The sequence below is a fragment of the Barbus barbus genome (genome assembly GCF_936440315.1).
Source record: "Barbus barbus genome assembly, chromosome: 29".
Classification (NCBI taxonomy): Eukaryota; Metazoa; Chordata; class Actinopteri; order Cypriniformes; family Cyprinidae; genus Barbus; species Barbus barbus.
In genome coordinates, this window is record NC_136757.1 from 15,045,132 (window position 1) to 15,117,220 (window position 72,089).

A 72,089-nucleotide genomic window follows, 5' to 3' on the forward strand; every position below is an offset into this window, starting at 1 on the left:
CACAAAAGAAGAAATCCATCGTGTTTACAACTGTGACGACAAGTGCTTATCGGGATCAACTAAACCCTGGATTTTCAAAAGTATGTGAAATATTTAAAGTTTACGGCAAAGAATTTTTAAAATACGTCCGAGAGTTTTACATGCCGGTCTGTTATTGTGGCGACATTTCCACACCCCGAAACGTGACGATGAACGAAAAAAAACTGTGATTGATTGCTGAATTTAGAACTGCAAACTAACATAATGCTCTTTCAATTTATTCCATATTAAAATGTAGTAAAAATAATAAGAGTTGTATGCTAGTATTCGGTTCTGAATTAATTAAATCAGTGTTTTGAATGAATCATTTAATAACTTACTCATAAAGACAACTACTGAAATTGGAATTGCATACTAACATATACTCTTTCAATTTCTGACATATGAAGAAACACTAAAAGAAAATTATAGTAGTGTGCAAATTCAGCAAATCACTTGTTTAATTGAAGAAATAAATCATTGTTTTGAATGAAAAGGATGAAGAGGATGTAATATGTTAATTCCTAATACACTAACACAGACAAGTGAAATGAAACAAATAGACTCAAATAGAAAGACTCAGTGATGCTGGATTGTATATCAGTGTTCTTGGAACTCGACCAATTAGATTAGATGAGAACATAATGATCAACTGATGAATGAGCAGGAAGGACCATTTCCCCGTCTAATCATTCATCTCAAGATCAGACTGATCCCACCTTCCACTGGCCATTTCTAACAGCAAAGCAGAACATAAATTGGCCTAGCAAAATTACTTCTCCCAGCTGAACACATGCTGCCATCAACAGATGCCCTCCAGCCTGTTTAGCTAGGTGTGCTGAAATTCGCTATTACAATGAAACATTGACCTTGATCCTTTTATTCAACTGGATGAAAATCAAAGTCCTCTCCCAACGGCTGAAGAACAGAAGAGAGCCAGACTGGTGTGGGCAAAGGTATCAGATTAGGCGGGAGCTTCAGAAAGGGTGCTAGCTTTCTATTAGCCTTTGCGGTGTGTTTGTATTCATTTAATTTTAAACCCGTACTCTCATTCTAAAGTACTAATGAAAGCAAATGAGTAATGATGACTGTAAATATCTAGGGAAAGTTGTATGACGCGTTACAGGCGGGCCGCTAACACATGCGGCCCCCAAGTTGCACCAGGGTGGGTTTTAATCCAAGACTAATTACGGTCCTAAAAGGTTTCAGATCGATAGTGGGTACATAAGGGAAGCAAGGGCTTGGGAATGTTTCTTGTTGTGGGAAAGAGCTAATTTGTCAAATGAAATTGCACAGCTTTCTCAAACCTGCTAAACCGGCTCTACTGCCAAAATCCTCCTCTGCTGGTTTAGCAGCTCTCTTTTCCAGATCATGTCCAATTTGTGTGATCCATGTAAATTCGACACAAACTACATTTGACACTTGCTTTTCAAGCCAGAAGTCGGAGTAAAAAGGGCAAAGGAGAGCATTACACAAGCAGGTTTTATTTACATACACACAGTATACTCTGATTTTGTGCGTGAAAGCGTCGATATCTCGTGCCACAGCTGTGCACCATCACCTCGGCTAACCTGTGGCAGAGCAATTTACAAATGGCGCTTTCTAGGCCCGCCGGAGGGAAATATTTATTTTTTCTCATTTCCATCTGCAAGATGATCGATCAAAGCTGCTTGTTTGAAGATAAGGCTAGTTATGGTAAATCCGCTTGAGTAATTGTGCAGTTAAAGATTGCCACAGCACAACCTCTCCATCACTCTCCACAATCAAGCTGATAAATCCCCCCCCCCATTCGCTGGCATCTGACTGTGTACCTATCCTTCATTTCGGCTGAAGGGAATGCGGTGGGGAAAACTCCGGAACCAAACGCCGACTGCACAGGGAGGGAGAGGTCTCCTACTGCACAATTTCATATGCTTCTACTCTGTGTTTATCAAAGGACATCATGACTTTGCCACACTTTCTAACAACGAAAATGTCATGCAGAGTGAATGAAACAGGAGAAAGAAAGGAACTATCCAAGGTTTCTTTTCCCCTCCATTTCACAAGTGGCCCTTTCTTGGCCCTGTCATTTGTTCGTCAGTTTTATATGATGTGTGATTCTTTTTTTCCTCTCAATTATTTGTATTTTTTCCTGTCAGGTACTTGCAGTGCTGCAGTGTTAAAGCAGTACATCATGGTGAGACCCGCTTAGTAATGGCCTTCAGAAGGTCTCTAAATACAAAAGCAAAAACTGTAATTACAGCACAAATAACTACTTGGCATAATGAGAGTCTAATTTTGCATCCTGAGTAAATGTGAAAAACACTAACCATACATAAAATCCATCATTAGTCTGTTTCATATTATGAGTCTTTCTCGTCAAGCACAGTATCATTTTACTGCATTAGAGCTATACAATACCATGTTTTTAAATTTGTTTGTTTGGTTTTGAGACTATTACATGCGACTAATTATTGATCTATTTTTGAAACAGAATTAACTTGAAAAGCATGCTTGGGCAATCAGTTCCTGCTACAAAACAAGGTTCAAATAAACAACTGCTGATATGAGAGATGGACATGCTATTAAAAAAGCTAATATATAATCATAAAAGTCAAAATTATGAGATTTGACATTAAAAGTCAAAATTACATACACATCATGCTGAAACCAAGTCAAAATTATGACATACAAAGTGTTAACTAAGCGATAAAAAGTCTTATGTAGGGCTCTGTGATTTCCGTGATGCAGAAAATGTGGACGGAATTGCGGAATCCAGTCTTAAACGGAATTTACTGTATAACGCAGAATGTCATGGAATTTGCCAAATTATGGATGGATACATCAAAAGTAGATCAGTACACTTAAATCAAAACGCAATATGGACTAGTGTCTGTGAATATTAAGCCGCAAAAATAACATTTAAATATGAATCCTGCATGTTCTGCGTGTCTCTGTGTCCATGAATGGTGCAGACGCACAGTTTCGTTTACTACACACATACATGCACATGCTACAAGACTAGGTCTCTCAGCCTTTTTGATTGTAGCCATGATCCTGAAATATGCAAGTTCTTTCTTGACAACCAAACAACATGGAAGAATGGCTTGTGGTCGTTTTTACACTGATACATACAAAAAGAAACAAGAATATTTAAATAAATATTTTTACCTCTTGACCTTAAAGAATAATGTGCTGTACAGCAAAAGATTAATGGAATCTGCCCAACAATTCTCAGATTCTGCATTCTGTGTATCAAAGAGATGTTGATAGGTTTAGAGCATACACAGAGCAAAAAAATAACTTATAATTACGCAGCCGATTTTGCTAATGTGACTTTTTACACCTATAATTAGGTTTGCCCTTGAGTCTTGAAAACAACGTTTAAGAAAATCAGCATTCAAAGCATAAAATATGATATTTGATGGCAGGTGCACAGGAATTTGCTTTATTCTCAGAGGAATGATGGACAGAGCGTGTCAGAGGCTAATGAGATCTGATGATGTACACTCGTTTGCATCGAGTTTATCCTCATTATTGAAAATGAGAGCTTTATATATAGCTGCCTCTAGCCGTTTAGAAAATGCTATAATTAAGGCGTTTGACAGCTGTTCTATCATACTCCGTTACTACACTAGCATTGAATACTGACAGAGGTGTACAACTAGGAGTGCAGAGCAAGAAAACCTTATTCTGCTTCCTCATATACTGTACACAACAGGTCTCAATCACAAAGTGTGCATACAACTTCAAGCACAAAATCTGAGTGGAACCATTTCACACAGAAATCCTAATTTATCAATAAATCTGCAGATTCATTCCTCATGACCTCATGAAATTATTTAAGCCAGATTGCTTAATTATTTGTATTTTTGTCACAAATTGAATAACCAAGAGACCCTACCATAACTATTCACATATATCACAGTTATACAAATTCTGCACTTGAATGGGGATGAGGTTTTTCCCTGCCTCAGCTTTTGATATCAAAAGCACTTCTTCCGGTCACTTCTGGTCAGACAGAATGCATTTCCCATTTCCAACAGTAGATGGTGTTCTCAAATCGTGTTACCAAGTCTTCAGAGTGCAATAGTAAGTATTTAGATTAATATTATGTAAAATTTGAAGTCTAATATTTATATATATAAAAGGTCAACAGCTTTATTCATTATTATCTTTAATATTATTAAAAATACATTTATAATAAACAATAAATAAATCAACTTAATTGTTAAACACAATGCTATCTCGTACGTATTTTACAAGGTGGCTAATTCGTATGAATTCGTATGACCTCACTAACTTTTTCTAAACCCCAGTGAGGGGTAGGTTTAGGGGCAGGGTTAGGTGTAGGTCATTTGTGCAAATTCAAACGCATTGTGCAACTCGTAAAATACCTACGATTTGGCAAAAATCGTATGAATTTGTACGAGTGAGGTCGTATGAATTTGTACGAATTAGCCACCTCGTAAAATACGAATTAATTGCTGTGAGATCGGACTGAAATGTATTTAATTTGTTAAGTCAGTGAAAAAAAAAATCTGAATTTTATGGTTATAAATTACTAAGTACACTATATTTCATCTTTGTCCGAATTTCTACATTAAAATCAAATGATTAAATTATCATTCAAACTGCTCCACACGCACATACATAGAGAGAGAAAATACACCATTAACTTAACAAAGCAAATATTTCTCAGATAATATTTTCAATTGTTTTAATTGCTTTTGCCTAACATGAACACAACTAGAAATAATAATACAACTAGTATATATATATATATATATATATATATATATATATATATATATATATATATATATATATATATATATATATATATATATATATATATATATATATACATACACATATATATATCACTTTAAGGTGATATATATAAAATGAAAATGAAAATTCTGTCATAAATTACTCCCCCTCAAGTAATTCCAAACCCATTAGACCTTCGTTCATCTTTGGAACACAAGTTAAGATATTTTTGAAATCTGAGAGCTTTCTGAATCCTCCCATAGACAACAATGCAACTACCGTGTTTAAGGCCCAGAAATCTAGTAAGGACATTGTTAAAATAGTCCATGTGACATCAGTGGTTCAACCTTAATGTTATGAAGCTACAAGAATACTTTTTGTGCGCGAAGAAAAAAAAAAAAATTTATTCAACAATTTAATCTATTCCATGTCAGTCTTTGACGCATGAAATAAGGGTGAGTAATTACTGTCAAAATTTTCATTTTTGGGTGAACTATCCCTTTAATATTTTAAGGAGGTTATGACCTTGACATCAAAACGTTTAAAAACCCATAGGCCTGGTTAAGTTGATAAAGTGTTAGATGGTTTTGAGAAAGGCATGCTTGACTTGGCCTTGCTCAAATATCTCGGTCAAGAACATGAGGACACATTTGCACAAAGTGACAAATGGCTGTACAGGAGCAGTTGAGCAGAAAGTCCTTGCGTGCATATGGTTTGGGCGTGTAATACTAACTACCTGCGGGCATGTGTGCCCTCGTTTAGAATAATATGGATTTATCAACATTAGAATGAGGGTGGAAATTTTCTGTGAGAGCCTTTTCTGTATACAACTTGTACACAATTATTAATGAATGAGACCAAATCTAAGATGCTTTTAGTATCTCTGCGTATGTGAGTCCTGTCAAGTGGTTTGTGCAGGGTTTTGGAATAGCACTATCCCCCCAATCTCTCATCCCGCTTTGGTGCAGGGAGGTGAATTAGACTTCAAACCCATCCTGGAGAGACTTCCCAGCAGTCAGAGCCTGACACATTCATGTCCCCTCTCTCAAAATACCTTTGTTTGACTTCAATGTCACACTCAGATCAGATCTGCAGACCTTGACTTTAGCTTCTCTCCTCTTCTTTATATAGAGATTTTTTCTAGCCAGAGCAAACTTTGCCTTTATCCTGTCAGACAGAGTGCAATACTTCACTACTGTTTAAAAAAATGAAAAAAATAAAAATGTAATTCACCAGGGTCTTCATCACTGTGTTGTTGGATACGGCCTATAGGAATTTGTCCTTTTTCTGTGAAGGGGACACATGACAAGGCTTTGTACATGCTCGACATGCCTCTGAAATACCACCTTTCACATTTTCTGTTTCCAAGATGTTCTCTTTGCTTAACAGCAAGCTGCACAGTCCTTCAAAAGGGCAATTGTGAGATTTTTAACACAATAATACACCAAATAGCCATGATTCACTGCATAAAACTAGTCATCACAGAAATGAGGACCTTCAGATTGCTTAAGATACTGGGTTAACTAGATAATACAACTTAGTATTTTCTTACCTGATCTTATGTACACTACCGTTTTTTTTTTTTTTTTTTAAAGAAACTAATACTTTTATTCAGCAAAGACACAAACTGATCAAAGGTGACAGTAAATACATTTACATTCTAACCAAAATAAAACACTACAAACAATCTTTTTCAAATAAATGCTGTTTTTTTTTTTTTTTTTTTTTTTACTTTCTATTCATCAAAGAATCCTAAAGAATGGTTTCAACAAAAAATATAAGGCAACTCAACTGTTTTCAACATTGACTATGAGAATTTTATTTCTGAAGGATCATGTGACAATGAAGACTGGGGTAATAACTGCTGAAAACTTAATAAATTAATATTAAAATAACATTTTCATGTTAATAAATAACATTTTAAATTATATTCAAATACAAAACAGTTAGCCCTATTTTTAATTGCAATAATATTTTACAATATCTGTTTTTACTGTATTCATTATTATTATTATTATTATTAGTATCAAATAAATGAGCATAACATGCTTTAAAAACATGCTATTTTTTTTTTCAAAGATTCTTACCGACCCCAAACAGTAGTGAATAATAATGGGAACATTGCTAAATTCAACACTTTACATATGAATATATGCCATATTGTGTCTATTATTGTAACAATCTATCTCAGACTGCTCCTCCTCTAAACAACATGAACAATACAAGCTGTGATTAATCAATTTACATGCCATTCAGATGGCTCTTCTTGGGCAGTTCCTCACTATCTGCAACATGGACTAGTCAAAGATCCAGCTACTTTAATGCTCCACAAGGAGCATTTTTTCCTTCAAGTAGCTTGAGCTTTTATTCTCAATTGATTAAAGCACAGCTGCACATGGTAATACCTGGCTGGCCTTCAACAATCGCAAGCTAAATGTACACACAAAAAGTAAAGAAATGGGTCCTTTCATGCTGGGCCTATTCACTTTAAATGTATTTAACAGTTCCAACAAGACAGGAGTCGATTCTCTACTCGATATAATCTCCATCTATACCCGTTTAAACTGAATTTGAAGCTGTTTTAAGGCAGTTCTTCCTGCACACAAAAATGTCCTCTGTGGCTGAAAATGGCTGGCGGGGGGCGGTACACAGATGGGTCTATTGCCATTAGAAAGATGTCGAAAGTTGGCAGAAACGGCTATGGAATGAGATGCGGCAAAACGGACGGTGGAATAAATCCACTAAACTCTTCATCTCCGTCAGTCTCCATTCCTCAGTGATTTATATTCATCTCTCAGATCATCTGCAACCGCTGCCATGCTCAACGTGCCCACAGAAGGAATAATATGATATTTTTAATGGACTTCCAAGACGAATGCGAGAGTGATGGTACGATACAACAGAAGTGTTGTTGTATTTTTTGCATGAATGTTTTATGGTTATTTAAACAAGTCAATTTCATGCAAATGTGACCACTGCTTGCCATGGCAGAATTTACAAACAGCAGGCGGAGGAAGGGCCAGACGAATACAGTGGAGCGCTTTATTATTACAGTTGCAAATGCCTCTGCGATCCGAGCTGCACTGCACTTGCATGCGACACGTTAACCCGCAATCTGGCGGCAATACAGAGTGTTGCTTTTTCGAAGAGCAACATTACACTTCTCAATCAATTCTGTTCTCTCTCTCAAAAATGCTCCTCTCTTAACAAAATGGCTGTTTTTCTTAGCTGTCCTCAAAGCAATCTGGAGTACGCTTTGTCCCTGCACACAGAAACACAATTTTTCTCTCTCCTTCACTTTCTCGCCGTCTTTCTTTTTGTGTGTATTGAACTGTTGTGATGCAAAGGTGGTCAGATAAGGAGCCAAAGACAGAGTCATTAAACGATTATCATTTTCACATAAACAAGATTAATGACACAATTAACCCTTTAATGGGCCTCTCAACCATTTGGTAGAGCACATTTTGTGTCCTGATATCTTTTTGAGAGATTTTATTTTTTTTGCACTCATTGTAACCTCATTGAAGCATGTCTACCACTTGGGTGCTGTATGTTAAGCACAAATAGCAAACAAACAAATACATACTAATCACTGCATTCATGTGCTTCAGCCACAAGTATATTCTGATGCAATTTAGTTTCAGAGGCTTGCTAAACAGACTGAAACAAAAAAAGTGGTTGATCATTGGGTATTGCATTTTACATATATATATAAAAAGCATATACTACTAATTGCTAGAAAAGTGCTATATTCCCTCAAATTCAGAAGCATGGTTTGCAAATTTATTTATACAACATTTGTGGAAATAGACAAAGCTAAAATGGTATAACAGTAGGATTTATTTAAAGAGAAAGAAGTAGGGAAAACCAATAAATTATGAATAATATACTGCCATTGTGTGCACATAATATGTAATCACGTAATCCATAAAAATGTAACTGTAATATGATTATGAACATTTGAAAATACAATACACTCTAATTACAAGTACTTAATTTGTGTAACACTTTATTTGTCCTTGTTACACGTTACATGTACTTAGTATTATAATAACAATTATGCATAATAACATGCAACTAACTCTACATTAAACACTCGTCCTAACCCTAGCCGTATAGTAAGTACTAGGGGTGCAACGGATCGTAGATGATCCGTGATCCGAACAGATCAGTCCCCACGGTTCGGCACGCATCTGATTCACGGATTAACTGCTGATTCACTTGATACCGCGTTTCAGACAGCGCCTCAACAGATGGATACAGAAATACCCGTTTTGGCAAGTATTCTGTAAAACACAGTCGGTTATGTCTTAAGTTAACGTATACAGCCGAGAAAGAAACTGGATGTGTGTCAGTATTAGGTCCGTGCATTAAGTCTTAAAGAGACAGCAGCCTATAAAACCTGCTTCTGTCTGCTAATCAAACAACACCACAGCTTTAACAAAGATTAATCTGTATTTAATCTATGCAGTAAGCATTATTGTGTTGTTTTACACTTGATTTTTACATTTCTGCACTTCAATACTACTGATACTGTCTTTATTTTTATGTTGTAGGCTGTTCATCTATGCTTGTAAATTAATTGTTCTTGTCTTATTACTGACTTTAAGTACTACAATACCCCAGCAGAAACTACTAGCTTAACTACTAAAGTAAGCTTTTAGTAATTAATGAAAAGCAAACTTTATTTTTGCTGATCCGAAAAATGATCCCATCCGTGACTCTAAATCCGTAGTATGATCCGAACCGTGAGTTTTGTGATCCGTTGCACCACTAGTAAGTACATGCAGTTAATTAATATTACTCAGTACTTAAATGTATAATTGCACTGTAACAAGGGCACCTTAAAATAAAATGTAACCAATTTTTGGAATCTGATTACGTAATCCAGGTTACATGTAATTAGTTACTACGCAGCCCTGCGAATAATAGCTGCTGAAAATTCAGCTTTGCCATCACAGGAATAATTAAAAAAGATAAATAAATAAAAAGAAAACAATTATTTTAAAGCTATAATCATATTGTATTCCACAATATTACTGCATTTTTGAACAATGCAGCCTTGGTGAGCATAAGAGGGATCTTTCAAACTAAATAAATAAATAAATAATAAAATAAAGAAATAATCAAATAAAAAAGGAGAAAAAAAAAACTTATAGGCCCTAAACATTAGTGATACATTTTTCAAATATATATAATATACTACATAAAACACAAACATATTTGATAATGATAGTGGATAATGGTAAATTTTACTACATTAGTGTCTATGGTTACCAGGGTGAATTTCAGTACGAGAACATTTTATTTTAAGTTTTATCCTTAATGGAATCTAATCTAGTCCAAAAGGAACTTCAAAGAAATATTATGTGTTTTGTTTGTTTTGGTTGTGCTCATTCAAGAGTTAAAGGGATAGTTCACCCAAAAATGAAAATTCTGTCATCATTTACTCAAGTAGTTCCAAACCTGTATGAATTTCTTTGTTCTGCTGAACACAAAGGAAGACATTCTGAAGAATGTGGGAAACAGCAATTCTGGGCGCCATTGATTTCCATAGTATTTTTTTTCCTACTATGGAAGTCAATGGTGCCCCAAAACAGCCTGGTTACAAACTTTCTTCAAAATATGTTCCTTTGTGTTAGGCAGAACAAAGAAATTCATACAGGTTTGGAACTACTTGAGGGTGAGTAAATGACAATTTTCATTTTTGGGTGAACTATCCCTTTAAGAGTATATGACTATAAAAGAGAGAACTTTATATAGTGGTCTCAAATGACTTTGAAGTAGCAGTTATTGTGGAAATCAACATTCACCATCATCCCTTTCCCGTTGTCACTAGCCTTCTCAGCGAAGCCTTTAAACCCAACTACATTTATTTTGCCCTTATCATTGTTTTGTATTATTATACAAAAATAAAATGCAGGATTTCAGTGCGTCATAATCAACCATGCACATTCTATGGGCTATTTTATGGGCTGATGAGGAGAGAGACGGTGCAGTAGAAAGATGCTGAGATAGGTGGCATTTTTATGGGGCCAGAGGTGAAAGATTACAGGTCTAAAGCCTTTGCAATCCGATTTCCTGAATCATTAAATAGCAGTCTACCAGTTGGGACCCTGAGACAGAAGAACAGGAAGATGAGAATAAGGAGAGATATAAAGATACTGAGAGATGAAATGAAAAGGATGGAGGTGCTAGAGGTGGTGAAATGAGTTTCGGCCTACACTGACAACAGCACGACTATGTAAATTTGCATGAACAATGCGAAAACTATTGTCCATTCGATCCCTCTGACTCAGGTCATTTGTTCATGGCAGTTTTTTTCCTGACAGATCTTTAAACATCTTATAGTTAAATATTATCATACATGATAAATAAAATAAATAAATAAATCTGTTCATAGATATTGGAGCTACTTCACTGGCAAGAAAATTATATTAATTTGTTACAAGTCAACAGTACTGACATAAGTGGAATTCCCACCCAACAATTAGTACTGGTTCTCCTTCTAGCAACTTCTAATGATTCAATTCAGAGCAAAGACATTCCATTCTCCATTTATCTTGATTGGACGCAGGAACAGAGAGAAAGACATGTAAAATTAAACTGGAATTTTTTTCTATAAAATATTACTCAGGAAATCTCCCTGACATATTTCATGGATATAGTTGTCTCCGCCATAACCCTAGGCTGTGTAAACAGCAAAAAAACAATGTGTGGCGAAATCTGGCAGAAGTTAGCAAAATATTGCTTACAGCACATTTAATATCCCTAATATCACTGCACACTTGCTTAGATGTCAAGGAAATGAAAAATTGTCATATTACTTGATACGTTTTTTCAATCCCTTGAGGGAACCCACATTATATTACTGGTGCTGAAGGTATATTAGCTTTGCTGTTTTTTAACATGGAAACATCACAATCTAAATCTTAAATCCAAAGGTTGAGGGTTCGAGTCTCGGGCCGGCAGGGATTGTAGGTGGGGGGAGTGAATGTCCAGCGCTCTCTCCACCCTCAATACCACGACTGAGGTGCCCTTGAGCAAGGCACTGAACCCCCAACTGCCCCCCGGGCGCCGCAGCATAATGTTGCCCACTGCTCCAGGTGTGTGTGTTCATGGTGTGTGTGTGTTCACTGCTGTGTGTGTGCACTTTAGATGGGTTAAATGCAGAGCATGAATTCAGAGTATGGGTCACCATACTTGGCCGTATGTCACTTCACTTTCACTTTAAAGGCACAGCTCATCTCAAAATGAAAATTTGTTCAATTGTTTACTCATAACTTTAATATATAGTGAAAGTCTAAACAGTGACCGGGCACCATCAAGCTAAAAAAATTAGTAAAAAGTAAATAAACAATAATTCTGTTTTCTGCAAAAGAAGTCACACAGGTTTGAAATGACATGAAGGTAAATAGTAATAAAGGTAAATGAGAAAGTGACCTGTTCCTTTAATTTGCTAGAAGAGTGTTGCTTTATTCCTTTTTTGATTGATGATAGATAGCAATTGTATTCCCGAATTGCATATTCATTACAGACGCTTTCTTGCCTTGTGCGCCTCAGTTCTACGAGCCAGAAAAAAATGCTACTTAATTGCATCAAACGCTTTTATACAGCATCAGTAACAACGAAAGTGAGTTTATAAATGCTCCATAGACCGTAATGAACTATAGCATGTGAATGCAAATGTTCTTTGTTCACATTTTACATCTTGTGTTGATAGTCACAGGCTTTGTATCTTAGTATAAAACTGTGGATTGCTAATGTGGAGTAAAAACATTAATATAGTGGTCAAAGATGACATGTAAACAATTATTTTCTTACTTATTTGTATAATTTGTTTTTCTTGTTTTTCTGTACAAATATCTAATCATTCTTAATTCAAGGTATATTGAAAAGCAAAAAGCAAAATAAAAAAACTAAATGAAGTGAGTGTATGCTTATAACATGAAAAAATCTGAAAAATGCGAAAAGAAAAATAAATTAATTAAAAGGGAAAACAATTTTTGTCTTGTTTTAATCAAAAACTAATTTAATTTTGATCAGTTTTTCAAAAACAATACTTACGTCCTTTTGCTTAAGTAAAGTTTGATTTAGGAATGTTTAGATATTTTTAATGGAAAGCAATACCAAAATATGGAGTGAAAAATGTTATTATTATTATTATTATTATTATTATTATTACTACTACTTAATTACATGTGTAATTTCTGAACCTCTAGTAGCACCAAAGGGAACTGCAAAAATACTGATTATTTTCAAACAGGTTTCGAATTTAAAATAAGTAAATACACACTTCACCTTCAAGGAACACAGGTTGCACAAAGTTTGTCTCTTCAAATCTTAGTATGTTCTTAACATTGTGGCCTCCAGTAAAGCACTTTATTCCAGGTTGCTCAAGAGGAATTTGTCCTTTAAAAAAAATGCACCTTAAAACGCTTCAGCTACAAGATAAACAACAAACCCCTTGGATGCTTGTGAAAACATCTAGTTCAGCCTAAGTGGACTTCTCTGAAGAAAACATGTGTACATTTTAAACTGCTCTCTCTGGATTATCAAGCTGCATTCCCATGTGAAACGTCTAGGGATGTAATTGATAATTCATCTGTTGTTGAATGCCGACTAGTTTCACTGTAAAGTGTTTGTGGGGCTCTCAAAACATTCTTAATGGATTCCAGCCATATAAATCTCTCTGTTTCAGGCAGCATCACTCAGAGACACTGACAGCACAACTCTCGCAGGCCTCACACAGTGGGGTTTGAGACATCGTCTATGAGATTTACTCCATTATTGCGCTCAATCAGTCAAGCCCAATCAAGTAGGTTCTATTTGTACTCAGGCACGTCAGAGCCGCTCATTGTGCTTTATGGAAATTGCAGGTGCTAAAGTTCAGTGCTGATTATTACCTAAAACAATAAGTTTTATGGCTGGTTTGGGAGCTGGCAAGACACATTCACCTTTTTCCTGTCTCCTACACACTGTCAATATAGAAAGAAAAGACTGTTTCATTCGCAAACAAAGACCGTCATTTGGAGACTCGCACCTTCAGCGACCATTGTACTGTACGTGAACAGTGATTTCTTCTTTATTGGATCATCTGTTGGCAAATACTGATCACCTGCCTCTGGGTAATTACATGGTGCCTCTCTCAATTGTCTGTGAACAGTAATTTCCATAAATTAGTCCCGTGACTTCATGAATTTATTTGATTACATATTCTGTCTCTGTGCCTGGAGGTCCATGAATTTGGAAGTCTAATTAAAATGTTTTAGCATAAATATATTCACATATCATATCACAATCGCAAAGTTTAAACTTGGTTTTAATATCAGCCTAAGGTGAGCTGAGCATGTAGTCAGTGCTAAATCCACATGTAGCCTAAATAGTCCTAAACATGAAACTGTATGACCACATGCCGCCCACTCGCTTTTGAACTTTTCCAACAATGAGTGACTTTAAAAAGAATTTATATCTACACACACACACAGTCACAAATTATATTATATATTAGAACTGTGGTAGAATTCTGCTGTGGTAAAACCAACTAAGAGGAATTGTGAAGCGCTAGTAATAAAAATTAAAAGTACTCGACGCTCTACAAATAGGACTAAATTGATAAAAAATAGCCAATGGTCAACTGGTATCATTAACCTTGAAAAAGAGTACCAAAGTGTTTCAAGGCTGTCTTTTTTTTTTTTTTTTTACTTTTTAAATTCAGCACAGCAACAGGAAAAGCAGCTGAAAACCAGTGTTTGTATATTGTGCCCATGAAGGAAAATTAAACGAAAATTGATAATGATAAAAATAAAATAAATAATAATAAATTGTAACTTTATATTATATAATTATAGATACACATATATATACACACACACATGGTCAGAATTGTTGGTACCCTTGGTAAATATGATCAAAGAAGGCTGTGAAAATAAATGTGCATCGTTAATCCTTTTGATCTTTTTTTTTTTTTTTTTTTTTTAAATCACTCAAATCTAAGCTTTCATTGGAGAATAAGAATATAAAATGGGGGGAAATTTAATTATGAAATAAATAATTTTTTTCTCAAATACATGTTACTGGTATACACAATTACTGGTACCCCTGGAAATTGTTATGAGTAAAACATCTCTGAAATATATTCCCATTCATATTCACAATTTTGAGCACACCAGTGTGATTATGAACATAAAATTATCCAGTCATGGCTTCCTGTTTCACAGAAATATAAATAGGAGGGAAAACAAAGGCCAAATTCCAAATTAATCACCCATCACAATGAGAAAAAACAAAGAATATATTTCTGATGTGCAGCAAGAGATAATCAAGCTTCAAAAATTAGAAAGTGGCTTTTAGAAAAGCAGTGAAAATTCCCATTTCCACCACCAGGGAAATAATTAAGAATTTCCAATTAACAGAAAATGTTATGAATCTGCTGGAAGAGGATGTGTGTCTATATCGTCTCAACGCATGGTGAGAAGGAGAGCTTGAGTGGCTAAAGACTCTCCAAGGACCACAGCTCGAGAATTGCAGAAAAAGGTTGAGTTTCGGGGTCAGAAAACCTTTAAAAAAAAGGATCAAACAGCCCCTACATCACCACGTGTTGTTTGGGAGGGCTTCAAGAAAAAAAAAAGGAAAAACATGCTTTCACCAAAAAACAATCTCCAGCATATTCAGCTGTCAGACACGACTGGAACTTCAAATGGGACTGGCTTCTATGGTCAGATGTAGGGCTGGGGGATAATTCGATAACGATAATTATCGCGACTTAATTTCCCTCGATAAAACAATATGTAACATGTAACAATTCTTTTGCTTTTTAGCAGCAAACACTCAAGATGGGTTTGGTGAACACAGGGATAAAAAGTACCCCATGTGTAAAATGAAATATACTGCTGTATTTTTTATGTTGTGGGCCTATATTTCTGCTGGAGGTCCTGGACATCTTGTTTAGACACATGGCACCACTGATTCTATCAAATACCAACAGATTAAAAAAAATAAAAAAGTGACTGACTCTGTTAGAAATCTTATAGTGGGCCATGTTTGGATCTTCCAACTGGACAATAATCCAAACACAAACCTCAAAAACAACACAAAAAGGGGTCACTGAGCACAAAACCAAGCTTCTGCTGTGGCCATTACAGTTCCATGATCTGCTTCCTATAGAAAATGAGTGAGGTGAACTGAAGAGGAGAAGCACCGTCATAAAGCTGGGAATCTAAAGGGCCTGGAGTGATTTTGAATAAAAAAAAATTATCTCTAATCAGGTGTTCTCTAACTTCATCAAGCATTATATAGGAGAAAAAGCCTATACTATTTTGGCAAATGAAGGTTTGAAAAAGTATTGAATAAAAGGGTACCGTTAATTGTGTCCAATGTGTATTAGAGAAAAACATTTATTTCATAAAGATATTTCCCCTCATTTAAAATTATTTTTCTCCAATGAAAGGTTAGATTTTTGTGAATTTTTAAAATAATAGATCAAAAGGATTAACAATGCAGATTAATTTCCACAGCCTTCTTTGATCATATTTACCAAGGGTACCAACAATTCAATTAAACTTAAACTTAAATGTTTAAGCATATAATGATATTCTAGGGAATTGTGTGCTTCTAATTTTATTGCAAAAGTTTGGACAGGGCCCTTTTCTATTCTAACATGACAGTGCCTCTGTGTATAAGGCAAGGTTCAAAAAGAAATGATTGATTCGGAAACTCATCACCAAACATCAATGATTTGTAAATACACTATATGGACAAAAGTATTGGGACACCCCCTTCTTTAGAACAGAAGAAGGCACTTCAAAAACTGTGGCAACAAAGATGGAAGGGGGTGACCCAATACTTTTGGCAATATAGTATATATATATATATACATATATATATATACACACACACACACACAGGTGCATCTCAATAAATTAGAATGTCATGAAAAAGTTTAATATATTTTAGATTCATTGCATGTAAAGTAAAATATTTCAAAAGTTTTTTTGTTTTAATTTTGATGATTAGAGCTTATAGCTCATGAAAGTCAAAAATCAGTATCTCAAAATATTAGAATATTTACATTTGAGTTTCAATTAATGACCATCCCTACAGTATAAATTCTGGGTATCGCTTGTTCTTTGAAACCACTATAATGGAGAAGACTGCTGACTTGGCAATGATCCAGAAGACGAACATTGACGCCCTCCACAAAGAGGGTAAGTCACAGAGGGTCATTACTGAAAGGTGTGGCTGTTTACAGAGTGCTGTATCAAAGCATATTAAATGCAAAGTTGACTGGAAGGAAGAATTTGGGTAGGAAAAGGTGCACAAACAACAGGGATGACTGCAAGCTTGAGAACACTGTTAAGCAAAGCTGATTTAAACACTTGGGAGAGCTTCACAAGGAGTGGACTGAAGCTGGAGTCACCACGCTCAAGACGAGTGCATCAAGAGTCACCACGCTCAGACGTCTTCAGGAAAAGGGCTACCAAGCCACTAATGAACCAGAGACAACGTCAGAAGCGTCTTACCTGGGCTGTGGAGAAAAAGAACTGGACTGTTGCTCAGTGGTCCAAAGTCCTCTTTTCAGATGAAAGTAAATTTCATTTGGAAATCAAGGTCACAGAGTCTGGAGGAAGAGAGGCACAGAATCCATGTTGCTTGAAGTCCAGTGTGAAGTTTCCACAGTTAGTGATGATTTGGGCTGCCATGTCATCTGCTGGTGTTGGTCCATTGTGTTTTCTGAAGTCCACAGTCAATGCAGCCATCTACCAGGAAATGTTAGAGCACTTCATGCTTCCTTCTGCTGACAAGCTTTATGGAGATGCTGATTTCATTTTCCAGCAGGACTTGGCACCTGCCCACACTGCCAAAGGTACTAAAAGCTGGTTCAATGAACATGGTGTTACTGTGCTTGATTAGCCAGCAAACTCGCCTGACCTGAACCCCATTGAGAATCTATGGGGTATTGTCAAGAGGAAGATGAGAGACACCAGACCCAACAATGCAGATGACCTGAAGGCCACTATCAAAGCAACCTGGGCTTCCATACCACCTCAGCAGTGCCACAAACTAATCACCTCCATGCCACGCCGAATTGAGGCAGTAATTAAAGCAAAAGGAGCCCCTACCAAGTATTGAGTACATATACAGTAAATGAACATACATTCCAGAAGGCCAACAAATCACTAAAAAGTATTCTAATTTGTTGAGATAGTGAATTGGTGGGTTTTTGTTAAATGTGAGCCAAAATCATCACAATTAAAACTACTTCAGTCTGTGTGCATTGAATTTATTTAATACACGAGTTTCACAATTTTAGTTGAATTACTGAAATAAATGAACTTTTCCACAACATTCTAATTTATTGAGATGCACCTGTGTATGTATGCATGCATGTATGCATGCATGCATGTATATATATATATATATATGTATATATATATATATATATATATATATATATATATATATATATATATATATATATATATATATATATATATATATATATATATATATATATATATATATATATACACATACACACACATCACAAGAGTAGGGTGAACTGTTTCTTTAACAAAAACATCTTGGCTATTTATTTTTTTTAAACACGTAACATTGTTTATCTGCAATGTGGTCTTCAATCTTCAGCAAGTTGAGGCTTTCTAAGCAAGAGAAGCATGAAAAGGAGTGGAGGGTGAAAGCTTCAGTTAGGATCTGGTCATGGGGCCCCATTTCCGTCCCTCCAGAGAGAGCCAGGGAGCAAAGGAGCAGAAAATCGATGGCTAAAAGACATCCATGTTTGACTGAATCCAGCTTTGCTGTTTATCTCACGCCGGGGGGGGGGGGGGGGGGTGGTCGCTGCTTCATCAGTATTGTAGTTATCGGGGTTTGCGAGATTAAAAAAGCACATCGATAAGATCTTCTCACGGTCGAATGAATGGCAGCGGCATGGACGCTGAGTCCGGAGATCATCACAATGTCCCTGTCGAGAACGCAAACCTATAGCCCCAATGAATCCTGCCTCTGTTTACGCCGGCGATAGTCATTATATAAAACCTCAATGTAGTCACCATAAAAAAAACATGCTTGGTGTGAAAAGCAGCTCAGACTTTAGAGGTACTGTAAAGGCAACAGTATCTCTCAGCGTGGGGGAAGATCCCTTGGAGGGCATCCAGAGACACTGCATCAGAGAGATAAAGCAGACACAAGTCTGCTGTGGATGATAGGGTAATGAACACAGCCTTGTTTAAGGAAGGGCTTGAAATTGAGGTGAGCTTTCAGACACCTTGACAGTAAAAAGCATGTTGTTAATTGTGGATTTCGAGCAGCCTGAATCCAGTCCCTCAGAGAGTTTCCGTGTGGAACGAAGGCCAAGTACTGATCTGGCGCGCTGCTGCACAAACATCAAAATTCACTTTGTGTCACACCTGCTGGGGCAAGTGAACTAACAAAATTCATACCATAAAACTTTGTATTAATTATTATTACAATTATAAATGTTCAAAAATGTTTCCGTTTCATTAACATTTTAAAGGGGACATCGAATGCCAATTTTCCACAAGTTGATATGATTCTGCATATCTCTTTAAAGCTGTCGCATATTCGCAATACAGCATTTTCGCAATCTCTCTTCATTATAGGATTTCAAAACCCAGCTAAAAACATATATTTTCACCGTGTTATTCTAATCTTCCTGTCTCCTCATCTGCATGAGTTTTTCTCTTACGTATGCCTTTATTTTGCTGTCATGTGAATGTGGAATTACTGTATTGAATGTGGAATTATTGTAAAGTGACCTTGAGTTTGTAGAAAGGCGCTATATAAAATAAAATTATTATTATTATTACAGTCACTCCACCTCTCACTACTGTTTTTTATGTATTCGGTGGGGCATTACCATCAAAAACAAAACCGATTTACTGTCCTCACGAATTAAGACTCTTTTGTTCACTTTTACATCCAGCTACAAAACACCTGTATTGTTTACAAGACATTGTTGTCGCTATATCTGCTCGAACAGGGAGAAAATTACGTGAAAATGACGCGTACAATTGGCTAAGGGCATAAATATGCAAATACGGGACAGTCCATTAGCGCTTGTCGGTGGGGAAAATCAAAACGGATTGATAATTGAGACTGAAACAGTTTTTATCTGTTGGTAAAGTTTTTTTTCCGTTATGACAATGGAATTATTTAGCTGTTCGTACTTCGTTCCTTGAAATGAATTAACTTCTCTCTGTAAAACTCTTTCAGTCACAAAAACGCAAAATTATTTTGTTCTTTGTGTTTTCATTATTGTTGCTTAATGCGAGCAATATTACTGTATATCTTTACTATTGCTCTTACAATTTGATATATGCTGCAGTTCTTAATAAAGTTTCTGGCCACTGGCAGTGTTTTAATTACTTGCCAAAGCCAATTTTGACTTATATTTGGCAAATGTTTTCTCTCTGTCTCTGTCTCTCTCTCTCTGTATCCATCTATCCATCCATCCATCAATCCATCCCTGTCTCTCTTTTAAGTTTCTTTTAAGCTGATGCATAATGAATTCAGGTCTATTTAGAGGCATGTGCGACCAGACAAATTAAAATAATTGGGTAAGGTGAAGATCTCTGCTCATTTAATAATTATCGAGTCACAATCACAATGAGGAATTGTCGGAAGTTTGCTCAAACCAAATTCTGTACCCAGGCCAATTAGAGCATATGCCACAGCCTGCCAGATGAGTTCCTTGCTCAAAGTCACAGGAAGTGCATTTGCATCTACTTAAGGCAATCAATATGCAGGATCAGGATAATGTGAATACAGGGCTGATGTAAAGCAAGCCCATACACGCTTCAGACGATAGCCATGACCCTAATGGGTTTCATCTCCACACTGCTCGTTGTAATCACTTAAACAAACAACATCTGTAATTACTGTCTGATCTTATTTGAACATGAGCCAAATTACTCTTCAATTACAAATTCAACGAGCTCCTCGTGTCATTTGGGAGCAGTACCTCAGTTTGTCGGCCTAATCTCTAAAGTTGGTGTGTTCAGGGAAAAGCAGATTTGTAAAAGGTTCAACAAATGTCAAGACAGATATTTATCAAGAGAAGAGGACTGAAAGGTGCTGCAAATATTAAAGCGGGAATAAACCATCAGCTCACTTCCTGAAATGAGGAAGGAAATAAACAGCCATCGATCATATCATTCGCTTCATTTCAAACCCTGCCAACAGGTGTCCCAGAGGGGGAACACTTTCCTTATTATGAGGATGTGTCAGACCAGATCGTCCAACGGGAATCGGTTATATAAGGTGATGTGGCAGACAGAAACGCACTCTCTCGCCTCCTGTATGTAAAGCTTTAAACAGAACACGTCTCTCACTAAACTCAAGGGCTTTTCATTTATTAAGAACAGCAGTTCTAATGAAGCACTGCTAATTGTACTGTTGACACAATCTTCATGAAGGTCCTCGCTATGATATAATTTCCTGTTTTTCTTTTTCTGCTTGACATTACTTTGATTTTGCAGACAATAAAGGGTTTCTTTTCCAGATTTTTTTTAAATGTATTTTTAAATAGATTAGTAGATATGACAAAAAATGAGCATCATGTCACTGACCACTGTGGGTTATAAAATTAACATTAGCACATTTAAAGACCAATATTATGTAAAGAAAACCTGTGTTCGGAAATTAACCCCCCCCCGAAAAAAATGCACATTAGATCCGCACATAAGAAAGGACAGTAACCATTTAACACAGTTAAATTGGCTACATTCAATAAAACATTACACATACAATATACTCCCAAAGAATAAAAGTTGGATAATATCCAAAACACCGTTTTAGCACAGATTAATCATGTAAAACCAACTCTCCAAACACGCAATGTAAAGATTAGAGAGATTTTCACAGATGAAATAGTGCAAAACAAACCTAAAACAGATGGTGAAGGCGGGTGTTACGGAGCTCCAAGGAGGAAGATGAGGTCAGGCAAAGATAATCCAAAATAACAGTCTTTAATAACTGTCTATGTTACACTCAAAAACGTGTAACATAGACAATAACTGGCAACTGAAATGGGGAAAACTCAGGATTTATAAACCCAGGGGCTAATGGTATAATTAATGAAACAACATGTGGAGACGATGAACTTAACAAGACACAGGCAAAAACTAGGTCAAAAACAGAAACTCAACACAGACATGTGACAGATATCGCCCCCCCTCCCGGGAAGGTGTGTCCACACTCCGTAAAGAGTTCAAACTGAGGAGGGAGGGTGGGGGCTCTGGAGGAGCGAGTGGAGCAGGAGAGAGGGCAGACCAAACACAGAACAAAATAAAAGTCCATGGGGGAGTGGAAGGTGGAAGGAGCCAAGGGGAAACCAGGAGCAGGAGGAGCCATGTGTTGAGCCAGAGACCAACCAGGACGAGGCCCCAGGGCGGAGTCGAAGGTTGGAGGAGCCAAGGTGGGAATGACGCCTTGAAAGTTGTGGACACCCTGGGGGCGACCGACGGAGATGCAGCCCTCGCAGATGGAGACCCAGATGGAACCGAAGAGTCTGGAGACAGAGGAGAAGCCGCGGCGACAAGCGTCCGAGGAGGAACTGGAAATCCAGAGGTCAGAGGCGGAGCCGGTGGGACCGATGACAAAGGCGGAGTCGGAGGGAAGGAGGAGCCAGCTGAAGCCGTAGGTGCAGGCAGGTCGATTACTGACCAAGGCGGAGCCGGATGGACGAGGGAGCCTAGAGAAGCCGTATGGCCGATGGTTTCCGGTGGAGCCGAGGGAGGGAGGAGCCAAGGTGGAGCCGAAGTGTCGACGGACCGAGGTGGAGCAGGGGGCGCAGAGGTCTGAGGCAGCAACAGGGGATCCTCTGTGTAGGATTGAGCTGATGGTCTGAAGACACTTGGCATATCCAGTTGACCAGTGGGAGGTGCAGAGGGGCTGAAGGACATCAGCGATGGTGGGGCTGAAGGACTGGTTGAGTGAGGAGGACGGGAGAGGGAGGTTGGGCCAGGATTCAGGAAACACAGGAGATTCAGGGCTGGACGGGACCAGCGGAGACACAGGCGATTCAGGGCTGGACGGGACCAGCGGAGACACAGGAGTATTGGGAAGAACATGGAGCTTAGGGTTCACCTCTCCAAAAAAGTCAATCAGGTCCTCCGAACAAATGTCCTTTATTTCCTCCTAATATCCACCAGAGGCCAGTTCGTACTCACTCATAGCGGTAGGAGTGCGGGCGGGACAATCCTCCACCATTTCCCCGAACTCCACTAAAACTCCCTCAGTGCTCAGCGGTGTAGCCGGCTCACACACCTGGTCAGACCATTGCGGGGTAGTAGGCTTCGGGGCGATGGTAACTTCTGGCCTTGTCCTCGGTCCAAGTTCCTCCATCGCAACGCGCCGAACTCCTCAGTATGCAGTGGGCTTGTGTGACACCTCCGTCGCATCTTTCGCTGGTGGTGGGCTGGTCTCTGGCAGTTGTGGAGTGGGGCTGGTGGCGAAATCATCATCCACAGGGCTGACGGTGAACATCGAGTCGTTGTGTACCAGCACTCCACAAAGGTGGCAAAATCCTCTTTAGGACCGCCCGCTGGAACGCGTGCCTTTGACCGCTCGCTCAGGCTGATGTAATAAAAAGCACAGAGCGAGCGGTCCGGATAGTGAGTGAGGCACGCAAGCTGAATGAAGTCCAGGGTGTGAGCTTCCAGCGGGTGATCTTCCTGCTCCAGGCAGATAAATTTTACGGGGGGAAGGTCTATGGAAAAGTTTAAACAAAACAAAAAGGGGAAAAACGCTGCTCAAACAGTTAAGGCCAGTTATTCTGTTACGGAGCTCCAAGGAGGAAGATGAGATCAGGCAAAGATAATCCAAAATAACAGTCTTTAATAACAGTCCACTCAAAAACGTGTAACACAGACAATAACTGGCAACTTAAATGGGGAAAACTCAGGACTTATAAACGCAGGGGCTAATGGGATAATTAATGAAACAACAGGTGGTAACGATGAACTTAACAAGACACAGGCAAAAACTAGGTCAAAAACAGAAACTCAACACAGACATGTGACAGCGGGAAGTTCAGCAGGGTGCTCTGCATTACAGTGTGGAAAATCCTGTTGTTTGGAATCACGTTCTTACATTTACTAACATTTAACAGACGCCAACTAAGAATGAGCATGATCAAACGTAAAGTTTATCACACAATGATAAACTTCGTGCCAGTTCACGAAGCAAAGCATGCTTGAATACTGCATATAGTCGTGTCGTGGCAGGAAAATTGAGGATTTTTTGCAACAGCTGGCAATAGAGGCGGACCAGGTGTTTTCAGCTAGTTCAAATTTGCCCAGACATACTTCCATGGCCAAGAGGCTTGCTATCTGCAGGTGACTAATCAAATACATAGCCAACAGTGTAGAAAAGGCCAGCACATTGGAAGGTATCTGAGAAACTGGAGGTGGGATCTCCATGATCAGACAAAAACACAAAAAAGCCTTTGGTTCTAAATGGCATCTGACAAATGCTATAGAAATCTACAGATGAATATAAAGCCACATGGTTCTCGTTTGTTTTCTGAAGCGCAGGGATTCACATACCTCTACTTTACGATAGAATTACTGCACCCCTGAGTCAGATACATATCAGTGTTATTGATTAATCATTATCTTTATATTTACAGTGGTTTGATCCATATTAGACGGTCAAGATCACCTAATTGGGTTTAATTTATTCTGACCTTTGCTGAACGATAATTAAGTAGCTAAACATATCCATTACTGTAATGTGCCTGGGATGTCAATGATGTTCTATGAGACTATATCAATGGAGGGCTGATAATCTGTTTTAGGGTCATTTATTTTGGTCAAATCAATCTGTAAACAGGAAATTGATGAACAATTCCATATTTACTTATTGGTCATTCATATACAGGACACTAATAATTCTTCTTTCATAAAAAAAGACTGAATTGCACTTTGAAAAATATGGACTTTTGCAACATACACTGTATGATGTGATTCACCACTTATTATAAAAAATCAAATGGTCCTGATTAGATTATTCACCAGAAAAAGGAGGGAAATGATCTGTGAGGGTATTTTTGCATGTAACAATAAGTCATAATTATCTTCATCAATATAATTACCCTATGCTTTCTCGATGTTGGTGGCCTGCAACTGTACCCCAGCATTACAGCTACTCTTCCCCAGCTAGGCAGAAAATAGCCGTGTGGGCAGAAGTATTGTAAAAAGACAACAAAGGATGTGTACAGAGAGGGACTATTCTTTCCTTTGTGCCAATACAGCACCGGCTAAATGAAAGGATGGTGCTACCTTGTGGATTGTTGGACAAAAGCAACTGACACGACAACAAGTGACTTTCATGGGTTTTCTGACAATAGCTAGGATTTAGATTCAGCAGAGGTGCTGGAGGTAAAGTGTGGGGGGAAATACTACAGGGAATACGGTACCTAAATGGAGAATAGCAATGGCCAGATATGTGAAGAAAACACAAATCACAATGGTTACACGATCATCTTCAATATTCAGCTCCTCCTCTAACATGCTAAAACAGCATGTTGTGGATGTTTTCTCTGGTGGCAACAAGCTACAGTATTGGAGAACTCCATCCGTTTCCATTCATTCAGGACCTCAATTTGTAAGCAATGTGAAATCTGCCATCGTTCGCTGTACTCTTAAAAATAAAAGGTGCTTCACGATGCCATTGAAGAACCTTTTTTGTCTAAATGGTTCCATAAAGAACCTTTAACATCTGTAGAACCTTTCTGCTTAACAATAGTTTCTTTGTGGCAAAAGAAGGTTCTTCAGATTATAAAAAAGGTAAGAAAGAGATGGTTCTTTAAAGAGGTAATACAAGCTGCATTTTTATAAAGTGACTCAAAAGCAATGCATATTCAAAAGGTTTAATTCTAAAATGATGTGTCTTGCATGCAGAAATAGGAGCTCGGACAGTAAAATAAGTGAAATGCTGCAGCCATCATTATTACTATAAAATCTGACATTATGGACTTTTCAAATGGTCCATAGAACACTGAAACATTCTCCTTGGTACTTGTTTTGGCACACAGATTTGGCATTGCGATAATAAACTTACTTATGGCATGTTCAGTTTAATATTCCAATTCTTGTAAATGTTTATTTGAAGAAGCACCAGGCCCTGACTGCTCACAGGCAATGAATTTCAATTTGTGTGTGTGTGTGTGTGTATCTCTATATGAAACATGCAGGCACTTTTTCTCTTTCCTCCTGTGCTCTAGGATTCATAAATCAGTGCAGTGACATGAAACTGCACTTTTATTTTTCTTCTTATGGCTGTCATCATTACCATTCTAAGCTAAGGCACACTGCTCCCACTCCTACATCGTTTATCACCCGTCTGCTTTTCTCGCTATTGCTTTTTGTCTCTTTATCTCCTCTTCTGCCTCCTTTTCCTGCACAGGAAGTTATGTCACACTAAAAATGTGACCATGAAAAGCCTTAACTGTTTTAGTCACATTAAATGTATCTTTAAAAGGAATTGTTCGCTTAAAAATAAAAAAAATCTGTCATCATTTATTCATCCTCATGTTGTTTCAAAGCTGTATGAGTTTCATTCTGTAAGACTGCAGAGAAATTATGAAGACTGTGCTCATCCTTCTTTTCCACGCAATTACAGCATAATGGAGGGCTGAATCTTTCAACCTTTCAAAGAAATATCATGGTCATTACGGCTTGTGTGCTATAATACAATATAAAATATAAAAGTCCTCTGAAGCCATTCAATATTTTTATGTAAGAAAATTGATTTCTCCTCAGTGCGCTCATGAGAGAGGTAGAGATGTATGATTAATAAAGTAATAAAGGATTTTGGATCTTTTCAGTTGATTCAGTTCACAGATTCAGCATTTAAATCCCTGATTCGCAAATGAATCAGACTAACTCAAAACTGAATTTAACTCACTGACTCGATTCAGTCATGAAAATTTGAAAAATGGGCCAGTAAATTTTATTTTATTTTAAACTTGAAAGCTTCATTCCCCATTCATTGCATTTGTATGAAACATAGTTCTGAAGAGAGAGAGCAATAAAGGTTTGAAATTATATGAAGGAGAGTAAATAATGACAATATTCTTTTTTTTTCTTCGCTTGAACTCTCCCTTTAACCACCCACTTCATATTTTCCCCTGTACTTTGCCACTCTATAAACATGTTCACTAAAGAACACTTTATGAAGTAACAGCAATTAAAGTCTATAAAGCCATATATTTCAGTGCCACGAAAACATCTGCATCCATTTAAAGCTGCGGTAGATCAGAAAATAATAGTCTTTAACAGTAGACAAGATGTGACTGTGTGTTGATGGTACACTCAAAGAGTTCCTCCTCTTACTCATAATTACTCAACTAATAGCAGTCCAAAATCTTTACAGCATCTTTGATGCTTTCGCGAGGCCTTTCATCCACAGGAGATGCTGGGTTGAGGAAGTCCTGTTTTAGGTATGACTCATTCCAGCTCCAAAGCAATGGCTCCTTTTATCTGCCAGATCTGACTACTGGTTTCGCAGCATCATCCATGCCAGGACCCAGACTTGGAACAACACAAAAATCATCCCTTTGAGAATTCGCCAGCTAGCACACCACCTCACTCGTTAATTACTTAATTAAACTAATGAGTTGGCGAGAAGCACAAGAGCTTCAAAACAGAGTGTCATCTCGACACAGCGAGTCGACGTCTCCCTACTATTGCTAATCTCTGCGGACCGCTCCGATCATTAGAACCACAAAAAGAACGGGACTCATCAGAAAGATGCCTCATGCCAAAACAAAAAGAGAGGCGAGAAATAATTTGTGTTGAAAATTCATTTATTATTGCGACTTTTGTAAGGCAGGCATTTCGCTTTGGGTTCAATTTACTCTTACTGTGACTAATCCCTATTTGTCGCCTTGCCGGAAAAGGATCTAAGCTTTACTCCAGCATCATAGACACAAAGGGAAAACATGTTCTACGACAACTACCTTCTGATGTGAACATCTACATATTTATGGAAATATGCCATGGAAGATGGATTCGGGTGAATTTGGATACTGTCTCACGAAGGAAAACTAGATAGCTATATCTAGTGGACTTTGTACTTTGCCACTCTATAAACAAACATAATGTACAGTAATTAGTCTGTAAATAACACAGGCACTTTCAAGCGTCTCCGCTCAGCGGTCTTTGATGTCTACCTGAAGCCGCAAAAGCGCGGAATACTGTCAAAATATTATACAGAGGATTAAGTACAAGGTAGCATTTTGAGACTACAAAGAAAGCACTATTATTTGTCAAACAGCGAGTATACACAAATACCGTACACCAGGGCAGAATAACGCTTTAGAAAGCTAAGTGCTATCAGATGGAGACTGTGGTTTCTCTTGCTATGGCCACGAAAAGGACAATTTAAAAACAAAAGCTTTTCTTTCAGTTAAACAAACAATGGGGATAAAATAAAAAGTTTGTCATCTTTTGCTTATCTTCAGGTCATTCCAAACCTGTAGGACTTTCTTCAATAAATAAGTCCTTGCAACTTATGCAATACCATTCTAAAATTTGAGGTTGGTAAGATTGTTTTTGGAAGAAGTCTATTATGCTGGCCAACACTGCATTTATTTGATCAATATTCAGTAAAATAATATTGTGATATATATATATATATATATATATATATATATATATATATATATATATATATATATATATATATATATATATATATATATATATATATATGCACGCACGCACATGCACACACACACACACACTATATTGCCAAAAGTATTAGGTCACCCCCTTCTAATGAACAGGTTTAACTACTGATTATTGCAGAAGTGAAATCATTTAAAAAAAATGAAAGTAAAAAAAAGTTATAAAAGTTTAAATTTAATTTAAATAAAATGTATTGTACTATTTCTATTTTATTTTATATAAAATAAATATTTTACAAAATAGGTTTTAATCCAAATTTGGCAGAAAATTAAAGCCATATGTCTAAATAAGTTGTGTTCCAAATTTGAAGTTGATATGAAAAAAATTTTGGTTACTATGCAATTTTGTTTAGGCGTTATACCACAAACAGCCACCGGGTGCCATCCAAACCCCATTGAATTTTTTTAATGCATTTTTCTGTCACAAATGTATAAATATCTCTCTGTTTTTCTCCTATCACAAAATAATGGATCTTGAGACTCAGACCTTTCCGATAATGTGTATTTTGTCCAGTGTTGCCAGATCGGGTTGACGATTTCCAGCCCAAAAGCTCACCAAAACCCGCCCGCTTCAACAAAAACCAGCCCAAAATTTTAACTGCCAAAATAATGTGATAGAATTTTATCTTATGTTTTAATTTTACATCAAATTTTACATCAATAAAGGTTGATAAGGACCATTTTTATCTCCTTAAAATAAAATAAAGATAGGTTAAATCAATTTCACAGGAATATGGATCAAAACAGGGCAAATGCGTTAAAGGGAGACAGAAAATTTAAATGTCCAAAAATCTTTTCAAAGTGGCAATCAAGAAATTAACCGATGACTTTAACCCTCGGAAAAACACATGGATTATTTTCAATGTCCACAGTAAGAATAATCTATTTTTTTGAGCAAAAAGTGCACAATAAAGTGATCAGAACGCAATAAATTAGCTGGCATTTTTACTCTCGTTCATGCACACACCCATGACAGCCAAAATGTGTTATTCATTGATACATACTGTATGATATCAATCAACAACAATAATGCGCTTACCTTTGTCTTGTGCTTCAAGCACGCATTTCACGAAGTACACATTTTAGAACATAATGCAGAACTTTGCACAGTCCAAACTGTTCAAGTCCAGCAGCTGTCAATGCATACCAGAGTAGAGTCTGGACGGTTTAAAAGATGTTCTGAAGCAGAACAGCATCGTATAGTCCCATATTCAGTTTTGATTTTTATTAAATCATTCAACTGTTCTCTTATTTCAGTTACAATTACATTTAGAAGTCTTCTATTCATTCAGATTTGAGTCACTCTTAGACTCTTTATCGTGTATATTTAGGCCACTTTGCCATCGCAATCACTTAAATAAAATGAATGAATGAATATAGCTGCACATTTAAATCTTGCCCTTTAGCGCCAAAAACCCCGTCACTCAAGATTCATCACATCTCACCAACATAAAAGATGGTAAATTGATTGACAAGTCTCTGTTAAACTGAACCAATTAGGGTTGCGTTAGGCTATGGAAAAATGAGTTGATGACTGCGCTACACATTATTTTACTGTGATACTTTGAGTTTGAACATATTAAAATAATATGATTGAAGATAAAAGCGAAGAAAAAAGCAGGTTGGGCGGGTTTTAATTTTTTAAAAGCAGCCCAAATTTTGTAAACCCGCCCAATGCGTTATTCTCCGGTCCAAGCCGATCAAAACAAGCCCAATTGGGCGGCAACCCGCCCAATCTGGCAACACCGATTTTGTCAAGATTATAAAAAGTTTTGATTCAACAAGACCGTAATACATTTAGAATAAGACACCTCCTATGACACCTCCCACTAAGGGGGAGGAGCCCGCAAAAAGATTTTAAATAACAATTTCAATGGTAACGCAATATCCGATTTCAAAACGGTTTTCACAGGATGAATTTAGAGGTTTTTATCTTTGAAATGATATATAATATATGATGATTACTAAAACATGTGATAGGAAAACGAATAGATTTTTTGTGTCAAAGGTCAGAACTCCTGTTATGGTGTATATGTTTTGAGGTGCACTCTTGTCATAAATTAATATATTACTGCTCCTACATAATTTTTAACAACAGTGGCAAAATATCTATTTAGGAGTCATGGACCTTTCCAACAATATATAGTTTGTCATGATTAGATTAGGATTTAATTGTAATATATTGAAGTAAAATTAGGCGTCCCGTATACGGGACAGTGACAGTTAAGGGGTTTTAAGCATATAATGATATTGTAGGGAATTGTGTGCTTCTAATTTTACAGCAACAGTTTGGACAGAACCCTTTTCTAGTCTAACATGACAGTGCCTCTGTGTATAAGGCAAGGTTTAAAAATAAATGATTGATTCAGTGTGGAAGAACTTGACTGGTTTGCATAAAGCAAAGTCCTAATCCCAGCTAAACACCTCTGGTGTGACTTTAAATGCAGACCTTGAGCCGAAAACTCATCACCAAACACCAATGACATTGTATCATTGCATGTTAATGCTTTTTTTTTTTTTGCCTGTCCAGTTGAACCCAGTGGATGCGGCGCTGCTACGTTGTTTATTCAAAATATTACGAGATGATGTTGTTTACCTCAAAACTGGAACCAAGCCGTTCACACAGAACGCATATTTATCACATTTTCTTAGTAGTACAGTAGTGTTCAGTCTAATATTCAGACTTGTTGATGTTATTTTGAGTAATTTAGCATTTCTCCCCAGTTTTTTTTTTTTTTTTTTTTGTCTTTGTTGTGCTTCTTTGTTCTGAAATATATTTATATAATTGAATAATTTCAGTCTATTTTCTGTCATTTATAAGGTGTAAATTTAATGCACTAAGCCAGTCTACAGTGGGTGCTGGAGATTTAAATTTGGAAACTATTAGCAAACATTTGACCGTGACGTGAATGAGAGGAAAGCGATTCTGCAGCAAAAGTTCAGTTCCACAGGAGAGCTGTTTTCTTGGCAAATGTGCCCCTACAGCGTCTTTACACTGATGAACAACAGCAGCTCTGTCATGGCAATCAGTGAGTGTCTTATTTTCTGTCCGCTGTCTGTGAACCCACAATCAGCTTTTGCATGTGATCATGGCATCTGTCTGCTGTAACTGTGAATCAGTGTAAACACATTAGCTTTGTGTCTCTGTGTACACGCACAGCAAATTCTATGCATTCTAGGCCCTAGACCACAAAAAAAAAAAAGTGTAGAGAAAGGCTAAATTACTCAAAATAACATCAACAAGTCTGAATATAAGGGTCAATTCTTTTTAAATTGAGATTTATGCATGATCTGAAAGCTGAATAAGCTTTCCATTGACATATGATTTGTTAGGATCGGACAATATTTGGCTGAGATACAACTATCTGAAAATCTGGAATCTGAGGGTGCAAAAAAATCTAAATATTGAGAACATCACCTTTAAAGTTGTCCAAAGGAAGTTCTTAGCAATGCATATTACATATCAAAAATTAAGTACATTTACAGAAGGAAACTTACACAATATCTTCATGGAACATGATCTTTACTTAATGTCCTAATGATTTTTGGCATAAAAGAAAAATTTATAATTTTGACCCATACAATGTATTTTTGGCTATAGCTACACATATACCCCAGCGAACTGAAGCGAAGACTGGTTTCGTGGTCCAGGGTCACATATTAGTTCCTAAATTGTACATATTAGTAGCCTACCTTTTGAAAGGGTCCTGCCCCAGTGACAGATTTTGTACCATTTTTCTGAGAGTGTGCAGGGTAAGTTTATCCAGGGGCTCAGACTGTGCTAGCTAAAAGGTGCAGCATAGACCTTAGTCAGGTAGCACTATATTTAATTTTTGACAGGAATGAAAATGAGGCTGTGATGGATTGAAGTACAGTGTGTTCAATGGATTGTACTGTTGTATAACAACAGACTGTTAAGATGATAAATCGTCTTTCTGAAAAAAGTTTTTAATTCAATATGACGCTTTTAAGTTAAGTTAAGTTTTGCAGGTTGACAAAATGACCAAATTATAATTTTTGTAGACACTGTCCCTTTAATTTTTTCTTAAATTTTTTCAGTTTTGTCTATAGTTCAGCTTTTGATTAGTTTGTCTGATGCCATCATCATGGAATGTAAATTATTGCTCACAGAAGGCACACAAGCAGAATAAAGCAACATCTCACTCTCACCCCAGTCTCCACCCTCTGGCCTAGCAGTCCATGTCATTAATAATGGGAATGATTACACATCTCCCGGGGGGGTCTTAGCCCACACGCACACACACATATGCAGACCCCCCTGTGGGCAATTTAATGAGCACCTCACTCTTTGCCTCATCACACCCCCATTAGTCGGCCCCTGGCCACAACACATGCAAAGCAGGATTAAAAAAATAAAAAAGGAAAGAAAATGAACATTTCTCAGTTGCAAAAAAATGAACCTCCACATTTTCTCACTATTTATAGGTGTTACATTCTCAAGTACCAGAGTTGCTGGTGATTAAACAAGCAAACAGTCTAACAAATACATTTACTTCAAAGAGTTGAAATGTTACAGTCGGTTGAGAACCTTCAGCCTGTGAGTCTAATCTAGATCATAAAATAAGTCTTACATTGTGACACACTGTTAATGAGATGAGGTCAAAGTAAATGACTGGCTCATTTTGCAAGCTATTCAACTACAAAAGCATTTATTTCAGCCGGCAGAATTTTCAAGTTAATCTTATTTCCATCTGGAAAGGAGGAATGAATGTATTTTTAATGGAATTTTAAGCATGACCCTCGATCTTTCAACTTTTTTGTACTGTTAACCACAAATATACAATACATACTGTATGATATATATTTTATATTCCAAGTAATATCAATCAAACTGCAGGTGGGTTGTTTTAAGTAATAATAACTTATAAACATACCTGTATATAAACACATACAGGTAACTTATCAAATTAAACTTCATTGATAGTATGCTTTTTATATATATATATACATACATACATATATATATATATATATATATATATATTAATTCTGTCAGGACCACTATTGTCAAAATGATAGCCACTTAGCATACAGTTTGGTTTGGCAGTGCGGTGTGGTTCTGGGTAAAAACTCCCTGCCCATCCATGCCTGTCATGAATGAGCAGGGAGAGCAGCAATAATAACCCCCTATAGGTAAACAGAACAGAACAAAGCAGATATCATTAATGTACTTAATGATATTTAAGTGTAACACATTATTCAAGATAAAGGAGTCTGATTCAACAAGGAATATCTGAAAGCCAAGTCTTGACTGTGGCAAAAGGAGGAGTTGGGGTTGGAGAAGGGTAATTTGTTCCTGAGCAAGCAAAAGCTGCTGAGTAATACTGAATAGAGCTTATATAGGAATGCTGTAATAGGTGTCATATTCCTATAGGTAGATGTGATCAGGTGAGAGTCAGCTGATGCAAGCTTGACTCACGTGACCTGCCAGAACCAATCCTATACGCTTGATAAGTTTGTTTTATAGCAAAAGCAGATTACTCCACATTTCAAGTTTCAGCGTTACAAAAAAGAAAGAAAAAGAAAAAAACACTAATTTTTATCTTTGTAATCTCCTATATAGCCTACATATGAAAACACACACATGCACATATATATTTAAGACAAATATGCTATGTCTATATATTAAATGTATTATATATAATAAAAACAAAAAAAACAAAATTGCTTCAGGTTTTCAAATTCATAACCTTATGACCCACAGCAGAATTGGTAAAATAGCTTCGGCACACGCCACAAATAGAAAGAGAAAGAAAACAGCCAGACACCAAACAAAACCGGAGCAGAGGAGGAACAGAACTCAGCGGTGCTTTACATTTCATCTGACTTTTTCCCCTCTATCTTCCTGACCCGGGGCAGTGTTGAAAATCACACTTGAAAACGCTGCAGGCTTTTACACCCCTGCACCCAAAGCCACCGGAGGGATTCGAGCAAGGGGGCACGCGGCTAGCATACAAAGGGAGACCCACTAATGCATCATATAAATAATATGAATAATAAAATATGATAAAAGCCACAGTCAGACGAGCAGTACAGCGGTAGTCTCTCAGTGCCTGCTGCATATTTATTCTGGCCTCATCCTGAGCACACATACAGTGCCCATGGACTAAAGAGATGTTTCATTTGGATGAACGTTCATCATCTAACACTCACTTTCTGTCTCTGAAAACAGCAATGAGGGTGTGGTTTTTCAAGAGGAAACGGAAAACAGAGTAATAAAAAGAGAAAAATGAATGTGTATTTGTTCCCTTGTTCTGCACCATGACTACTATCCATGATGGATTACGCTTTCCGTCAGCTCCGGCAAGGTAGCTTCTGTATTTTAACACAGTACATTTTAAATCAACCTAATTACCGTGTACGATATGGAGATTTTATTACAATTTCAACCATTAAATCATATTTCACAAAGCATAAAACAGTTGGGTGGTCCGAGCGCTGGAGTCGCCATTTAATACACCTGGAAATAACCGTGTGCCTTTGCCTCAAGCAATAAACTCTTGTGCAAAACCCCCTGGGGTTGCTTCATTGCTTATATATAGACTTGTACCTCATGGGGCTGTTTCTTAACCTGCATCCATTTGTACTCTGTGTGACACAGGTAGCAAATGCCTAAAATAGCCAAACTACAAACTCTGACCATAATGGATCACGTTCCAGGCATTAAATCACATAGACTGCCTTGAAAACAGATCCTGTCTGAATATTTTTAGTCTGTCTCAATCTGAACTCAACAACTACATCAGACAAGCTATATCCACTCCAGTCTGCCTAATCACAAGTGTTTCCAGCTGGTTTCATCCCATTGTGAGCATCTCGTGGGAAGACGGGGTCCTATATAGCAAATGCTCTCTTGCTACCGTGTTAGAAATGAACACATAGCCAACGTGCAACAGAGAGGCAATATCCAAAGAATAGAGGATAGACATATTATATAGCCACAAATCTACATTTTGGCAGTATATACTTATGTCGATTAAAAACCTGTATGCTGCTATTTTCTTCGCTGAACTTAAAAGCAAAGATTTAGAGAAACATTAGTGACTAGGGAACAAAACATCTTAAAAATACCATAACCACAGTTCATAGTATTGATTTTTAATGCCAGGCTCCTCCAAATATGATTATGCCTTGTGTGGGACCCTCTTATACAATGTGAGATAAATATTAAATGTGTTGTTTTCAGAATTAAAGACTTAAACCAAAGCAAATGGATACAATATTACGCAGAAAGTATTTACTTCAGTTGACCGTGATCTTTCTTTCCCCACTCATTACCAAAAAATACTTGAGAAGTCAAAAATACATTTTGAGTTTATTAAGAAGACTAGGGCTGTCAACATTATGAAATATTTGTGATTAATCTCATGATTTGATCACTGTTCTGACTAGTCAAAATACCAATACATTAGCTTCAAAAGCAAGAAAAGTTTTAAAAATTATAGTATTAAACATCCTTAATATCGTCAATTCACAAGTTAACTTTGAATGCACAAAAACCACTAAAAAATAAAAAATAAAAATAATCCAATGAGCGCCAAACACCCACTGTGTTTAAAAACCACAGGACTGATGTGCTACATCTGAAGTCCTCTGAAGCCTTATGATAACTTTGTATAGAACGGACAAAGAGCTTAGTAAATTCACAAATGGAAGAAGAACAAATGCAATTTTGCAATCAGTGGTGTCAGTGGAGTTTTAAAAATCAGACATGAGCTTCAGCAAACATCGTATATTTCAGTCAGTGTCTCACTCATACAGCTTCAGGAAACTTCAAATATAGAGCTTGAGTTGTACTGGACTACTTTTAAGGTGTTTGTATGCACCTCTTGGACTTTGACAGCTTTTTATCACCATGAACAGTTTCTACAGAAAAAAACAACTGTATACAAGTTTGGAATGACATGAGGGAGAGCAAATACAATTCATTTTTGAGTGAATTATCTCTTTAAAATTCAAACTTCAGATAAATGACAGCAAGCATCACATCAAAAGCCACGAAACAGCATCTGCGAAGGCGTGAGATGCTCACAAACTAGGTAGAAGACAAAAAGACTCCCCTTAAGAAGGTCATGCCATAAAACTCCCTAGAAACAATGCAGAGATGTACATTGACAGAGCCTGCCACTCCTATATCAGTCACTGTCAAACCACAGACCACCTAGAACACAACGTGGAATGACAATTGCCCTAAGGAGACTACATGTGTGTGTCCCTGCATGGTTACCCACTGGCAGATGCCAGCTTGAGTGTTCAGTATGCATATGATGTGAGTGAGTGGTAACATGCCAGTAGAGGGCTGTATGTCTCCTGTTACAGTACACTGAGTCTAGACTTACCGATTTACTTTGAACATTTCTTCTCCAATGAAAAAAAAAAAGGCACAGGTCACAACTCTACTTCTCAAGACCCTTCACTCTGCTGTATGTGCATGCAAAGAGAATGAAAATTGCAATCGGTGATCTGTCTTGGAATACAGAGCGAATGCTGCGAGGTCGAGCGCTGGTGGGAAGAAAGGTGCAGATGTGAGTGCTGTATCTTTTGTTCTATGCATGTAATTTGCAGGTGTACATGCGTGGGTCCTTGTGGATGAAGATGAGCAACGCGTGCAAATGTCAGTCTGACAGCGATATGGCTGTGTTAGTATGCAGACTGGATGTGTTCGTGAGGGGCTGAACAGACCGTCCAAGCAGCTCCTCTCCTCTGAATTTCCAGCTCCTCCATTATCAAATGCACAAGAAAATTGTCTTATTAATTATTTCATGGTCAATTAATTATTTATGTAAGCTCTTTTATAGCTGGAGGAACTGCAGAAACGGCTGTTGATATTGAACCGAGTAAAAGTGCAGAGGCGATTACTTAATAAAAATAAATAAGTGAAAACAAAAAAAATGATGGTCGATTTGAGGCCTCAAATAGGACTGAGGCCAGTATCTGAGGACCTCAGGAAGTGAGCGCTTACTAAAACTGAGGCAGACTGCTCCCTACCCACTCCCTTCACACACGTTTTGAACTCGTACTAGGAAACAAGGGACCTTGAACAGTCCATGAATGAAAATCATTTCAAAGCCTCACGAATGTGAATTAGCACGAACATTGGTAACTTGTTTAAGCATACTTTCATTTCCTATTCATCTAAGCCAGTGTTTTCCAACCTTTTTATCCTACATAACCTCAAAACCATATCAATAAGACTCAAGTGTTCCTTCATCAGCACCAAGCCAAAAAAAAAAAAATATTGTTCTATGAATTAGAATACTGTCTGTCTCTCTCTCCAAACAAAATCATTTTTATTAAATATAATTTCATAAAATAGCTTAAACTAAATTATATCACTAATATATTGAAACAGTAATCATTTAAACTATATATTAAGATATTTAATAAATTATATGTAATACATCTATTATAACTATTATAATAAAAAAAAGTTATTTTTTTCTTTCTTCTATATACAGTAGATCTATCTTTGGGGCAGTCAGATTAAACTGGCCAAAAGTGGAGGGGGGGAAATCATTTATAATGTTGGTAACACTTTAGGGGATCAATTGTCACTATGAACTAGTTTCTTATTAGCATGCCGGTTATTAACATATTGGCTGTTTATTAGTACTTATAATGCACATATTCTTCATGACAATAGTCTATCCCTAATTTTACCCAATACATAAACTCAACAACTACCTACAGTACTATTAATAAGCAGTAAATTAGGAGTTTATAGAGCCAAAGGTTGTAGTTAATGATTTGTTAATAGCGAGAACGCACCTTAAAAAAGTGTCACCATAATTTTTATAATGTTAGAATGTTACAAAAGTTAAAATGCTATTCTTTTGAATCCTGAAAAAGGGTATTAACGTGTTCCACAAACATGAAGCTGAACAACTGTTTTCAACATTGATAATAAGAAATGTTTCTCGAGCAACAAATCAGCATATTAGAATGTTTTCTGAAGAATCATGTGACACTGAAGAATGGAGTAATGATATACATATACATATATATACACACACATATACATATATAAAAATAGTGTTATTAAATTGTAATTATATTTTAGAATATTAGTGTTTTGTATTTCTGATTAAATAACTGCAACCTTGGTGAGCATACACTGTAGTTTCAAAGACATTTATAAATCTTACCCCTCCCTGAATGTTTTAATGGTATTGTAGAAACTGTTTTTTACTTTGCTTTCTTGGATAAAGATAATTAAATTTATGCTAATTAGTTATTTCAAATTTAGATTCGTTCTATTAAACAGGTTAAGCAACCTAATTCTTGGAAGTTACACAAGATCCTAGATGGGAAGCGCTGATCTAGAGCTTCAGCAGAGCTGAAAAGCCTTGAAACATCATAACGACAACAGACGGCTTAACAAGCACAGCCACAATCGTGTGTGGTGAACAGAGTGATGGAGTGCCATGTTTTCACTGTGGGGCTTTTCATCTTCTTTGCTCAAATCAACACTCCTCTTGACATCACCAGTAAGCAACATGGTCCAAATAGGAGGTGTCTCAATGTGCTCTCACCCTATGTCCTGTCTTCCCACCTCCCGCTTCATCTCGACTTCCTGCCTGTTGTCATCAGTGATTTATCAAGCAAGTGGAAGGCTATTATGGGCTGGACCCTATGGGCCCCCTCCTCACTGCTAAATGGCAGACTCCAGCCCACCGCCCACATTGATTGGTGCTGACAGGGGCTGAGCGCTCTTTGCCAGTCTCTGCGCCTCCAAGTCCCTGGGCAGGTGTGTGGCATTGTCTGTCATTTTCTCTAGCCCTCATTCCCAGTCTATCGCCAGGGGCGTGAGTAAACTCTGCCAACAGGGTCTGAAACCACAGGCTATTTTAGACATCAGAAGTGTATCATCTTCAGCTTCCTAACCAGACTTAGAAGACAACACTGACTCAAACAAATGTTGTGTGTTTGGGAAAGGGCTCCATTTTGGAGCTGTTGTAAAGAAACTGCTGTATTTCCGTTTAATTGCATTTTTAAATATTGATTTAATTGTTAAACTTCAGTGAATTAAATTGATTTCTACAGTTTTTGAACAAATTTGTATTAATCATAAAACAGACTATAGTAGACACCATCTGAAGTGGATCAAAAATGTTCAAAGTTGTCATAAGACAAGAACACATTTTGATTTTAGGTTTTAGGACAACTTTGATGAAAAGTTTTGATCCACTTCAAATGTTGACTAGTGTAGAAAAATACAGAATTTGGGGGGAAATAAAATGGGCGGGGGAGGGGGGTTAATTTCTTAGGGTGCTATTATAGTTAAAATAATGTTTTATGAATTCAATTGATTAGACATGCTTTTTTATTATTAAAATTTAATCAAAACATTAAAATGAAATCCAGATTTTGGGTAAAATAATACAGATTTCAAAAGACCCTATTTAGTCCAATGGCCAGGGTCTAGTCATGCCTCTAACTTTCACCTGTTGACATTGAAGCTTTGACTGAAATGCTAGTCATCACTGTACAAGGGCATGAGTAATACAATTTAAACTATACTCTATTTTAAGTAACATAACAAGGAACTGCTGTATGCAGGTCAGGATTCTGCTCTATGAGATGAGAAATATTCAGGAAGGCACCAGATCAGAGTCATTTGACCTTGACATCAGACCGGCTGTAATTTTCATGCAGAATACTAAAAATTAGGTGACAAATGCATCATGAATCAATGTGCCTCTAAGATCCGGCACTACATTTTCTGTGGAATAAATTTAAATATGGAAAATGTTTTACTCTAGCTGCAAGCCATATTAAATTAACTTTACTGACAATTTTAAATATCGTAAAATGCTTATCTTTATGTTTTAAACAACTATTAAGATATTACATATCATATATTATTTATAAATGCAATTATAAACGTATACATTTAATTATTTGTGTATGCTGAATCAGGAACATTGAAAATCTGCTGGGGTTTCTGTAAAAATCCACGGGCCAACTCATAAGTACAGGTTATAGTGCAAAATATCCATCCTTTCCACTTCTTCTTGCATCAGTGCTGCTTGAAGGGCAAATACAATTCCTCTGCTCATCTTGTCAAAGCTCAGGAAGTGGAGTCCTCTCTATTCATGTCAGCAGACACAAAAGATCTGAATTTGAATGTGCACATCAAACATGCCCAGGAGAGCCGTACGGTGCCCCTCATTTCAGCTTCACTCATACAAAATCAGTAAGTAAGAGATCGGTTTTTATCCCTTCTAGAGCCAAGGATGAGTCTTCTATCCAAAAAAGCAGTGTGTGCAGTCTCTCTATGACTAGTGACAATACACACTAAAGATTAGTGGTCAACCAATATATAAGCCAATATTTTCAATTATTAACACTGGACCTTTTTTTTTTTTTTTTTTTTTTTCTTCTGTTTGGCCGATATGTTAGAAGCAGGATTTTTATTTTGAAATTGTGTATATGTGACAGCACTGACGACACCAGTACCAGGGTGCACAGAGCTCCTCTCTTCATCAGATTAGAGCAGGCTTTCTCAATCCTGGTCCTCGAGGGCCACTGTCCTGCAAATTTTAGCTCCAACCCTAATCAAACACACCTGAACCAGCTAATTAAGCTGTTCAGGGTTACTAGTAAACTACAGGCAGGTGAGTTTGATCAAGGTTGGAGTAAAACTCTGCAGGACAGTGGCCCTCCAGGACCAGGGTTGAGAACCCCTGGATTAAGTCTCAATTTAACAGTTCTGACTAATAAATTACATGTACCCTTTACTAACTTTGTTTAAAAGTTCTATGAAAAAGTATAATAGCGTTTGATTTCTGTTATTAGTAACAAGGCAAGGCAAGTTTATTTATATAGCACATTTCATACACAGTGGTAATTCAAAGTGCTTTACACCAAAGAAAGTGAAATAGTCATTAAAAATAATAATCACAGCAATAAAAACAGGGAATTAAAAAAATAATAATAAAAACAAGGAATTTTAAAATGATATAGAGATTGATTTAAAATGAATTTAAAACAGTTAAGAATAGAAAATGATTACATAAAATTAATTGCAGTCAGTTCGGACCTAGCACAGTGTTCATTCAACAAATGCACAGCTAAACAGATGAGTTTTGAGTCTGGATTTAAATGTGGCTAATGTTTTAGCACATCTGATCTCTTCTGGAAGCTGGTTCCAACTGCGGGCCGCATAATAGCTAAAAGCAGACTCCCCTTGTTTTGTGTGAACCCTTGGTATTTCTAACTGACTCGATCCTAATGATCTGAGTGGTCTGTTCGGTTTATATTCAGTGAGCACATCTGCAATGTATTTAGGTCCTAGGCCATTGAGTGACTTATAAACAAGTAAAAGTATTTTAAAATCAATCCTAAATGTAACTGGAAGCCAGTGTAAAGACCTGAGGACTGGTGTGATATGCTCAGATTTTCTGGTTCTAGTCAGAATCCTGGCAGCAGAGTTCTGGATGAGCTGCAGCTGGCTAATGGTCTTCTTGGGAAGGCTGGTGAGGAGACCATTACAGTAATCCACCCTGCTGGTGATAAAGGCATGAACAAGTTTCTCCAAGTCTTGACTGGAAACAAAACATCTAATTCTTGCAATGTTTTTGAGATGATAATATGCTGACTAAAGCCGGGCTCACACTGTGCGATTTTTAATAGTCTTTTGCGATGGGCAAAAGAGGACTTTATGGACTTCCAGTTCTACAGAGCGAACTTGAGGTAATTTTGTTATTCGAGTTTAAACATCCTGCCCCTTAATAAATAAACTTTAAGTAAACTTTACTTTGTACATATATTGTTTTTACAAATAATGAATGGTTTGAAGTTGTCGTGCTAATTGCGTCATCAAGTTCAGTGCTCCTATTGGTTCTTGGTTTGACGGTCGTCCTAGGAGATGTCACACTGCAGGAAAGTGTCTGAAATCTTCTGACACTGCCAGAATTTAATCGGAGGAAAAAATTGATCGCAACGGCCATTAATCGGCTGTCGGTGAACATGTCAAACCAGCGATCTAGACAACCGATTTTAGCCTAGGATTATAGGAATCTTTTAGGATTTTAGGATTTTCAAAATTTGTCTCAGACGACCAAATCGTGGCCAAAATCGCACAGTGTGAGCCGGGCTTTAGTTACTGCTTTGATTAAAGCGTTTATCTCTAACAGAAAGATAAACGCTTTAATTCTCTCTTATCATGTTGCTGAAGTGAAAGGGTTCCCTACTAAAAAAAAAAAAAAAAAAAAAGACAATTTTAACTGAAACTAAGATATCGCAGTAATAGGTAATTTACATGGAATCCATTCACAATCACACAATTTCCTTCACAGCACATGCCTCTGCTAATTCAGTAGCCAATGAGCTTGCTTACTGAACATTTAAATAGCCTGGTTAAGTGTAAACTAGTCCTGCAGTGAGAGTTAATCTGAAACTCTCCACCTCCCCCAGCTCCACCTGTCTAGATCTGCTACATGATTTGTGTCATGTGTCTGTGTATCTATTGGCAGTAGCTAGTCCATACTTGCTCTGCCGCAGTAGCAGCGTAGTAGATCTAGTCCTCCAAAACCAAATACATTAAAGTGATAGTTCATCCAAAAATGAAACTTCTGTCATTAATTACTCATCCTCATTTCGTTCCAAACCCGTAAGACCTTAGTTCATCTTCAGAACACAAATTAAGATATTTTTGATGCGATCCGAGAGCTTTCTGACCCTTCATTGACAGCAACACAACCGTATTGTTCCCAGGTCATCTGTAAAATAGTCCATGTGACATCAGGGGTTCAACTGTAATGTTACGAAGCTATGTTTCTCCTCCTGGAGAAAGTATCACGATGCATGCACTTGCTTGCGCTGCTTACACGCGCCGTTTACAAGATGCGGAAGCAAGAATATGCATCGTGATACTCTATACACAATGGTGGTGCGTTGCAGGAGACTGGATGAGGAGAAGAACAGTTGTTGAATAAAGTTGTTATTTTTGTTTTCTTTGCGCTAAAACTATTAACTAAATAAAGTATGGGTTTGTGACATCAGCAGAAAAGGAAAGTTCTTTTAGAAGGCAAATACTACGGGTTGATGGAGTTAGGTTTGGCAGAATAATGTGCCCCAAGGAATCATGTACAATATGACCAGGACTGCACATTAAGAAAGTAAACAGGGTCAATTTAGGCTTCACGTCGACTCTAAATAAACTAGAGCTCTATCTAACTAACATAACAGGAAAGCCAACTTTCTTCTCACTGCCTTTTCTTTTTATTTCAAAGCTTGTTCACATGACTGGCACTGTTTGGCGTGCTGCAGGGCACCCATCTCTGGTCTGTCTTTAAAATGATCGCATTAGCCAGTTCACCACGCAATTTTCAGCCATGTGCCTCAGTGATACAGGACACACAAAGCTCTGCTCGTGTTCCCGTTCCAGACATTTCATGTTTGCTCCGCTGCCTTTCATCTCTTTCACATGAAGAACTACTTTCCACCGAGTCTGAGGCCGGTCCATGGGCGTCTGCCTGGGAAGTGCCAGACAGGGATGAACTCGAACCACAGGAGGCTGAGCCAGGCTAAATGTGGTGTGGCAGAGAGCCCTCTCCTCAGCTTAGATAGCCTGCTCCATTAACAACACATGAGAGAACTGTAAAAGCCCCTCGCGCTCACTGTCTCTTGCCACAGACTGCGGAAAGCTCTCGGATGTGTGTTGCCAGGAAACCACATTTTACAGACTGCAAGGCACCCAGCTAGGGAATGTGCACACGTAGCTGAAACACATCTGGATGCACCTGACAGGCAGCGGCAGAGCTGGGGACAGCTAGTCCGCACCCACTGGGAGGTAGTGTGTGGTGTTGTTTTTGCACGCAGATGAACCATGCATGGGTGAGTGAAGGCGCCAACACGGGTGCAACACGAATAAAGTGAAAATAAAGAAAAAAATTTTTTTTGTCATTATTTACTTTCCAAATTTGTGTTTTGTTATTTATTTTGCAAACACGCACACTTACTAAATTATGCTTCAGTTGCGCTTCAGAAAAGGACAAAAAAAAGTCCATAGGTAAATGATGTGACAATCATTATTGTCCAATCTATTAATTTATTCAAAAACACTTGAAATACACCTCTTCTACAATTTTCCCCCTATTTTGGGTAATGTAATGATTGTATTGATGCATTTATTAATTAATAACATTTGTTTAATATATTTTACTTTGAAAAAAAAATGCATTTGTATACACTTATTCCAGTTGTAAAGAAAAGATATGAATTATGACTACACCATAAATTACAAAATCTTCCAACTATTACAAGTCTTCAGAAGCCATATGATTGATTCTTTTAAACTGAACGGAGTTATTGATTCATATAATTTTCACCTTTGCTGCAGCTCTTAAATCAAATACGATGCCCATTGCATGGTTTGAATGTCAGCAACATCAAACGTTATGGGTGATTTATTCAGTCAATTCATCACACAACACATTGTGTTTTATTCAGTCAATTTGTGAGTAAATGACAGAAGATAGCCAACTATAATATTTTGAACTATAGCATAGACAACTTATGAAATACTAGATGTACTGTAGCTGTATGTCTTTAAATGAAAATGGATGCAGGCATCATTCTTCACTTCATACAGCAAAATGTTACTCAATTTCAGAGTCTTTGCTGAGAACGCATACAGTTTCAAAATACCTTGATTGACAGCTAGCAAGGGCTCAAGAGATGAATCCCCCGTATCATTGCCGTACACTATAGGTATGCAACTCTTTAGCAGTTCTAAGTGAGAAGGACTTCATGTTGGTCACATGTCCCGTGGGGTCCTGATACCAGAGAATAACACAAATTAACAAGCTGAAATCCCATTTCGAGCAGGAAATGAAAAGAGCTGCAGCCCATATTCTCTCAAGTGGACTGCGTATACTCTAAAGTCTCACTCTTTCACTATCTGCCTTTCAAAGTACGTCCTTGGCAGTGAGCTCTGTTAGTGTGGTGGGATTTTAACTTGAGACTATGCTCCTGATTAGCAACATCCTTCTTGGCTCTCAAAACTTCATAAGCATTTCATCGCAGAGGAGTCTGGGGGACAAAAAGGTTTGTTAAGGGAAACAAATGGCAGTGTGTATTCAAAGTGTGCATTGTTCATTCAGGCAACAGCCCAAGGATGCGCTATGCTAGCCATCCCTCAGTATTCAACACTAGGTTTAGGGGTCCAACAGGGACGAACTGCTAAACAATTAGCATTGTTGCTGTTAGCAAGAGCTGGAGCCACGAGGCAAACACCAGTCAGTGATTATGCAGATCACACAAAAAACCAACACAATATTGTTGGTGACTTAAAACTGTGTACAAGGACACAGGAATGAATGAAGGTAATTTTTTTACAACAATAAACAGCTTTAAGTATCAAGGATTGTACATGTCCAGATTTAATGTCATGACTAAATCCACATGGAGCATGTAAAGGAAAGCTCTGCAGATTGCTTCAGAATGGAAATATTCCCAAGATTCAACACACACACCAAAACTTGTGTTCATTACATTTTTATTGATTGCTACAACTAGATGATATCACACAATTAGTCTAACATACTGTACCATATTTAAATCAACTTTTTTTTACCACAAAATCAAACACAAAAATAGCTTAAATACTACACCTGGACCTGGGCATGAACAACATCAATTAAAAACAATCATAAAACATCAATTAAACAGTTTTTGACATGTACCACAGTAATACCTAGGTAGAAGGATCATATTGATAGCAGGGGTCCATGACATTACCATCTGATACCATTACTACAGTACTTTTATTTACCATTTTACCATCAAAGACTACGGCAAATAAATACTACTTTGGATAAAACAACTGTTGACAACATAAATGTAATGTAAATGGGAGACTATGTTTTAACTGTTATCTGAAGCAGTTATGGCAAGAAAGAAAAAAAATACAGTTAGAAAATGGATTCCAGCATTAAAAATAGTTTTCATTAATTTAAATAAATCTGAAGTGAAAGAAAATATAAGTATTAGATGAAAAAAAAAAAAATTTAAGGAAAAATAGAAATTATGCCTTGACATCTAAATAAAAAGTACCAAAACTACTCAAACTAAAACTTAGTTTATTTTTTATAAGCAAAAATAAAATATGCTTAAATAAGAAAGATTAAATGAAAGTTAAATACTGAAAAATAGGCTAATACCAACACAACATACCCATTGAACAGTCCTTACGCAAGTGAAGATGAGCATACCGAGTTTCAACAAGGGTGTGAGTGATAAGACCACCAGCACTGACTGATATAAAGCTGGAAGTGTTGTCAAGTCTTTACTCCAAACTCTCTGCTGATGAGTCTCACTTCTTCTCACCCGGCTGATGACTCACTCACACCACATCCTGTACATATCCATCTGTTTATACTTCATGACTACATCCCTGCGTTCCACCAGACAACAGAGCGAACGCTCCGCTGAACCCAGCAGGAGTTTTTCACTTCTACTCACATTTGGTTCAAGCTATAATACGTAGCAACAGCAAGTTAACCTTGTGAGCGTTTTTAAAGAGCTGCTCCTGCAGTGCCAATGGTCAAAATAACAGTAGCTCATAAAGTTTCCTAGCGATTTCATTGACATGAATGAAATATGCAAATCTCATGTTTCCATGAGCTGACAATGCAAGTTTGGGCGTCCAAAATAAATCAGCAGTCTGGAGCTCACCAGAACACTAGCATAGAAAAGAAACTGCTTAAACATCATTCAGCATGTTGCTTTTCTATGAAACAGATCTGATTTCATCTGAACTAGGTGTGGGATGAGCAGCAAATAAGTCAATTGATCTCTTACCTGTTTTCAGATGTTGGCGACGCAGCAACATCAACCCGAGAAAGCAAGAGAAAGAAAAAGAAAAGGAAACTGTTAGAACAAACTTCAAAAATCCACAATAAACCATCAGAAACAAGTACACAAGTCATTCTAGAAAATAAGTGCCATGTCATCCTCATGTACTGTACATATGTGGATATTTTTGATCGCAACATATAATCATTGCTGTTAATAGTGTTCACCTTCTGTTTGATTACATGACCTTAACTAACTGCTTGATTTTTACTGTACATTTCTGCCATATGGACATCAACTTGAGATAGTCACCACTGATAAGCTATTACTAAATATAATGGAGAAACTTTCATTTTCTGTAAAGCTGCTTTGCAAATATTTGCATTGTGAAAAGCGCTATACAAATAAACTTGAATTGAATTTGAGCAAATTTGCACATTTTGATGAAAATCGTCATTCACTATAAAACACTGAAGCTCTGAATGAGTGTTCTGTTAGTTACCATCATATTTCTCTTCTTTTATAGTAATAACATACTCCATTAAAATAATAATAATATATGTATGATTAATGAACACATTTAGCAATGCATTTAATTACCACTTAAAAATTACTTGAAATATGTAAAAATATAAAAAAGCACTTTAAAAATCCCCTCATTACCCGTTGTACAGAAAGAGTTGCATACTGTACGTACACACACTGCTTATTTGTAAAGTATAAAGACAGACAATTCAGAACTCTTTTGGATGAAGATTTCCTGTCTTTTACAGTATTCAGAGATTATCAAAAATCTCCAGTACAAAGCGGTTTGGTTTTCTATTAATTAACAAAATGATGGCAAATTAACCTTGATGATAGCACACTTGGGTGCAGTATGAAAGGGTCAGTTGATAGTAGCTTATTTTTTGGTTTTAAAAGTGCTCATCTTTGAAGCTACCACTTTGTAGAGCAACATCCCATGGAACTGTTGAGAATGAGATAAGGGTAGAATGGAAGACGCCACTTCAAACAACAGCACAATTACAAAGCATGTATCCTTCAGTGAAAAGGTGTGTTTTCTTCAAAGACGATGTAGGTTGATTGACTAAGTAAAAGGGAGGTGTGTCTTTGCAGGTGTTTTGAAATGCCAGACCAACAAAAATCACCGCAGTCAGTCTTTGAACAGATTTAAAAATAGCTTATACCAGGTGGTCTTAGCTATTGATCTGGGTTTTAGCTAATCAATCTGCTGCCCCAAACCCCTCTAAAACCACCAAACCAGATCTGTTTGGACCAGCTAACCACTTTGGGATGGTTCCAGGTGTTTTTCAGCAGGTAATTCATATTCTATGAATGTTTTTAAAAGCCCAACTGCTTACACTGCAGTAACAACAGTCGGGCCGGAGACAGCACCTTGTTTGTGCATGATGCACTCCAGAATTCACCTATTATTAAAATACTGTTTTGAAGAAAATGCCACAGTCTGATGATTTTCCCATTTGGAGGAGCGAATAAAACCTAGATTATTTCCATAATTTGCAATATCCAAAGGAATGCTGCATGAAATGAATTTCTGTGCAGATTTCGTCTACAGCAAAGGAAAGAGACATATAAACTTTAGTTATCTTTGATATACAGGAAAGCCGCTTCATTTAATCTAGATAAAAAGCTGAACCTTGAATTTTTATATGGTGAGTCATAGCATCACGAGGGTTAATGCTGTAGCATATTCTATAAAATCAAAAATTGCACCAAGGCTGTGTTAATAAAATACTTTAAGGATCTACTATAAAATAGTTTGCTCTAATATTGCATACTCATGCATTTCTGGTGCTTGAATTAAAATTTTTTTTTAATAATAATAATAACCAAATCTAATATTTGCTCTAGTGCTGCATGGCAAATTTTCATGGAAGGATACGCATGTTACTTTCATTGACATTTATTTAATTATGCTGGGTAACTGAAGGCTGAACCCCTTTCAAATAAGTAAAATATGTTATCTAATCAGTGTGCGTGCTCAGATCATGAATACCTCGAAAGTGACGTGAGCCTTCAGCCATTGAAAGCCATCCTAATGGAAGAAGAATCATATCTTTGTCAAACCGCATTTGAGACACTGTCTCTCACCTCCATTAACGAAAGATGGTCAAATCAACCAGCTATCTTAGAGTGTGAGATAAGCTTTGAGGAATCAATATCCTTGAGGGTAATTACAGTGACCCCAGATCTTACTATGTTAAATGACAAACGTTCAGCACAACATTCTGTGTGTGTGTGTGTGTGTGAGAGAGAGAGAGAGAGAGAGAGAGAGAGAGAGAGAGAGAGAGAGAGAGAGGGAAAGAAAGAAATGCCAGTTTAAGGTGGGAGAAGGTTGAGCTCATTAATATTAATATTTTGTGTATGTGCTACCCTATTGCTAAAATACGTCATGTTCGTCAATATTCTTGTTCTCGTTTTATGTTTGCTAATATTTTTCACATTACTTTTTAATATTATGTTATACATATATATATATATTAATGCTCATGAAATAGCTTTGCCATCACTGGAATAAATTACATTTTAAAATATATTAAAACAGAAAACAGTTATTTTGAATTGCAACAATATTTGACAGTATCAGTGTTTTTGAATAATAAAGGCAAATAAATAAATGATCGATTAAAATAAATTCTTTAGACTTCTTTTAAAAACCTTTAAAAATCTAAACAACCCCACATTTTTAAGTATAGTGTAGAAAACCAGTTGTAACTGTGATAAAACTATAACAATAGCTAATTTAATGGCTATTTCTCATCATAAATCTAAGTTTGATCTCCTGAAACCAGCAATTAGCATTTGTTCTCTCAGTTCATAAGCATAAATGGGCATTTCTTTGTGGACTTCTTGAATATACCTGTCAGGAAACACAAACTCAAATACAAGATCAATGTTCATTTCTGGACTGACTGTATACTCTGGGAATTTAGTAGGTCTAATGATAAATTCTTAGGAACTGCTTTTTTATAGTGTACGGTAAAAAGGGCAGTTTTACTTGGTTGAATAATTATAGTTGAATTATGTATCTAACATCAGCCAACTAATTTTGGGAGAGCAGGCTAAAACTTATACTTACTACACCGGCACCACACCTTATACACATAAAAATATATAACTGAGAGGAAAGGGAAGGGAAGGGAAAAAGTACAAAAGTTATACACATTCAAGTCAAATCAAACAATACTTCAGAACCAATTTTTCTATCTTGCAAACACATAAAGATTGTAATACAGATGTAGGAAAACTGTCAACAGTCTTCAAATTGTGTGGCTGTACTGTAAGATATGAATAATATGATCTAGTGTGATAAACAGCAGGCCTTCAGTCAGACACTGACATACTGTTTCACATTCGCTCAGCAGAAGGCAATAATTGTGAAGCTAACGTATTTGAATGACAATTAATACAGCTAAGGGGTTAACTTAGCATGTGCCACTCAAATAATAAAAAAGAGGAAGTGCTGTAATCAATCTCCAGAATGTCACTCAGATAATAGAGAATGGCTTCCAGCCAAATGCCAGTAAAACTGAGGGACATGTATTTTGTTCCTGGCAAAGCGAAACATTTAATTGACAGGGTAAACTTTGCCTGTAACCATGATAAAACACAACTGAATAACCCACCGTAGAGGTTATCAAAAACAAGTGCTTGGTTGAATTAATGAACCCTGATGAAAGCTAAAATTGACCGAGAATAATTTATGTAATGTTTCAAAGAAGTGTTAAATTTATGTCTACATGGTCCGTTGTAGACAGACTGGCATTGTTTTTTTGTTTTTCTTTGTTCACTTTCAAGTAATTAATTGGTCTAAAAGTCACACCATGAAATTATTTATGAACACTCATAAGATTTTTTTTTTTTTTTTAAAGCAATCATAGCTTCTTTCCTCTTGCTTAATCAGACTTAAAGATGGAGCATGTACTTATTATCAGTGTTGGGGGTATCCCATTTTATTAACCAATGTCTTTGCTGCTGACCTTTGATGATCCAGTTCAACCATACTAATAAGCCAAAAATGACTTTAGATAAACTAACAATTGTGCTTCATTGTTTTTTATTGCTGAAGAGTGTTGAACCCTCTTCTCATGTGTTCTACTTTACAGACGTGAATTTACTTTTCCTTCAGCCTGAGGTTTATTCATTACACTTTTTGGTGTGAAACATTTGCTATGATTAGAACTTTTTGTATTAAAAACAATCAAGCCCTGCTCATATTTATAAAGTAACGCAAAAGTAACGCATTACTTTCCATAAAAAGTAGCTAAGTAACGTAATTAGTTACTTTTTTAGGGAGTAACGCAATATTGTAATGCATTACTTTTAAAAGTAACTTTCCCCAACACTGGTTATTATTAAAACACTTTCTCCTATCACTGTTTAACACCATCAAAACATTGCTCTGTTTATGTTACCATCCAAATTAGCCTGAAATAGCAACACTTGTGGAAAAGTGTGCTTAACTGCAGTAAAAGTGTACTTAGTGTGTACTTCAATTATTAAAAGTATACTTTTTAAAAAGTGCACTTGCAGATAATATAATATAATTTAAATTAAAGGCCACTTAAGTGTACTTAAAGAGAGTACACTTTAATGACAATAGGTCTTAATATCATTCTTTCTTCATTTTCATAGATTTTGGGATATTTCTCTATATTTGGGTAAATAATAAAGTTATGTTTTATTCCCTGTTAAGAAGGAATGAAAAATGTTTGTAAAAATGTTCTTTATTTTTAAAGCCCAGTGTCAGTGAAGATGGTGTGATCAGGAAATCTGAAGGAACATCTCCCAGCATTCTACTGCGATGTTGCCCTGATGATTGAGGTAATTCACCTTTAGGTGATGCAGATGTGGTGAAAAGTTTACATACACCTTGCAGAATAAACTGCTTCATCAGAGCAGAAATTGCCATTTTTTAATGATTCTACTCCTCTACCCTCTTACTGCTTAAATTATTAACATTTTGCAGATACTGCAAGGTGTATACAAACTTTGGACCTCAACTATTGCTTTCACTCAACTGAACCATTTATAATGACTGGATGTGTTTTATAACAAAGTTGTATACAAATAACATGCATTTAGGTGGTCGAAAATATTACATTTAAGTCATGCTTAAGTATATTATCAACTGACATTAAAGTATATTTTAGTTAACATGAATTGCTTGTTAGTACATTAGTAGTACACTTTAACCATATTTTAAAGACACTAGAAACAATTATGAAAGTACATATAAAGATGTACTAAAAAGTATCACTTAAGTGGTTTAAAATAAAAATCACTCAAAAGTTCAACTTATTGCATTTAATATCACTTTAAAATGTGATATATTTGAAGTTAATTACAATAGAAATGTATTTAAGCGTAAAAAATAACATTTAATTTGCATATGTGTATTGTAACTTATGTGTATTCTTTTAAAATATATTATTTCTGCAATAAGTACACTTTATAAAAGTATACTTAAGTGCACTTCTTTTTCACAAGGGTAGCTCAACAAATAGTGTTAATTTGGTGTGGGACTATCACTAGGAAGACGTGGGGAGTGTTCTGTTCGAAAAAAAGAAAAAGAAAAAAAAAGTCATTATTTTTGCATTATTTCGTCAAATAAACAGCAATGACATATTTCAGCTTTGATATTAAAATCGAGAAAAAAGGAAGTGCTGCTGAGCTTCCTCTCATTCTCTCGCTCAAATCTTTCCTCACATCCTGCTAAATTTCAGTTGACAAAATCTAGAGTGTTCCTCCAATGCACAGCAATGTAGTAATCTTTAATTAGGCCTATAAGGTCAGGTTTAGATCACTGTCAAGGGCTCACCTAGAGGACATTGTTAATGTTTGAACGAATACTTAAAATACAATACAAATAAACAGTTTTTTTTAAGAGGTTTAATTCCAGTGCTTAGTCTTAACATAATTTTTAGCCTAATAAAATATTCTTAATATCCCATTTATATATTCTATTAATACATCCTATTTTGCTTTGCTTGGCAAACAGATATTCACACCCCAAACTGTCTTTTTTTATTAATTATTTTTAGCACGGATGCATCAAATTGATCAAAAGTGACAATAAAGACATTTATAATGTTGCAAAATATTTCAGGAAAATGCTGCTCTTATAAACGTTGTATTTCTCAAAGAATCCTGAAAAACTGATGCAACTGCTTATAGTGTTAATAAGGAAAAAATTGTACATCAGCACCAAATCCACATATTCATAAGATTTCTGAAGGATTTAACAATATTACTGTATTTACTGCATATATATATATATATATATATTTTTTTTTTTTTTTTTTTTTTTTTTTTTTTAAGTATAAGTAAATATCTTACACCGCTGTTCAAACGTTTGGAGTTGGTATGTTTACACTGCTCAGGGAAGTCAGCCTAAAAAAATTATTTACTTATAGTTGTCTCTCAATATAAAATTAATTTGGACTTGAAAAAATTAGTCTCCTTATATCTACAATGACTGCTTTTCAGCTGGTGATCAGATATGAGAAAACACCACACAAAGAATATTTTATCTGCTGTCAATAGTGTGACCACAAGTAGGCAACCATGCTCTTGTATATGAATCTTCATAATTAGAGGTAAACACAGCCGGGTTCTAATTCTGCATGCACAAGCAAAGCAAATTGCATCTACACGCATTCTACACCCTCCTTCAATCAAAATTAAATCTCTCCACGGCTTTGCTAAGGGAGACGTCGACTAGAACAAGGTACGTGAGGGTGGGATGCCATTGGTAATATTCAAGTCAGGGTCTATTTATGCTGTTGTTTCGTTTATCCATTTAATTAAGTAATTATCCCATTTTTATTGGAGAAAGGTAATGAGTTTGAAAGTAAAGTGAAGCACACCATTAGCAAGCCTCCGGAGTGTGTCTCCTGTTGAAGCTTATGAAGTCGGCTCACCTTTAGACCCCACAGCTTTCCCACTATCCCAGTAGCGTGCAAGCATTATTCCCCCATTCGTAACGCTCATTAGGCCAATCCAAACAGCCTTAAGCTGGAACAAAAACGTTTGGGGTGCTAGCTAAGGCCATTACTCTGTTCACTGTCAGCCAATCTCAAGGGTTCATTACAGGAAGTACAAATGCCTTTTGTGGTGCTAATAAACACCATTGATCTTTGAGGTTTCAGCATGAGACTCTGACATGCAAAAAAAAAAAAAAAAAACACACTTAATGGGACTTCTGAGAGAACAATCATATGTGCTGGGTAAAAAAGCAGCCCACAGCATAATTTCTTCTCTTTATATTTGAACTACTTTTGTTTAAATGAAAGGAACGGCTTAGTATTTACATGCAGTTAGATTAAAAAGTCTACATTCACACTCCAAATCTGGAATTCAAAATCAAATTTAAATTGCATTTAAATTATGCATTTGTTTTAAAAACAAATAACGGCTGTGTGGTAAAATGTAATTATAATGGGCATTTTAAACTCACTCTCCTTGTATCTGCTTGTGCTGCAACTGCATCAATACCATGGTACCATCCCCACGCTAAGGCTTTTACTGCCCTTAAGCCGAAGATATGGGGCTGTAAGTTGACATAGAGCACATCAAAGAAAATTACTCAGACTCTCTCTCTCACTCTCTGTTTGTACATTTAGTGGCTGGTATGCATTGGCAAATCCATTTTTAGTCGACATTCATGACCTGTCTCTTCATAATGTCTTTTCTCACACAAGCCTGTCGTAAAGTCATCAGCCAGCTATAAAGTATGGATGTTGAGTAAATAGGAAATTCATGCATGGTGGTGGAAGGAATCCCGGCCCAAGAATAATGAACAAAAATTGGAATGGTGAAATACATTTTAATGATATTGACAGAAGCATTAAAGTCATGCTTTTGCATGCCTAAGTAATAATATAGCCACAACTAATCATAAAGGTAATGCTGAAAACAAAAAAACGGAGAATAAAAGCACGGTCCGTGTTATAAGAATCATACACATGTCATGTGATGCATGAAAAGACCTTTAAATGTTGCGTAAAGGTTGCCAGTGTGAAACTATAAGCTCACTTGTAATTAATAGGAACATTAAGCACATTAAAGGCTAATTAATGTAAACAAATCTATTAATTGTTAAATGGTTGTTTTTAAAAAACATCATGCTAATTTTCTTCTCATTTTAATTGCCATGCTTTGACAGTAAATAAATTAATACCGGAATATCTATCCTGCATTTGTCTTTATTACTATTTCTTTTTTCAATAAAAAGTAGATTTTATTATTTTCAATGCAATTTTTTACAGCACATCTTAAAAGTGAAAATTTGGCAAAAACGGACCAATTCTCACTATTAACTAGTTGCTTATTAGCATGTCTATCATTAAAATATTGGCAGTTTATTATAAGGTGAACAGACGTGCCACTTCCTGTTTGCGTTGTGGCAATCGATCATTGTATGACATCAAAGTACTGCAGTACTTTGATACTTTTGAGGAGCACAAACAACCAGCACCTGGTTATTTTAGGCAATTTATAAATCCTGAGCTGAACGTGTCCCCGGGAAGGGGCACATCTGGTCACCTTAGTTTATTTGTACTTATGAAGCACATATTCTGCACGGCAGGGTTAGGGTTAGGCATTTTTTTCATGACATTTTTCTCCCCATTAGAATGAGCCGATAAAAAAACAATAATTCACAAGAAATCCACATGACGAGAGTCAATCAATTAATGTCTTGTGAAGCAAAGACATTCAAAAAATATCTGTATATGGCTTTCTACAGTTAAAAATTAATCTTGTCTGAATCAGAAGAGAAATATGTACAGATCAAGAAACATTTATAAGTGAAAATAGTCTAAAATGCTTTTAAAGGGGTCATCGGATACAAAATTCACTTTTCAAGTTTTTTGAACATAAATGTGTGTTGGAAGTATGTGTACACATCCATCCTAAAATGATAAAAATACACCCAGTGTTTTTTTTTAAATCCCCATTTTAAAATCCCCTTTCAGGCTGTTCTGAGGTTCCTGTCAGAATGACGTAGTTCTGTACAGATCGCTCCCACGATAGTTGATTGACACTATGTCTTTCCTTAGACCCACACCTGAGTGAGCTGAGAGCTGTCTGCCATTGTGTCAGCTCCGGTGCAGGGGAAGAAAAGATGTCTCCGATTAAGCGATTGAAGTGTTTAATTGTTGGATGTAATAATGAATATAGCAGTCATCATTTACTCCGGACATCTGCTGAAGGCAGAGGATTAACGTTACTTTCGCTTTGATTTTATTCAGTCTAATAAAATGCATTTAGAATGCTGCCAAAATTTAAGATGGGGGCAGAAAATGTATAGGCCTAGATTTATATCATTTCATATTGTTCATCAATTTGACACGAAGAGTGACATTTTTTGCAAAAATCACAAATGTGATATTTAGCCTATACAGCAGTTCAATAAACAAGAAGTTAATATTAATAGACTTACGTTTTAGACATCATATTGCCTATTTTTGCTCTATTTCAACGACAAAAATAATTCCAAACACAGCCACAGCACTGTTTTCCATCTTTGAGCAACACGACAGTGTTTAGTTCCTAAATGAAACAACAATTTAAATGATTCGGTTCAATCGCAATGACTCACTAACAGTGACTTGCTGCCACCTGCTGGCGGTTTTAATTTCACATTTAAAGTACCTTTTCATTTATTTTTTTTTTTATAATTTCAAATATCAGTATTCAGCGTTTTAAGATTAAAATATCAAAACATTATTTATGCATGTGTAACTGCAGGTTAAACGAATTCATGTCCTGCATTAAACAGTGTGTAAATAAATACATCTAAACACCTCTTCAAATGCAGCTTCTGTGTTTTCTCGGCATTGCAAAGATTAATTTTGTTGATAATGATTTTATTTGTTTGGTAACATCCCCAAATGTCTTATTATTGTCTTTATTGATTAAATATAAGAATTTGACGGACCACCAGGCTATCAAAAACTTTAGGAGTCAGCTGTCCACGGCAGTCCTGCAGGGACACACTCAGGAAAAGATCGTTTGATTATTGTTATTGATAAAATCCCAGAAAATATAGAGATATCATATTTTGTCTATATTGCACACCCCTAGGTTAGATATTTAATTATTTTTTGCTTGGTGATTGTTTGGTACACATAATTCACTGATCATCTTAAAATAAGCTTTTATCTTAGAATTAGGTTCTCTCAACGATAACGAAGACAAAAAATCAGAATCATATTATATAAGGTTTTATTTATTTATTTATTTTAATTAATTACTTTTTTTTAGAGAGAGAGAGGGGGGGGGGGGGGGGGGGGGGGGGGGGGGGTTATGGTAAGGTTAGGGGGACCCCCCCAAGAGCTTTGACAATTCGAACACTGATCCGATAACCCCTTTAAACAAATACTGTAAGTCAGTGGATTTTGTTGTCAGAGGACTATCTGGGGATGGACTTTTTACTAGATGAAGTGTTATTATGAATTGTGGACTGGTATTTTGGCCAGAAGAGACAAATTAAAGTTAAAACACCATAATGATGGATTTGTTTCATACAAACATACCGCTTTTCATTTCAGAAGTAGTTACCTGATCAAGTTGAGCAGTGCTTCTCAAAGTCCAGACTCCGGTCTGGATCCAGACCCAGAGGGAATTCAATCCGGACCTGCCTCCATTTCATATTTCAAGAGCACTAATTATATTTCCTACTTTTGATAAACGCATGTTGTAAATCATTTGTTTAGTTTTTTTTATTTTTATTTTTTATTTTTGGAGATGGTCCGAAATAAAAGCGAAGCCGAGATATTGATTCTTTTCCTTCATGACATTTGTTGTCATGACATGCAGTGAGCATATGACGTTTGACATAATCGGGCGACATTTCACCGCTAATATGAGGTTTTTTGTTTTTTATTTTTTTATCATCACTTAGATTATGGCCATTTGACTTTTAGCAGTGTTCAGGTGTTTAATTTGGTCAAAAAAAACATATAGGCCGCCCTGATTTCTAAATATCTGCACTGGCCAGAGAAAAACCCTTGTCGGTCGACCTCTATTGCTGACACTTAAATTAATTGTTTTGCCACTTTTGCGCTTATTATTAATGCATTTTGTAACTTTATATTAATGTAACTTTATTTTTTCTAAAAATTAATGTTTATTTGTTATGCATGCTATGTATGTTTATTAAAAACAAGTTTTGTAACCAATTGTTCCGGTCCGGACCTTTGACACCGATGCAAATTCAGATTTGGACCTTTGAATGTAGACTTTGAAAACCCCTGAACTAGAGGAATGTGGATTACTTGTGGATTCTTGTGGAACTCTCATTTTGCCGGTACCCATTCACTGCAGAGCATCCACTAGTGAGAAAGTTATGTAATGCTAAATTTATCCAAATCTGCTCCGATGAAGAGACAAACTCATCTACATTTTGGATGACCTGAGCGTGAGTAAAGTTCCAGCAAATGTTCAGTTTTAGCTGAACTATTCCTTTAAGATGCATGGCTGACAGGGTCAGCAGTACAGCACTTTTCCGCAGGTGCCTCCTTGCTTCTGTGCGGTCCTTACAATAGCAGATATATCACGAAAACACAGTCTGTGTTATCATGCCGTCCTCCCACAGGGACTCCTGTACAACCTCAATAGCCAACAAAACTATTGTTTTCAGCCACAATTATGTTACGCCACATAAAACAATTTTCAAGGCTGGATGCGTTTGTCACTTTCAAAACAACGTTATCTGATCAAAAATAGGTGGCCTCGCTCTGATAAAAAACGCAAAGGGAAGAAACCAAGACGGAGATAAAGGAAATTGTTTTGAGCTTTGGTTTTGCTTTAGGCCTTCAGCTAACTGATTTGGTGTGGTGAAGTGTTGTGGCAGTGCCAGATCTCTTTGAAATGCCACTGACCTGCACTAAACGCATGCTTAATGTGGAGGTGGATGCCCCTGGCAACTCATCAGATAGAAACTGCCAGAACGGAGTAAGACTTAGAGTCCAGACATAGGTTGGGGGTGCAGATTCTCATTTAGTCCTGTTTCAGTGGTGATATTATCCATGTGTCAAAGCAGATCTGTGGGTATTAGGAGAGCTGAGATGTGATGAGGGATAGATAATCCTTTCACTGGTAAGGGAGAACTCTGTCCCAGATTTCACACAATAGCTTCCCCCCACTGGAATTATTTTGAGCAGAGAACAAATTCCATCATGCTGGGGAGAAACTATGTTATTGTAGTGTCACATCGATTTATTCCCAATACGAAACACCCATTAAACACATTTGATGGCCTAAGACTCCAAAAGGCACCATTAAATTCACTCGAGAAGCTTCTAATCAGTCACAGCCTGTGGATAAACCACTGTAGGCTGTGAGGGTGTATGATTTTTAAGAGAAAATTACACACAATGCGCTGTTATTATGTAGTGGGAGCGAAAGTTCCATAATTATTTTAACTGTGTTTAGCACCTGTTACGATGATGCCTTAAGGGAAAAATATAAGACTTCATGGGCCAGACATACTATATTTCTTCGGTCCGCACTGGATATTGAACATTGGAAGTTAATTTAATCATGAAACTATGTAGCTGGGTGCGGTAACAGGTAAAAAAGTCATTTCATTGACGATAAAAAAAAGCAGATCAGTCAGTGTTTTAATGTATCTCAGATTCCACCAACATTCGGCAAACGTTTCATCTACTGCTAGACAGACACATTATGTAGGGGAATCACATTTGACAACTCAGTCCAAATGATTTACACAGTCAGACCAAGTTCTATTTGTGGACATTGCCATGGCACCATATTTTAATATTCATGAGGAGCTGCCTTCGTAAAAGAAGAGCACACATACTCAACATTTTCAAAATTTTGAAATGAAACTATGACATATACACAACCCGAATTCCGTTAATGTTGGGAAGTTTTTTAAATTTGAATAAAATGAAAAGTAAAAGAATTTCGAATCACATGAGCCTATATTTTATTCACAATAGAACATAGATAACATAACAAATGTTTAAACTGAGATAGTTTAAAAATTTTTGCACAAAATGAGCTCATTTCAAATTTGATGCCTGCTACAGGTCTCAAATTAGTTAGGACGGGGACATGTTTACCATGGTGTAGCATCTCCTCTTATTTTCAAAACAGTTTGAAGATGTCTGGGCATCGAGGTTATGAGTTTCTGGAGTTTTGGTGTTGGAATTTGGTCCCATTCTTGCCTAATTTAGGTTTCCAGCTGCTGAAGAGTTTGTGGTCGTCTTGGACATATTTGTTGTTTAATGATGCACCAAATGTTCTCTATAGGTGAAAGATCTGGACTGCAGGCAGGCCAATCCAGCACCCAGACTCTTCTACTACGAAGCCATGCTGTTGTAGTAGCTGCAGTATGTGGTTTTGCATTGTCCTGCTGAAATACACAAGGCTGGAGGGGAGCATATGTTGCTCTAAAACCTTTATATACCTTTCAGCATTCATAGTGCCTTCCAAAACATGCAACCTGCCCAAACTGTATGCACTTATGCACCCCCCATATCATCAGTGATGCTGGCTTTTGAATTGAACGCTGATAACACTAACACGCTGGAAGGTCTCCCTCCTCGTTAGCCCGGAGAACACGGTATCCGTGATTTCCAACAAGAATGTCAAATTTGGACTCGTCTGACCATAGAATACTTTTCCACTTTGAAACAGTCCATTTTAAATGAGCCTTGGCCCGCAGGACACACAGAGATTTCACCAGTTTCTCTGAATCTTTTGATGATGTTATGCACTGTAGATGGGATTTGCAAAGCCTTTGCAATTTGACGTTGAGGAACGTTGTTTTTAAAGTATTCCACAATCTTTTTACACACTCTTTCACAGATTGGAGCGCCTCTACCCATCTTTACTTCTGAGAGACTCCGCCTCTCTAAGACATCCCTTTTATAGCTAATCCGGTTACAGACCTGATGTCAATTAACTTAATTAGTTGCTAGATGTTCTCCCAGCTGAATCTTTTCAAAAGTTCTTGCTTTTTCAGCCCTTTGTTGCCCCCGTGCCAACTTTTTTGAGACCTGTAGCAGGCATCAAATTTGAAATGAGCTCATTTAGTGGATAAAAGTGCACAATTTCTCTATTTAAACATTTGTTATGTTCTCTATGCTCTATTGTGAATAAAATATTGGCTCATGTGATTTGACAGTCTTTTAGTTTTCATTTTATTCAAATTTTAAAAACATCCCAACATTTCTGGAATTTGGGTTGTACACACAGGGACACACACACTACCGTTCACAAGTTTGGGATACATAATCAAAAAAGTAATACTTTTATTCAATTTAATATTATAATATTAATAGTAAATTGTTATCATTCCTCACAATATTACAGTTTTACTGTATTTTGATCATATAAATGCCTTGGTGAGCATGAGAGACTTCTTTTAAAAATATATTTAAAAAAAATCCGACCCCAAAGTTTTGAACAAACTTTTGTGTGTATAAACACACACACACATTGACACATTTTATAAGTTTGCCATTTTATAGACCTCAAAAAAAAAAAAAATCAAAAACAGAGATTGGAATAAGGAATATCAGGGCAGGCTATATTTTTGTCTTCTAACTGAGGAAAGACTGTAAAAAATATGACATACAAAAAGAATAACTGGCGTATAGAGCCTATGGGAGCAGAAAATATAGCATATTTTTGGGAAACAATAAAACTATTCTAAGGGTTATCATTGTTTTGTAGCTGAACAATATTTACAGGAAAAAAGATGAGAGAGAATATCTTAAATGTTTTTCTTTGTTGGAAGTGCACACTGCAACCCAGAGCACAGCATACATAGAAGCAAGCTGCTTTCTGCTTTCCTGGTGGTTTTGAGTAAACAAATATACTATATTTACACATTTAAACACAGTTTCCACCCAGCATACACAAGGCAAACACAAATAAACACACACAATGTATTATCTCCTGTATATAACAAAAGTCCCAATGCTTCAAATTATCTTTGCCTCCTTATTTCCTTCCTTTCCTTCACCTTTGCTACTCCCTCAACAGTCCCATGATTGTTTACTTTCATCTTTTCAAGATAAACTCTCAAGAAGCAGAAGAAACATAGTCTGGACGGTCTTAAGAACTGTAACATGGCTGAACAACATTCCTACTGACAAACAAAATTAGTTCTGGCAAAAAAAAACAAGACTGATATTGTTCTGAAAATTCAACACTACTTCTGTGGTATTGCTTTCATGCAAGTTTTATATCAAACAACTTACATTACAGGCATAATGTTACCCGTTTCTTTGTCTACTTTCGCTATGTTCAAACGAAGCCACAGTAAAACCATCGTTTGCGTCTCAAAGAAAACACATTAGTGGAATTGCATTTTTGAATGAATCTGTGTTGTGAACAAATCGACTGAGTGAGAGATTCTACGACTTACTCGTCGCTCCTGAATAATTTAGTGTTTTGCTTTGATCCAATTCTTCCCTCATAAAGGCAGTAATTTGTCATTTATTGTAACTACCACACTAATACACAGACTGACAGTCTGTCAGGCTAAACTAAATAACAATGCTTGACTAAGCATATTAGACTGAACTCTACTATACTATTTTATATACAGGAAATATATTGGGAAAATGATCAGAGAGAATATCTTGCATGGTTTTCTTTGTGGGGGAAAACAATTCAAAATGATTGAAAGCAAACGGACAATCAAAATGTAACACTAATATAAGTAATTCAACACTTCATACAAGTGACTTTCCTAAAATGGAGGTGACAGCTACATCTAAAGGTGTTACTCCACCAAGGTGCTATGTTGCTGGCCAGACTATAATAGCTGTTCAGAGGGCTTTGGTTGCCTCAGTGTCCTTGTGCTGACTCAATCCAGCTATAATGGCTGATAAGAGGGGTCAGGATTGGTCCGCTGGTTGAGGCATTTTTTACTGGGTGTGACATTACAGTATTTGGATTATTATTTTTTTGTTTCTCCTAGTTTTCAAAATTTAGACACATTATAAAGAGTTTCTACCCCAAAACAGATTAAAATAGCCAAAGAATATAACTCCTTTTTTTTTTTCAAAATATTTAAAGGACTTACATTATGTATTTATAAAAAAATGTATTTATTGATTTATTTTCAAATCAAATATTAATGTTCATTACAGAGATACCCAATTCAGTGATTAAGAGTTTCCCACACATAGACTTAACCTGGGCGGGCTGCTATTATTATTATTATTATTATCTCTTACACTGTTTTTTATCTTCTCGAGATAATGAAACCATCCGCGATCGATTAACTAGTGGAAAATCTCCCCTCGCGCTCCGCATTTCGTACTGCTCGTTCTGTGTGCTCAAGAGCTGTCTACACTCCCATAGACAATCTCCACTGTTTCTCATACGTTGATTTATTTGGGGGCCTTTTCTTTTTTCATAACAGGTACATACTGCCAAAAACCTTTTGAAAAAAACCTTAGCTATCGTTCAGCAGGAAGATGTCGCCAGTACTGCCCCACGAGCGCGAGGACTCTCCCGGCGAAGTGTCGCCTCTCGGCGTCTGTTCTGAGCAGTGAGCGGCACAGAAACTGCGCATTCAGTTGGCCGTAACGCAGCAAAATTGTCAATAAATAATTTACAAAACAGCGTTTACAAGCACCTGTGGCTTACTGACTGTTTGGACTTTTAAATATGAACATAATTCGTCTGTTAATATGCTCATAGTTTGTTACTCAGACGCAGGCAATGCGCTGAATGAGACAAAACAGTAATATAGCCCAAAACCACCGCATATAGTCGCTTTTAGTGTAAGTTAGATGTATATTGATTTTATCTGACGATGTCGCGTTTAAAAATCAGGATTTAATGAGTATAGTGAGAGTGATTGTATTAATATAAATTAATTTAGTCACTATTTATACTTGTTTTATGTATGACAACAGAAAATATATAAATGTCAACAGCTATATTGGGCATTCAGTTGTATTAAAGTATGTGACAGTTCATTCATAGAGTAGAACAGATCTGAAGCGCCAAAACTGGTCTGAACTCAAACGTGACGCAATGACGTCATAAATATGCAAATTAATATGTGATGTCACCTGCCACTGTTCAATGCTATTCAAAAAAGCACTTCAACAGTCATCTAAACTTTTGCATTGCCTTGAAAAGCTTTCAAAGCTAAATGAATAAATAACGCAGTCATTGCAATTTACAAAAAGATTTGTAATAAAAAAAAAAAAGAAAAAGAAAAATATCTCATTTACTTGTCAGGTAAATGCCATCTAAAAGTGCCATTTTCTAACCTCAAGATGTATTTGTCAAATTGTGTCAGCATTACGCCAAACAAAATGTATCAATCAATCACAAAATCAATACTCATAGACATGTCTCTTCATAGACATGTCAAAATCCTAGCAACAGGTCGTTGACTAAAACAAAAGACACTATTTCTGTCTTGACTGGTCTAATCATAAAATATGGCAATGTGAAAGCATGGAGGTCTTGAGTGGGAAACAAGGTCCTATGTAGATGAAGATGTTTACTGGCTCTGTACTGATGTGTTCATTCTGATGAATGTATTCCAACCTCAAATCTCTACGTGCCCTTGCAATTTAAAAAGGTAAAAAAAGGCACAAAAAGAAAAAAATACAGTATAAGTATAAGCTTGGCAGTCTCATCCCCATGGTAACACCACATCTGCAGGCAAGGAAGCTTTCCACTGAGACAGTTCATAAGTAATGTTAGTCACACAGTATTAAACCATCAGCAGTGGTTTCAGTCCTTCTGACCAGGCAAGTCTCAAACACTGTGTGTTTGGTGAGAAATAAATCATGTTTTCTTCATAAACAGACTGCGCTGAGGTATAGCGGTGTACAAACATTGAGATGAGACACGGCCAGGGGCATCAATGCTGGCTCAATTTGGCCAACCAATAAATCTGTGTTTTCCTCGGCCTATACAAGTGAGTGGAAGAAATTCTTTCATTGCTAGTGTGTTTCTATCTGTGTTTTGTGATGGCTGCATCCATGCCATTGCCAGCTGATGACATCTTCTAGCGATTGTGCTGTGACATATACGCAAGCGGTCTTTGTGTTGTTTTCTATGCATGAAGTGTCTACAAGGCAATTGGCCCCTTGACAGAAGAAAGACTGGGAAGCTGAGAACAATGTAGTAATGACATAAAACGAATGAGTAATGCTGTATGTGGACATATGTATGTTTACAGGACATATGTGCTGTATGCGGACACAAGGCAGTTTCCTTTGCTCATGTTGTAATGATGATACATAACATCTGACTTTATGAGGTTTAAATAAATTTCAAGGATCTGCACAAGGCTAGTTTACACTAGAAGTTAACTGGTTGGACCATATAGCATGATTGCATGTGATTTTACTTTTATACAACAGTTCAATAAACAAATTTATATTGAGGGACATTTTAGATATGCAAATATGCTACAATTTTCGATGTGCCAATGAAAATAGTTTAAAACAAAGCCAAATTGGATTAATTTTTGCATGTCTACTAGCAACACATGGTAATGTTTTGCTCGTGGAATTTTTGGATTTTTTTTTTTTAACAAATAGGTTGAATTAATGATTCAACCCTTCATACACTCTGAATTCAGAACTGCATACTAGCATACTTCTCTTAGTATTCCTGCCATAGCAAAAATAAATAAATAAATAAAAATAGTTTTTTGTATTTGTTCTTCAACAACAGTAACTTGTTTTATTCCTGAAAAACAAACAGTGTTTCTGAATGAATCGTAGGGCCCTATGATTTCCTGTAATGTGGAAAACTCAGACGGAATCTCAGAATCCAGTCATAAAAATGGAATTTACTGTATAACACGAAATGTCACGGAATTTGCCAAATTTTGGATGGATAAATGAAAATTAGGTCAGGATATTTAAATCAAAACGCAACATGGACTAGTGTCTGTGAATGTTAAGCCGCAAAATACTATTTAAATATGAATCCTACATGTGTGAATGAATGGCACAGATGCACCGTTTCATTTACTATACACATACTACATACTCTGCTCTGAGAATCACTTCATGAGAATTTTACCATTTCTTTTGAGAAAAACTATGTCATATCATATACAAACAAATACAAAGGTCTTCACAGCAACCCGTCAAAATAAACGTTTGGTGAAAAAACTGTGACAGAAATATATATCTTAATGTAATAATAGTACTACTACTAATAATAATAATAAAATGTGTATTAGAACATTATGTATGAAGGAATTAGTGGTCGACCGATATTGTTTTTTTTGACAGCCGATGCCTTTGCCGATATCTTGGAAAGCAGGGGGGCGATAGACAATATATAGCAAATATATATATTTTTTATTTTTAATTAATATTTAAGAAATTTGAAATCATTTGACAATGGATTAAAAAATAAATGTGTAAAATAAACATACGTATACTTTAGATGACAAAATATTTTTGACAAATTATTATTATTTTTTTTATAAAAATATAATTAAAAAGGAAGTAAACACTGTAACCAACAGGGTTAAGTTTAAAGCATTCAATTCACACGGACCGACCGTCACACAGAGAACACACGATCATGCTGGATACAAATGCACACACCACAAGATCTCAAAGCTGGATTTGACTAAGTTTGCAAGGTTTGTGAAATTAAATGTTCATCAGTCATTCAAATATTTGTTTAAATGCGTATTTGCAGAATGCTGACGGCAAACGAGAAAGTATTATTGTGTTTGCCTTTCTGTTACTAATAATATAAAAGCAATCATTATAATACTATTCGTGTGCATTTAATTCCTTTTTTTAACTGTTCTATCTGATTATTAGACAGACAGACTTCTATGTGTATTAGACAGAACTGTAAACGACAACAGCGAACAAGAGAGAGAATGAGAGCGCTGTGTGCTCAGGCGCTGCGGTTCTCAGTTCCATCAAAATAATATGAATCCTACATGTGCATGCCATTAAAAAATAAAAGTCCTGCCTCGAACACATCGGCCAAACAGAAAAACTGAATCCAGAAAAATTTGGGGTAAAAAATTTAATGAAGCATTCTGCGTTAGTTCAGGCAGGCCTCGTAGTCAAGCTCCGCTATTAGCTGATTGGAAAAATTCAAAGCCAGCCTCTATCAGCTGATCCGACTCCCAAGCTCTCAATTGGCAAATCTCAAACAGGGCACCTTACTTAAACCCGGCTTCTGTTTGCTTGCTTTGCTGCTTCCTCTGTACGCTGCTTGCATCCCACCTCCTCGCCATCTCCTCCTTTAACTTGTTTAACTTAAACAATGTCATTCTGTTGTCATTGTTGCTTGCTCTGTTCTGGGGTTTTTTTGTGCTACTCTCCTACTCCTAAAATGGGAGGGTTGCCCCTGAAGTGGCTGCTGTTTCCCTGTCTTGGCTTTCATGGAGCTCATGAAAAGGACAGGGAACTTGGAACAGAGCCATACCGCCAAATGTAAATTTAGTAAATATGCAATAAAAGTTGAATTAAAGGCTTGTCTATGGTATTCTTTTTGACTTAAGAGAGTCCTGACTGAAATGGATTTCATAGGGCCCTAGAATTGTTTGAGTAAATGATTCAATGACTCACAGAAAGACAGTTACATGTTTTGTTCCTGAAATCAATCTGTGGTTGTGAAAAAGTTTGAGTAAATGGTTCAATCACTCGCTTATAAAATCAGTCACTTGTTTCATGCTTGAATGTTTTGTATCTGTTCAGTAAAAGACAGTCAAAAGCAGTTACTTACTCTATAAATCAGAACATACACTCACCGGCCATTTTATTAGGTACACCTGTTAAATTGCTTGGTAACACAAATTGCTAATCAGCCAATCACATGGCAGCAACTCAATGCATTTAGGCATCTAGATGTGGTGAAGACGACTTGCTGAAGTTCAAACCGAGCATCAGAATGGGGAAGAAAGGGGATTTAAGTGAATTTGAAAGTGGAATGGTTGTTGGTGCAAGACGGGCTGACCTGAATATTTCAAAAACTGCTGATCTACTGGGATTTTCACGCACAACCATCTCTAGGGTTTACAAAGAATGGTCCAAAAAAGAGAAAATATCCAGTGAGCGGCAGTTGTGTGGACAAAAATGCCTTGTTGATGTCAGAGGTCAGATGAGAATGGGCAGACTGGTTAGAGATGATAGAAAGGCAACAGTAACTCAAATAAGCACTTGTTACAACCAAGGTATGCAGAATGCCATCTCTGAACGCACAACACGTCGAACCCTGAAGCAGATGGGCTACAGCAGCAGAAGACCACACCGGGTGCCGCTCCTGTCAGCTAAGAACAAGAAACAGAGGCTACAACTCGCACAGGCTCACCAAAATTGAACAACAGTAGAAAAACGTTGCCTGGTCTGATGAGTCTTGAATTCTGCTGCGACATTCAGATGCTAGGGTCAGAATTCGTAAAGATCATGAAAGCATAGATCCATCCTGCCTTGTCTCAACGGTTCAGGCTGGTGGTGGTGGTGTAATGGTGTGGGGGATCTTTTCTTGGCACACTTTGGGCCCCTTAGTACCAATTGAGCATCGTTTAAATGCCCCAGCCTACCTGAGTATTGTTGCTGATCATATCCATCCCTTTATGACTACAGTGTACCCATCTTCTGATGGCTACTTCCAGCACGATAATGCACCATGTCACAAAGCTCAAATCATCTCAGACTGGTTTCTTGAACATGACAATGAGTTGACTTTACTCAAATGGCCTCCACAGTCACCAGATCTCAATCCAGTAGAGCACCTTTGGGACGTGGTGGAACTGGAGATTCGCATCATGGATGTGCAACCGACAACAGCGTGATGCTATCATGTCAATATGGACCAAAATCTCTGAGGAATGTTTCCAACACCTTGTTGAATCTATGCCATGAAGAATTAAGGCAGTTCTGAAGGCAAAAGGGGGTCCAACCCAGTACTAGCAAGGTGTACCTAATAAAGTGGCCAGTGAGTGTATAGTTCTCATGAAAATATCTGGTTAACTTGCTTCAAACTAAATTCTTGATTGTCTCTTAAAAGTTTTGATGGCTACCCTGGCAAATCCTGTTATTTCTTCCTAAAATGCTCATTGTATCAACCCAGCACTTTGTAAACTAAACTTAAAAAAAAAAATGCATTAGGCAGTCCACAGGAGTGCTGTCTGAGGCTGAAACTAGGATTTACATAGGCCGATTGGGCCTTTAGAACCTTTAGAATCGAGTATATCCCTAAGAGACTCAGAACCAATATAAATCAGATTGCGCTGGAGTGAGTGATTCTATCTTTGGCTAACAATGTGATGTTAGGTCAGTCCACCTGACCACAGACCGAGAGTTGCAATGATATACAGAGGTAGTGGGAGAACTTTGCCGGCTCACAAATTACTCTGGCAAACACTCTGGAGAAAACCAGCAGACTCTTGCCCATCACCAGTCCAAACAAAGTTGCACGAACAGCTCGCATCCTTCAGTCTAGCGGTGGGGAGGAACTGATGATACGATAGCAGAAAGGGAAAAAGAAAATACCCTTTCAAAAAGCTCAAAGCTTTATAGCATTGTGATGTCCCTTGGCACAAATGGTTTACACAGCTTTCGGTGAGGGAATTACCTATCACCTCATGCTTATCTGTACCTTCTTTGCAGTAAAGTTAATCCTTCAAAATCTATATGCTCAACCCATAACCAGCAATTACAGTTGGCTGAGATACACTTCAGAGGGGGTTTTCGACAGCATATAAAATAGCAAGTTAAATAAGTCTGAAATAGCTTGACGGCATTATCCTGTAACAGAAAATGGGGTGGGGGGTGGGGGGGGGCGTTAGACCTTATATGCTGAGAAAAAAAAAAACTGCATAGCAATGGCTTTGTGTTTTTAAACCGAAGAGAAGGCTCTGTAAGCAGACAGGTCCCCATTGCAGCAAGATTTCAACAGACTCCTCTTGCTGTTTTATTTATTGGATTTTATTTCTTGTCTGGCTGTTTGTGCCACTATTTGTTTTCCACGTCAAATTCGGCTAAGATATTCACAAAGACGCCCAGCGCAAAGCACACACACTGACTTATGGGCACTACATCACAAGTAATGTAATTTTCTTTCAGTAATCCATAGCTATGTGCCTACAAAATCATATTTCTAAACAACCGCATTGGATTCCTGGCCGATTACCTCACTTCCTGGCAGGGAGTGAACCTCAAGCCCATCAGGTCACATTAAAGAAGTAGTAGTCCTTTGATCTCTGGCAAAAATGTCACGTTGGCGTGGGCACTAAGTGAGACGAAGGAGGAAATCGAGGCAGAATGCTCATTTCGAGCTTTCTTTTTAATTAGAGACTGACATTGCTGTTTATTAGCCACACAGTACATTACACCCATGGCAATGCATTACTCTCCCCATTGCATGTTGCAGGACGTTCAGCGCGCCACCTTGAATTATGCTGTTCCATTAAGAGCATATATCCACAGAGTAATGTCTTAAGAGGCCGTGCTCCAGTCTTCATTTATGCATCCTCAGGCCAACCTTCTTCCAAGCCATCTCTGCAAGGAAGACGATAAAGAAGGTCGTGCAAGGCAAATCGCAGATCTGCTGTTTAACAGGATGAATGCTACAAAATAATCCATTATTCATCGGGTAAGCCTGATTTGAATATTGCATAAGTGGGGCTTGAAAAAATAAAGTGAGAAACATGACGGTCACACTTAAACATGAATAGTGAATCAGGATGTGCGCCTTGAAGACAGAAAGAGACAGAGTCTGGAGGACAGTGAAAAAATTAAGACAAAATTAAAACCCTGGACTTCATTAAAAACATTAAGTTTGTGTAGCATGTAAATTAGACAATCATTCAAAAGCTCAGGGTCGATAAAATGATTTTTTTTTTTAAATAATTGCTTTCTATTGCAGCTAATTTATTACTGTGATGGCAAGGCTGAATTTTCAGCAGCGATTACTTTAGTCTTCGGTGTCACATGATCCTTCAGAAATCATTCTAATATGCTGATTTGAGGCTCAGTAAACAATTCTTTATATCATAAATGTTCAAAACACTTATGCTGCTTAATATTTTTGAGGAAACAGTGATGCATTTTCTTTTCAGGATTCTTTGAGGAATAGAAAATTCAAAAGAATAGCATTTATTAATTTATTCATAATATAAATTTTTGTAACAACGCAAATGCCTTTAACTATAACAATCTAATGCATCTTTGCAGAATAAAAGTACTAATTTCTTTAAAAAAAAAAACTTTTCAACGGTAGAGTATATACAGTGTAGTATATATCACATGCTTACAAAAATATCACATCTATTACTGAGCCTGTAAACAAAGATGAACCACCATCCTCCGCTACTGTATATAGAAAACAACTTTGAGAAATGTCACAAGCTATATGCTGCCTCTGAGCCGATGTGATTAGCTATCTACCGCTCTCCTTTCTCACCTGAGAGAGCAACATCTAGTCTCTTTTGTAAGAGCGAATACTGAAATGGGTAATTACATGAGCTAGTAAACATACAGGAGCAGTCTTTGTGCCTAAAGAACCAGTATAATGGTTTTATAAAAATACAGCTTTCAAAAAGAAAAAGATAGATAGGGAGACAGCGACTGAGAGATGAAAAACGTGCATTAACAGAAACGGAACAAATAGGCTGCTTTACTGAAGGCATGATGGGGAGACTTTCTGGCCCAAAAATAAATGTTTTACATTCACGTCACTCTTGTTTAAGCTTTAAACTCAAAGTTTAAAGTTTAAGCTGAAGATGCTGTCTAGC